This window comes from Salmo trutta, chromosome 25 (genome assembly GCF_901001165.1).
Source record: "Salmo trutta chromosome 25, fSalTru1.1, whole genome shotgun sequence".
Lineage (NCBI taxonomy): Eukaryota > Metazoa > Chordata > Actinopteri > Salmoniformes > Salmonidae > Salmo > Salmo trutta.
The window spans coordinates 28,297,175-28,350,216 of NC_042981.1; the positions used below are offsets into that span (position 1 = coordinate 28,297,175).

The following is a 53,042-nucleotide window of genomic DNA, read 5'->3' on the forward strand; positions in this document are numbered from 1 at the left end:
CTCAACACACAAGGAACAATGTCACTTTGAGGGAACTATTCTGCAAACCACTAGGAATACTTTTTTCATACTAGCTGTATTATGGGCACATCTATTGCTTGCCTGGTCAAGAAAACAGTTGACCTGACATGATATTGCCCTCTGGGAAGTTTCCTTTAAAAAAAACACACAAAATAAAGATATTCATTCTATTCCCTTGTTGTATGATGTCTATAACTAGACTCTGGTAGCCTATGTGCTTGAAGCCCCCATACAGTCTTTGTAATATTTTTTTTTTTAAATCATCACGGTATGTCTAATAAATCTCTCTGTGTGTGTATTTAAAGAAACTAACTCCAAAATATATTTGTTATCATTTATTTCCCTGAGCCTCCATTGGCCCTTGAAATGCTCAGTCTGATTGTGTGGGTGTTAGCTAGGAAGCAAATTTGAAGATATTTACATATCTTCTGAATGGCTGATAGGATGGTCAAGAGCCCACCCCCTTACCCAGATGAACAGTCATTGGTCTATTATAATCAGATCACATTGTGACACCATGATGTGGCTAAAAGTTCCATCCCACCTGAACAGGCTGAAATTCCAGGCATTTTTTTCCAAACACAAAAAGGGCATTATCATCATTTTCATTTTCAGTGTTATTTAGACCTCTTAATGTGAAAGATCACGTTAACTGCACTGCCCCTTTAAGCATAGTGCAGAGAGCTCAACTAAGGTAGCTTTTTTTATGGATGGGATAAATATCCTATCTGGGTTGTGGGATCCTTGGGACCTTATCGTTTAAAATCTAAACTTCAATGGGATAGAGACGTCCCAAGGATCCCAGATAGCACTAGCCGTGGTACACTCAAATCCGTTATATCGAGGCAGAGTTTAGTATTGATAACTAGTCGCGCGATTTGCTAGCAACATGAGTCGATACTTGTAAAATGTAAATTAAAAAAATTCATAACTGCCCTGTACAACTGCGGTCCTCCCGCGATTTGCTTAAGTTCATACTTTTAAGGAACACAGCCACCGATGTTTTCCTCATTTGTGTTGCTCAACTGGAGACATACTGGCCTCTGAGATTCAATTGACAGAAGCGAGTTGAGCAACACAAATGAGGAAAACATCGGTGGCTGTTTTCGATAAGTGTTTTTTAAAAGTATTCATTTCATCACCCCGGGGCAGCACCGCAGTTGTACAGGACACATTTAGCGCGACCAGTTATCAATAGTCAACCGCCTTGATATAGAGCGCACAGACCGAAAAAAGACAGCAGGGCGGAAATTACTTCATTCGTTTGGCAGCGGGGCGGAAGTACGTCTCATGTTTACAGCTGTGAAAACAAAACAAGCAGGAACTGCGACTGGTGAGTGGAAACAACAGCATCGTTACATAACATAAGGATATAATTTCATTCAGAAACGGAGCGTGTAATCTCAGACAGCGTTCTCATTTTAAGTGCAGTAACAACAATTGTGTCACGATACCGTTGTAAGAGATATCAAGCTTTCGCAACGATAATGTTTTGGTTTGTGGTTTTCTTAGCACATTTCGCTCCCCAGGCTAGGCCTATTGTTATCTAATTATCATGGTCAGTTTTAGAACGATAGAAGAAACAATCAAAATTGAAGAACGATATGATCTTTCTAGTTATTTGGAGTCTGCCGAAGTGCTGAAGGCTACACACAATATATATTACATAATAGTTTTCTTTCCCTGTCCAATTGGTCATATTCAGTCCTGATTATAGCCTAATGGTCAAATTCTCTTTCACTCGTCTTCATGTTCTATTCAAAAGTGTTTCAGTAGTAGCTGTGTTGTAATAAGGAATGAGTTGTGAGTAGATTCATTCTGTAGGTTATGTAGTCACTGCTGTTACTATGCTTGGGTAGTGGATCGAGGGAGGCGGTATGTTGCCTGACAGAAAACAAACTGTACTAGAAGAGAAAAGGATAGTTATTACTTTTTTTTTCAACTGAAAAAAAAATCATAGGTTCCACTTTAAAACGATCAGTAAGCATTTTATAGAAAACCTAAGCAAATGTCTTTGTGATACTTGTGGCAAAGTGCCAGATGCCAGACCTGCAAGTTTGTTTTATACAGTATGCTATAAATAAGTTGTGAAGCATCTACCTTGGCCCTATGAAGGGTTTATGAAGGCTGTATTAAGACTAACACAATTGTTGTTAATTGAAAATGGGTCCAAATCATTGTTCAATTAGTTGAACAAAACATCTTCATAGTCATGTGCATTATGCTTTAACAGTAGCTTCTCAGAGGATTCTGAGTGTTGAAGTTGACACCAGCAGCAGCATACACTGTCCTCTTATCCTAGACGCGCCATAAGCTAGTGTCAACTTACACCATACTCATTCTATTCATGTGCCAATCACATCTACTGTATACTGGAGCTGTACTGCTCCAGCTTACCAGTATTCCTCTCCCCCTGTACCCCAGCAGCATGATGGATGAGCTGGTGCACGACCTGGTGTCAGCCCTGGAGCAGACCTCAGAGCAGACCAAGCTAGAGGAGCTCTGGGAGGAGATGGTTCTGAGTCCTCTGCAACAGCGCAGGCAGATCCGACGGCGCCGGGGACGTAAGCGCCGCTGTGACTCCTCCCTCCACCCCTTGGAGCACAGCCGTTGCCTCAGTGAGGCCTCCGAGTCCAGCCTGGACGAAGCAGCCAAGGACTGCCGGGAGAATGCTGCTCCGGCCCCCTCCGCCGCCAACTACAGCGACTCAGACGACATGGTAATGGCCAAGCGCTGGCCCTCCTGCTCCAGCAACAGCTACGCCATCAAGACCAAGCAGCACTCCTGGCCTGAGTCAGACTCCTTCACAGAGAACACCCCGGGACGGCCACTCAGGAGGAGGCGGAAGGTCAAACGCATGACCTCTGACGTGACGGTCAGCCTGCAGCAGAAGTTGACGGTGTCAGGGGTGGATGGCGAGCGGGGCGGAAACCACAGGTCGTCCAAAAAGCAGCGTCTGTCCAGGCTGAAGAAGGGCGCTGGAGGCTGGGTGGGAGTGGACAGGGAGGCTGATGGAGTGGGCCTCAGGGCAGAGGAGTGCTGGAAGGATAAGATCCCATTGGTCCTGGAGGCCAAGGAGCAACGAGAGGCTTCTGATGAGAATATGTCTGAAGGGTAATGTTCTAATTATCAATTTTATTTGTTGTGTGAGAAAATATCAAGTTGGGCAGGACAATAATATAACATCTAAAAGGATATAATATTTTAGGATAATGATTTTTTTTTACGTTGTGTTTTCATTTGGCATTTCCTAAATATTACATAATATTTGCAACCTTTGCAATATTTACAATATAGCCTACAATTGTAAAATATGTTATTGCTGGCCTTTGTTGACACAGACCTAGTCAAAGTACAAATCACCCCTAAATATCACATTCCATTTACCCTTTGGGCGGTGAAGTTACTGAGGCAGTTTGGCCCGTAATATAAAAGTCATGGGCATAACTACTATCTGACAGAGGCAATTAAACACAGCGACATTTAAAATGATCTATACTGCCTGTCTTCATCTAGTTGTCAATATTCAATGTGGCCCCGTCTAAAACAAAAAGTGCATCACATTGATGCTTCTGCACCTTCAAGTATTGAATTGACATAAATGAATGATATTCCCTTCATCTGCTCTCTCTCTCTGAGGTGATAAGTGGGGAGGGATCTCTGATACTGTGGCCGCAAGGCATCACTCAGCTCATTACTTTGCTGGGAGAAATTGTCTCAAGTAAATAAGTCGCTTGGTGAGGTATTGATTCGTTTCAAAATAAATGTCTATCTTATTCTTAATATTTGAAGCTATGTCTGTCCTGAGTTCAACTGTGTGCATAAAAAAAAAATCTAAATTAGATATACTACTGTGACTGCCTATAAGTGACATTGGAACCAATCAATTACCATGCTGTCATATTAATTACAATAATGGGTTTACTAAATAGGCCTATTCAGTCCTGCCTGGACACTTTAGGGCTGAGCCAGTTTGACATAAAAATTCACAGTGAATAATCTAACCTAACCTCTGCTATCCTCAACGGAGTGGAAATCATTAGTGTCTGTATACTACACTAGTAAAAAAAAATAGAAACTTGGACCATGGAGGAATAGGCTAGTTCCATAGACATCGCAAAGAAGTGCATAGTGCTGCCTGTGAGTAAAGCTGGTTGGTCTCTTCTCCCCAATGTCCCTCCCACTGCTAGACACCTGCCTCCACTGGGTATTCCCCTTGATGATCTCATTATCTGTTGGCCCATATAAAAAACATGGAGAAGAAGTCTGTGGTAACCAATAATAGGGAGACAGAGGGCTTTACATCTTCTGGTTTAATTTGTCCTGACCTCCCTGGCCCCTCAACGGTACTTGTTTTCTTACTTTATGGAAAAATCAATAGCCGTTCTGACAGAAAACAGCTCGGGAGAAGAAATAAATGGGAACACCGTGGCACGCTGTCAATCATTTCTCACGTACACAACAGAAGGCTACTGATTGCTGCTCAGTAGACTGCCGCTCTGTACTGAGGACTAAACAATCTCTGGGTTAAGTCCTGCTGGAGGCCAAGGAAATGGGAAAATGGTAGCAAGTGATGGGGGGTTGACAGTGGTACAACAGCCATATTTAGACACCAGGAAAAGCTATGCTCCATCCATCTGATGTTTTAGACTTCAGTTACTTCTTAAAATGTATTTGAACCCTTTTAGGTTTCAGTAGTCTCTCTCTGTTCGTTCCATTAACCTCTTCATATTCTGTGTTTGATCTCTTAAACGTCCTTTGCCTTAAGGTCACAGCTCATGCAGTATATGCACAGACCAGAGCCTGCCTTTAGCCGCCCAAGTGCATTGGGAGCAGATGTTGGCAACTCCAGCTGGGCTCCACATCCTTGATTAGAGCAGCGATGGCCTGCTGGCAGGATGGCCACCTGGTGCCCAGTCTGGCCCAGAGAGCAGGCCTCACCTGTGGGTGGAGGCAAACAGGGACACGGCCTCTGTCTACAGCTGTGGTGTTGGTACTGTTGGTGGTGTGTTCAACATGGACAACCTTTCCACCAGAAAGCACAAACCATTGTGTGTGCATTTGTCACACTCCACACATTCACTTTCTAATTTGGATTTTTTGAAAACTCTACGAAGAGTTTTGGTTTAGAGCTGTATTCCATTTGCTGAAGTTCATTTTCATAAATCTCTGAGACTAATCCAATTACAGGAGCTCAGGGAGGGTGGGATAACCTTATATTCAAGACGCCCATGGAAGAGGGCATGGATTTGGGCTGGGCGGCTTGTTTGAAGAGCCAACAGAGCCATTGTTATCTGCGCTTTGCCCCCCTCTGTCTCTGTCCCCCCTCTGCTGAATTAGCCCAGGCTCAATAAATGGCGGCCGACCCGTAATCTCTGCGCAAACTGGTTTGCCTCTCCCAGGAGCCAGGGATTATATCCTAATGATTAGTCCTAATCTGGATACTGTGTTTTTGCTTCACCTCAATGGCTTGTCTGCAGACAATGGGGCCGTGTGGGGAACTGATTAGTTCAACCAGAATTGACAGAGGTTTGTCAGAAGGGAGCTTTTATTCCACACTGGAATGCAGTTGTTGTGTCTTAGAACACGTAACTGTCCTTGTCTTAATTGAGTGCCACCATGGTTGAAGGGAACGTCAGTGTGAAGACTTATTTAGTGATATGGTGCCTGATGCAAAGTACGTGATAGTATTTCTCTGGGAAGAAGAAATGGGAGGCGTGTGTTTTGATTGCTTGGCTACCCAAACTCCTTGATCTAAGCAAACGCTATACCACACCCACAGACGTTAGTTTCTCCTCCGCAATGAGTCTAGATTTGAGTACCTATCCAACGATTTCTAGAACGCAAACACATTCTAACCATTCTGATTGGTCCCATAAACTGATGGGTTGGGCCAGAGCCAGAACACACGTGGGTAAAGCTGCATTTAGAAATTGGCTTTAATCCTCTGATTGGTTAGAGATGATCCAATCGCTGATGACTTTGTTTTGTACAACACCCTTTATTTTGACGTCACCACAAACGACTTCAATGATGGCAATCTCAGACTGAGCAGTGGAAGAAATCAAGTTTGAGTCGTCAGGCAAGTGTTTTGATGAGCTTTACCTGTAATTGATACTAACACAGGAATGATCCTTGTTCTCGCAAGTGCATTTGAAACAGCTAAGTTTGACTAAAAGGTCTGTCAACTTTTCTTGACAAAGGTCATGGGAGGAGATGAAAGAGAGGTGTTTCTACTGGTCCCAAGAAAAATGGCAGCCTCAATTATTCATGGAATTAATTAGGCAGTACTTAATGGAAACGGTTTCACATTGGCTCAGGGCTGCTCCCAGCGACATCACATTACACCTTTAATACGGATAAATAGTTAATGTGTGGCTCTAATTAATTGTTTATACCTGTGATCTTTTTCAAACTTTGCTCCAAATCCCCCTATAGGAAGCAAACACATTTTTTAACTCAGAAATGGAAGAAACTGTTGTACCGCTGCCATCTGTGAGCCATAACTTATTTTTGATAAGGGTGCATATTTCTAAATCTTCCTCTATTATAGAGAAAGATAATTATTGTACATGTGTAACCTGTACTCAAAATATTCTCCTAAAGACCATTTGGGAAGTATTCAGACCCCTTGACTTTTTCCACATTTTGTTTCGGTACAGCCTTATTCTAAAATTGATTAAATCGTTTTTTCCCCCTCAAAGAAAAAAAGTTGTCATTTTTGCAAATTTATATAAAATGTAAAAACTGAAATATCACATTTACAGTGGGGGAAAAAAGTATTTGATCCCCTGCTGATTTTGTACATTTGCCCACTTACAAAGAAGTTATCAGTCTATAATTTTAATAGTAGGTTTATTTGAACAGTGAGAGACAGAATAACAACAAAAAAATCCAGAAAAACGCATGTCAAAAATGTTATAAAAGGATTTGCATTATAATGAGGGAAATAAGTATTTGACCCCTCTGCAAAACATGACTTAGTACTTGGTGGCAAAACCCTTGTTGGCAATCACAGAGGTCAGACGTTTCTTGTAGTTGGCCACCAGGTTTGCACACATCTCAGGAGGGATTTTGTCCCACTCCTCTTTGCAGATCTTCTCCAAGTCATTAAGGTTTCAAGGCTTTCGTTTGGCAACTCGAACCTTCAGCTCCCTCCACAGATCTTCTATGGGATTAAGGTCTGGAGACTGGCTAGGCCACTCCAGGACCTTAATGTCCTTCTTCTTGAGCCACTCCTTTGTTGCCTTGGCCGTGTGTTTTGGGTCATTGTCATGCTGGAATACCCATCCACGACCCATTTTCAATGCCCTGGCTGAGGGAATGAGGTTTTCACCCAAGATTTGACAGTACATGGCCCCGTCCATCGTCCCTTTGATGCGGTGAAGTTGTCCTGTCCCCTTAGCAGAAAAACACCCCCAAAGCATAATGTTTCCACCTCCATGTTTGACGGTGGAGATGGTGTTCTTGGGGTCATAGGCAGCATTCCTCCTCCTCCAAACACGGCGAGTTGAGTTGATGTCAAAGAGCTACATATTGATCTCATCTGACCACAACACTTTCACCAGTTGTCCTCTGAATCATTCAGATGTTCATTGGCAGACTTCAGACGGGCATGTATATGTATTCTTGAGCAGGGGGACCTTGCGGGCACTGCAGGATTTGAGTCCTTCACGGCGTAGTGTGTTACCAATTGTTTTCTTGGTGACTATGGTCCCAGCTGCCTTGAGATCATTGACAAGATCCTCCCATGTAGTTCTGGGCTGATTCCTTACCGTTCTCATGATCATTGCAACTCCACGAGGTGAGATCTTGCATGGAGCCCCAGGCCGAGGGATATTGACAGTTCTTTTGTGTTTCTTCCATTTGCGAATAATCGCACCAAATGTTGTCACCTTCTCACCAAGCTGCTTGGCGATGGTCTTGTAGCCAATTCCAGCCTTGTGTAGGTCTACAATCTTGTCCCTGACATCCTTGGAGAGCTCTTTGGTCTTGGCCATGGTGGAGAGTTTGCAATAAAATGCAAATTAATTACTTTAAAAAATCATACGTGATTTTCTGGATTTTTGTTTTAGATTCCGTCTCTCACAGTTGAAGTGTACCTATGATAAAAATTACAGACCTCTACATGCTTCGTAAGTAGGAAACACTGCCGATTTTGCAGGTTATCAAATACTTGTTCTCCCCACTGTGTGTGTGTGTGTGTGTGTGTGTGTGTGTGTGTGTGTGTGTGTGTGTGTGTGTGTGTGTGTGTGTATATATATATATATATATATATATTACTGCTGCTCTTTAATACTTCTCTTATTCTTATCCATATTTTTTGGAAACTGCACTGTTGGTTAGGGGCTCGTAAGTAAGCATTTCACTGTAAGGTCTACCTGCTGTATTCGGTGCATGTGATTAATAAAATGTGATTTGGTTTCAGACCAGAGAATGTTGTTTCTCATGGTTTGAGAGTCTTTAGGTGCCTTTTGCTAAACTCCAAGCGGGCTGTCATGTGCCTTTTACTGAGGAGTGGCTTCCGTCTGGCCACTCTACCATAAAGGCCTGATTGGTGGAGGGCTGCAGAGATGGTTGTCCTTCTGGAAGGTTCTCCAATCTCCACAGAGGAACTCTGGAGCTGTGTCAGAGTTACCATCGGGTTGTTCACCTTCCTGATCATGGCCCCTCTTCCCCGATTGCTCAGTTTAGTCGGGTGGCCAGCCCTAGGAAGAGTCTTGGTGGTTCCAAACTTCTTCCATTAAAGAATGATGGAGGTCACTGTGTTCTTGGGGACCTTTAATGCTGCAGAAACCTTTTGGTACCCTTCCTCAGATCTGTGCCTCGACACAATCCTGTCTCGGAGCTCTATGGACAATTCCTTCGATCTCATGGCTTGGTTTTTGCTCTGACATGCACTGTCCATGGTTGTAAAAACATCTCAAGGATGATCAATGGAAACAATTCTGTGCTCAATTTTGAGTCTCATAGCAAAGGATCTGAATACTTATGTAAATAAGGTATCTGTTTTTTATTTTTAATAAATTAGCCTGTTTTCGCTTTGTCATTGTGTGTAGATTGAGGGGAATACATATTTTTTTTAAACATTTTAGAATAAGGCTGTAACTTAACAAAATGTGGAAAAAGGGAAGGGGTCTGAATATTTTCCGAATGCACTGTATATAATAGCGAGACAGAGACAGATAACTGAAAGGGCTATAGGATGAGTAACAATCGTCCTGAAAGGGCTATTAGTGTTTATTATAGGGGCTGCTGCCTATAGCCAGGAGGATGCATGGTGAGGAGATATGCCCTCTACTGCTGTCGAACAGAGAGCCCTGCTCCAGATGCTCAGCCGTGTGTCCAGAGGTGGAGGACAGCTGAGTAGAGGCCTGGGGAACCAGGGTCTGGGGAAGGGGGTGGGGAGGGAGGGATGATCCTGGAGTTCTTGGCTAGGCCAGACGTCTTCCACATTCCCTGGAGAGGCCTGGTCCCTCTCACATCTGCTTCTTGGGTGTGTGAAGGGAGATGGTGCTGGACCATCTGGCAGCAGCCTAGTCTGAGACTGCCGTCACCGCCACTCCTGTGCAATATGGCAAAGAACCATATCAGCGTGTATCTGACCCCGCCAGTCTCTCTCCCTCGTCACCAAGGTCAATGCTGATCACCACAAAGCAAAATGCAACGCAAACAAGACCCTCAGACTTCCTCTGACCCAATGGACAAATGGCCTCAAAGGACTGAGCTCGGATGTTTGTGTTACAGTTGCTACTTGGCATGCTGTGAGAGAATTTAAGACAAAATCAGTGACCATCCATGGCAGTTTGAATGTAATAATCTAAAAAAGTGATACAACAAAAAACAAAATATGTACAGACATATTCATTCTTAAAATTCACAGAACACAGTTCTAAAATGAACTCCATTAATGTCCACTTCATTAAACCAATATTTTGTTTTAATATTTTTTTGTGTTAAACAAATAGTCCATGGAGGCCATAGTCCTGACTCCTGTGTGACCTTGGCGGGTCTATTTAGCTCCCAGCCCAAGGTGGCAGAGGTGTGACAGAGGCAGAGAGGCCCAGGGTGGGGTATGGGCCGGGGCAGAGGGGGGTGGAGGGGTGACACGGGGACGCCTGGGGGCATGGAGAGGGCCAGCCATGGAGCAGCCTGGCCTGGACCAGCCTTCAGAGCAGATGCTGGCCAGTTGTTGTGTGGAGGCACGTCCGCGGGTCCTGCTCACAGACTGAGAAGGCAGGGGAATCTGCCGCACTCCTGTCATCCTCCAGAACGCAGCACAGATTAGATTGGAGCTGACAGCGGAGGATATTCAATTAGATTGTGCATGTCACTCAGTGGCTTCGACCAGAGTCCTTCCCCATGCCTTTGTGTTGGGGATGGGGACCAGTGGGGAGAGCGCCCCTCTTTTTGTGTCATTTTATATTTATGTTGACCTCTAGCTCGGGACTGATTCATTATTTTGTTATTGAATGTCGCATGTTAACATTTTTGGAGTGGGCTTGCACGTTTTTGCTTCACATTGTTCTATTTTCAAATGCACAACCTTCTTTGACCCTAAAATGCACCCATTTTAAAATGATCCATCACAACGTATTTCTTTTTCTTGTTACACATCCGTATTATCACTACAAAAAGACTGCTTTCTAAGTTCAACATGAAATGCATACTGACAATTATATTATTCTTCCTCTGTTTGCAGTGAAACTAGCAGCGTATGCAGCAGTGATCCTGGCCTCTTCACTAACGATGAGGGAAGACAAGGTATTAATGTTCAGCATAATATTTATTTCTCACTAGCTAGGTTTCCATCCAGTTGGCAACAGATTTTTATGCAGATATTGTAGAATTTGCATAAATAAAATGTGTGCATTCTCTCACCAGTGGTGTGTTTCCAATGAATTGACTTATTGCAGATAAAAATGAGTGTGTAATGACGTAGTGCACACACAATCTAATTTTCATTTACTGAATAAAAATGTAAAGTTCAATATGTTTCCATCGCATTTTAAACTCTACCAATAGTTTTATCACAAACTGTTGCCTTAAATAGCAAATGTGCCTACTCTGGTCTCTAGCCAACAGCTCACAGATGTGGTGGAGGTAGGCTAGTCTACATGATGAGATTATTATGGATAAGAGCTAGAATATTTTTATTTGTCAAATGGCAGTCAAGCATCGATCCTCATGTCACCAGAATAAGACTGTCAATATTTATTGGAAAGGAGCATCAAGATCCCCTGTGAAGTTCATCATAAGTTATTTAATCTGTAGCCTAATAAACTGTATGGTTTTCCAAATCGTAGTGGGAGAACCACACCATATCATTGTGTGACTCCAAGTTTAGTTTGATATGTTGATTATTATACTGAACAAAAATATAAACGCAACATGTAAAAGTGTTGGTTTCATGAGCTGAAACAAAAAAATCCCAGAAATGTTCCATATGCACAAAAAGCGTATTTCTCTCCAATTTTGTGCACAAATTTGTTTACATCCTTGTTAGTGAGCATGTGTCCTTTGCCAAGATAATTCATCCACTTGACAGGTGTGGCATATCAAGAAGCTGATTAAACTGCATTGTCATTACACAGGTGCACCTTCTGCTGGGGACAATAAAGGCCACTCTAAAATGTGCAGTTTTGTCACAACACAATACCACAGATGTCTCGAGCTTTGAGGGAGCGTGCAATTGGCATGCTGACTGCAGGAATGTCCACCAGAGCTGTTGCCAGAGAATTGAATATTAATTTATCTACCGTAAGCCTACGTCGTTTTAAATATTTTTGGCAGTACGCCCAACCGTCCTCACAACCGCAGACTAAGTGTAACCACTCCAGCCCAGGACCTCCACATCTGGCTTCTTCACCTGCAGGATTGTCTGAGACCAGCCACCCGGACAGCTGATGAAACTGTGGGTTTGCACAACTGGAGAATTTCTGCACAAACTGTCAGAAACCATCCCAGGGAAGCTCATCTGCGTGTTCGTCCTCCTCACCGGGGTCTTGACCTGACTGCAGTTTGGCGTCGTAACCGACCAGTGGGCCAACACTCACCTTCGATGGCCACTGGCATGGTGGAGAAGTGTGCTCTCTGCGGATTAATCCCGGTTTCAACTGTACCGGGCAGATGTGTCGTGTGGGTGAGCATTTTGCTGATGTCAACATTGTGAACAGAGTGCCCGTAGTGGTGGTGGGGTTATTGTATGGGCAGGCATAAGCTACGGCCAACGAACACAATTGTGTTTTATCTATGTCAATTTGGATGCACAGAGATACCGTGATGAGATCCTGAGGCCCATTGTCGTGCCATTCATCCGCCGCCATCACCTCATGTTTCAGCAAGGATCTGTACACTATTCCTGGAAGCTGAAAATGTCCCAGTTCTTCCATGGCCTGCATACTCACCAGACATGTCACCCATTGAGCATTTTTGGCATACTCTGGATTGACATGTACGACAGCTTGTTCCAGTTCCCGCCAATATCTAGCAACTTCGCACAGCCATTGAAGAGGAGTGGGACAACATTCCACAGGCCACAATTAACAGCCTGATCAACTCTATGAGAAGGAGATGTGTCGCACTGCATGAGACAAATGGTACACACACTAGATACTGACTGGTTCTTTTTAAAAGGTATCTGTATTCCCAGTCATGTGAAATCAATAGATTAGGGCCTAATGAATTTATTTCAATTGTATGTTTTCCTTATATAACTCAGTAAAATCTTCGAAATTGTTGCATGTTGCATTCATATTTTTGTTCAGAGTATTTGCGCACAAATGTGTTTCCACCGCCATTTCCCGCATAATACATTTTACAGACACAAAAATATCCCACCATGTCAAAGGAACAAATTCTGTCAGCATTTATAAAATTACACCAAAACTTCCTGTTTCCATCACAGCTATCGTGATTTTGTTGTATACGGTATGACTTTCCTCGCATACAAACTGTGGATGAAAATGTGGTTTGTGTCATTTACATATGTATATGCAAATTAAATAAGATGGCAAAGATAATAATAATGGTTCAAAATGAAAACAAAAAGCATGTAATAAGCCTTTTAATTCTAGCATTACCTGAATGTTCAAAGGATGGAGCTATGCCTGTGCTCTTTGTAAGTGTAACAGAATGCTAAGACTAGACAGAAAGAGGTTCTGATACAATAGGCTGGTTGCCGGGCACCCAGGCGGCTCTAATAAGGCGTTGTCATGTCGTGTTAATGAGCGCTGAAGCCTCTGCTAATCTCATTAGCCGTGGTGGGGCGAGGCGGCCCCTGATTTAACAGTTGTCACTACACCTTGACTGTGAGAGGCATGCGCCCCGCTGACTGACAGGTCTGTGGAGAGAGCAGTGTCTGGGGACCAGGGTGGTCTGCTGTGGTGGTGGAGAGGCTGTCAACAAATAGAGAGAGGATTGATGCAGGCCAAGTAGGAAAGATGCCCTCATGCAGTCAGTACTTCATTCCATGGTTAATTGTACAGCACTAAATTATAAATTGGTGCAGCCCATCCGTGAAAATACTTTTGTATCATTGTTTAAATGTCATGCAGAATCATATTGAGCAGTTATGGAATTGCCCAATGTATACATTGTGACTAACAGTGTTGAATTTCCTGCCTGTGCTGTAGGTGATGATGAGCAGAGTGATTGGTTCTTTGAGGGGGAGTGTGGAGCAGGGGGGATGGGCATTCCCAGCCTGCTGCCCAGCTGGGATCCAGATACTCCTCCTGTCCTCGAAGTACCAGACCCAGCTCCACCCACCTTCCTACAGCCTGCACGGCCCACTCAGAGAGGTGATCAAAATACTATACATAAAAATAAATATTTTATCTTTCTTATCTAGGCAAGTCAGTTAAGAACACATTTTTAATTACAATGACGGCCTACCCCAGCCAAACCCGGACGACGCTGGGCCAATTGGCGCCACCCTATGGGACTGTAGTGACGTTTCTTGCGCTGAGATGCAGTGCCTTAGACCGCTATGCCACTCGGGAGCCCATTTACATTGTGAAATAACAGAAAACAACAGAAATGTCACTCCAGTTCTGATTGGGTAACAGTGTGGTTTCGTGTTGCAGGTTACCATGCCCGTCTGAACCGGTTGCCTGGCGTGGCTGCCCGCTGCATCAGGAAAGGCCGGAGGAGGCTTCCCAGCAAGGTTAGGGCAGAGTGGCACACTAGAAACACATTCCTTGACAAACATTAATGGATACCAGGCTTTTAATGCATGTATTTAACAAGTTATGTGATATGTTCTAAAATACCACATTTGATGTGTTGCAGGACAACAATATGTCAGTGTCTATGGAGAGAATGAAGCATTTCTCTCAGGACCCCTATCAATGGCTGCCTTCCATTGGAAAAAGAGACCGGAGCCAGGTATATGTGTTGAATTATTGAATAAGACATTTCAGCTTTCTAGCCCTATTTTTGATGCGTCTGGGTGAACTCGTAACATCTTCGAAATGTGTTCCAGTTCAACCCTCTGTGTCCATTACCTGTTTATCCCATTGACATGGTGCCAGACAGCTCCCATCGGAGATGCTCCTCTTCCATCTGCAAAACCAGGTAGGGGATGCACACAGCACTCATTATTGTTGGCATGGTTAAACTCCGCCTCTCCTGGGCCTATTGGAGCCATGCAGCCCATTCCATTCTGAAGCTCAATATATTGACAGCCATGGTTAACTCTTAAATGAACCAGTCGCTAAACACAAGTCGTGATTTAACCAATGCATGCTACATCAAAGTTTGTACCTCAGAGACACATGTTCAATATGTGCGAGGGTGAGAACATTGAGCTCCTGTCTCTGAGGAGTTGGTCAAAGTGTGACATTGTGACCTCCAGACTCGGGTGGGCATACAGATGACATCACATCAAGCAGCTGGGCTAACATGTTAAAGTTGTGCTTTGGTGCTATTGGCGTGGGCTTTCATGGTCTTTAGAGTGAATGAGAGGAGTGGTGTCATAGAAGGTCATGTTAGGATGAGGACATGGGTAAGGCTGTAGAAAGACTTGTGTGATATTAGCCACGTCCCCATCACAGCCTCCTGTGAGATTAGCTAGCACAGTCAGGTACTGTATTATGGGGTAAGCTTGACCTCTGGTCTATATAACAGACAACTCCTCACTGGGATATAAGACTCCGCTGAATAATAACTGATGTATTTTTCCAAGGTTGTCTTTCTCGAACATAGAATATATTCATGTAGAATCTTTGGTTTCCAGTGTTTCTGAAAACGCCCAAAAAATATAAATAATTGCAGAAGTTTAAAAGAGTTTTGCTCAAAGCCTCTAGCTCCAAGCCAGCCCCTATACTGCTGGATCTGCATGGCATGGGGATTGTTGAGCTGAACAGCCCTCAGTCTGAGACTCTTCCTTGCATTGTTTCCAGTTCCACAGTACCTATTTACAGAGCATTTTTTATTCTGTTTCAAGCCCTCTCTCCTGGGCTAGTTCAGAAAGCCCTCCACCATTTCTTGATGGGCAAAAACACGAATGCAATGAAAAGGCTAAACTTCTAAGATTTATTTTCTTAACTGGCTCTTTCTTCTCCACCTGAAAGGTTCCTTCAGATTCCAGTTTGAGGCATTGTGAATACTAATTTCTATCTATTAAAAAGCCCTCATATCCCTACCATGCTCTCATTTGAATGCCGTCTCAGGGGAAGCCTCTTAATTCCTTTATAGAGGGATTCAAGACCCTTCACTTCAAAAAGTATAAATCATACTCCCAAATGAACGAGGGAGATTGACGAGTGGTGCTTCAGATGTGTCCCGTCGGACGGCACAAGCCTGAATCCATCTCCCCAAGCAGCTCAAATCCATCCTCTAGTGACTGTCCAGACTTACCCTGGACAGTCACTGGAGGTCACCCCCCTCCACAGTCACACCCCTAAACAAGTCACCCAACACATACAGTGCCTTCAAATCAAATTTTATTGGTCACATCCACATATTTAGTTTCATGTTAATGTTATTGCAAGGGTATTGAAATGCTTGGGTTCCTAGCTCCAACAGTGCAGTAGTATCTAACAATACACAAATCTAAAAGTAAAAGAATGGAATTAAGAAATATATAAATATTAGGATGAGCAATGTCGGGTGGCATTGACTAAATACAGTATATATACACACACACACACACACACACACACACACACACACACACACACACACAGTTGAAGTCGGAAGTTTACATACACTTAGGTTGGAGTCATTAAAACTCGTTTTTCAAACCACTCCACCAATTTCTTGTTAACAAACTATAGTTTTGGCAAGTCGGTTAGGACATCTACTTTGTGCATGACAAGTAATTTTCCAACAATTGTTTACAGACAGATTATTTCACTGTATCACAATTCCAGAGGGTCAGAAGTTTACATACACTAAGTTGACTGTGCCTTTAAACAGCTTGGAAAATTCCAGAAAATGATGTCATGGCTTTAGAAGCTTCTGATAGGCTAATTGACATAATTTGAGTCTTGGAGGTGTACCTGTGGATGTATTTCAAGGCCGACCTTCAAACTCAGTGCTTCTTTGCTTGACATGATGGGAAAATCAAAAGAAATCAGCCAAGACCTCAGAAAAAAAATTGTAGACCTCCACAAGTCCGGTTCATCCTTGGGAACAATTTCCAAACGCCTGAAGGTACCACGTTCATCTGTACAAACAATAGAACGCAAGTATAAACACCATGGGACCAGGCAGCCGTCATACCGCTCAGGAAGGAGACGCGTTCTGTCTCCTAGAGATGAACGTACTTTGGTGCGAAAAGTGCAAATCAATCCCAGAACAGTAGCAAAGGACCTTGTGAAGATGCTGGAGGAAACCGTTACAAAAGTATCTATATCCACAGTAAAATGAGTCCTATATCGACATAACCTGAAAGGCCGGTCAGCAAGGAAGAAGCCACTGCTCCAAAACCGCCATAAAAAAGCCAGACTGCGGTTTGCAACTGCACATGGGGACAAAGATCATACTTTTTGAAGAAATGTCCTCTGGTCTGATGAAACAAAAACAGAACCGTTTGGCCATAATGACCATCGTTATGTTTGGAGGAAAAAGGGGGAGGCTTGCAAGCTGAAGAACACCATCCCAACTGTGAAGCACGGGGGTGGCAGCATCATGTTGTGGGGGTGCTTTGCTGCAGGGGGGGACTGGTACACTTCACATAGATGGCATCATGAGGAGAAAAATTATGTGGATATATTGAAGCAACATCTTAAGACATCAGTCAGGGAGTTAAAGCTTGGTCGCAAATGGGTCTTCCAAATGGACAATGACTCCAAGCATGCTTCCAAAGTTGTGGCAAAATGGCTTAAGGACAACAAAGTCAAGGTATTGGAGTGGCCATCACAAAACCCTGACCTCAATCCTATAGAACATTTGTGGGCAAAACTGAAAAAGCGTGTGCGAGCAAGCAGGCCTACAAACCTGACTCAGTTACACCAGCTCTGTCAGGAGGAATGGGCCAAAATTCACACAACTTATTGTGGGAAGCTTGTGGAAGGCTACCCAAAACGTTTGACTCAGGTTAAACAATTTAAAGGCAATGCTTCCAAATACTAATTGAGTGTATGTAAACTTCTGACCCACTGGGAATGTGATGAAAGAAATAAAAGCTGAAATAAATCATTCTCTCTACTATTATTCAGACATTTCACATTCTTAAAATAAAAAGTGGTGATCCTAAGACAGGGAATTGTTACTAGGATTAAATGTCAGGAATTGTGAAAAACTGAGTTTAAATGTATTTGGCTAAGGTGTATGTTAATTTCCGACTTCAACTGTATGAGATAAGTAAAGCAGTATGTAAACATTATTAAAGTGACTGACTAGTGTTCCATTTATTTAAAGTGGCCAGTGATTCCATGTCTATAAGGCAGCAGCCTCTAAGCTGCAGGGTTGAGTAGCCGGGTTGTACCCGGCTAGTGATGGCTATTTAACTGTCTGGTAACCTTGAGATTGAAAAACAGCTTCTATCTCTCAGCCCCAGTTTTGATGCACCTGTACTGACCTCTCCTTCTGGATGATAGCGGGGTGAACAGGCCCTGGCGGTTGATGTCCTTGATGATCTTTTTGGCCTTCCTGTGACATCGGGTGCTTTAGGTGTCCTGGAGGACAGGCAGTGTGCCCCCAGTAATGCATTGGGCAGACCGTACCACCGTCTGGAGAGCCCTGCGGTGGCGGGCGGTGCAGTTGCCGTACCAGTCGGTGATACAGCCTGACAGAATGCTCTCAATTGTGCATCTGTAAAAGTTTCAGAGGGCCTTAGGGGCCAAGCCAAATTTCTTCAGCCTCCTGAGGTTGTAGAGGCACTGTTGCACCTTCTTCACCATACTGTCTGTGTGGGTTGACCATTTCAGATTGTCAGTGATGTGTATGCTGAGGAACTTGAAGCTTTCCACCTTCTCCACGGTGGTCCCATCTATGTGGATAGGGGCGTGCTCCCTCTGCTGTTTCCCGAAGTCCACAATCAGCTCCTTCGTTTTGTTGACGTAGAGAGAGAGGTTATTTCCCTGGCCCCTCTCCGCCAGGGCCCTCACCTCCCCTGTAGGCTGTCTTGTCATTGTTGCCAATCAGGCCTACTACTGTTGTCGTCTGCAAACTTGATGATTGAGTTGGAGGCGTGCGTGGCCACACAGTCATGGGTGAACAGGGAGTACAGGAGGGGGCTGAGCACGCACCCTTGTGGGGCCCCTGTGTTGAGGATCAGCGAAGTGGAGGTGTTGTTTCCTACCACTACCTTGGGTTGGCCCGTCAGGAAGTCCAGGACCCAGTTGCACAGGGTGGGGTTCAGACCCAGGGGCCCGAGCTTAATGATGAGCTTTGAGGGTACTATGGTGTTGAAGGCTGAGCTATAGTCAATGAACAGGATTCTGACGTAGGCATTCCTCTTGTCCAGATGTTGCAATGGCGATTGCATCATCTGTGGATCTATTGGGGCAGTAAGCAAATTGAAGTGGCTCTAGGGTGTCAGGTAAGGTAGAGGTGATATGATCCTTAACTAGCCTCTCAAAGCACTTCATGACAGAAGTGAGTGCCATGGGGCATTTGTCATTTAGTTCAGTTACCTTTGCATTCGTGGGTACAGGAATAATTGTGGACATCTTGAAGCAAGTGGGGACAGCCGACTGGGATAGGGAAAGATTGAATATGTTCGTAAACACTCCAGCCAGCTTCAGAAAGTATTCACACCCCTTTACTTTTTCCATATTTGGTCAACGATCAACACAAAATACTCTGTTTAAGTGGATTTTTTTTTAAAACATTTATTACAAATGATAAGTGTTCACCTCTGAGACAAAATATAATAAGAATCACCTTTGGCAGCGATTACAGCTGTGAGTCTTTTTGGGTAAATCTAAGAGATTTGCACACCTGGGTTGTACAATATTTGCCAATTATTCTTTGAAAATTCTTGAAAGCTCATTGTTGATCATTGCTAGAAATCTATTTTCAAGTCTTGCCATAGGTGTTCAAGACGATTTTTATGTCAAAACGGTAACTTAACTAGGCCACTCAGGAACATTCACCGTCGTCTTGGCAAGCAACTCCAGTGTATATTTGGCCTTGTGTTTTAGGTCATTGTCCTGCTGAAAGGTGAATTCGTTGCCCACTGTCTGTTGGAAAGAAGACTGAACCCGGTTTTCCTCTTGGATTTTGCACGTGCTTAGCTGTATTCTGTTTCATTTTATTAAAAAAATTAAATATTCTCCCTAGTCCTTGCCGATGAGAAGCATACCCATAACATGATGCTGCACGACCATGCTTGAAAATACGAGTGGTACCCAGTGATGTATTATGTTGGATTTGCCCCAAACATAACACTTTGTATTCAGGAAAAAAAGTTTCTCAGACAATTTTTTTATATTATGAAGTAACTACAATGTTTTTGATTCATCCTCAGTTCTCATATCACAACCATTAAACTAACCGTTTTAAAATCACTATTCGCCTCATGGTGAAATCCCTGAGTGGTTTCCTTTCTCTCTGGCAACTGAGTTAGGAAGGACACCTGTATTTTTGTAGTGACTGGGTGTATTGATACACCATCCAAAGCCTAATTAATAACTTCATCATGCTCAAAGGGATATTCAATGTCTGCTTTTTTCCAAATCGGTGCCCTTCTTTCCAAGGCATTGAAAAACATCCCTCATCTTTTTGGTTGAATCTTTGCTTGAAATTCACTTCTCAATTGAGGGACCTCACAATTATCTGTATGTTGTAACGGTTTTGACTTGCAGTTATTGTTTGTAGGGGTGCCAGGTAGGTTGTGCCTACCAGAGAAAATATTGATTTCTCCTTTTTGTTTGGGAGGGAATGAGTCCTGTCTGGTCCGTCTGGTCCGTCAAGTCTACACCAATACAAAGGACTCATGTAAAAGTCAGTATGGACATACACTTTTCATAAACCCTTAAAACATTGGAAATAACAACAAAAAAAACGTATTTTGCATGGGTTGTATTACCAACATAAATGATCACACACATAATAATATAACAAACAATGAGCTCTGGTTCCTCAAGAAAAGTCCCGTACCTCGGGCCTCAAAGAGTCCAGCCCGGTAAAGGAGTTCAGTGAACTCAAGTGACTTTAGTCACGCAATGTTTGTCCGTTCATAAAAGTGTAGCGTAAACCCAGTCTCAATCATACAATCAAAATATCAAACTCTTTTGCCACACATCCATAAACAGTATCAAATCTCAGTAGTCTTCAACTACAACTGACCATAAATCACACTCAAACAAGTGAAATACCTTATGCAAAAAAAGTTGTCAGACAAACCAATCCGCAAACAGATCTCCAGCGGAGAAAGGCCACGACGAAACAGCGGAGACCAAATGAGATGTGTAGTCCAAACGAAGAAATGAGTGGATCTGATCCTGGTTAAACTTGAGACAAGGCTACAAAGCACACTTTTTAAATACAACAAAACAAACGGCGTAAAGAAGCTTCGGAACTGAGGGTTGAACACATCCTCATTCACACCACCATCCCAACCCCCTTTTGCACAGCTGATGCTAGCTATTTAATTGGGAATTACAGGGGAAGTGTCCTATTGGAAGGAGAAGTAGAGACGGTTCAGACAAATTCAGGGCCGTCACAATGTGTGGGGTACAGAGATGAGGTAGTTATTCAAAAATCATGGTAACCACTATTATTGAACTCAGAATGAGTCCATGCATCTTATTATGTGATTTGTTAAGCATATTTTTACTCCTGAACTTATTTAGGCATGCCATAATGAAGTGTTTGAATGCTTATTGACTGAAAACATTTAAGCTTTAAAATGTTTTAAATAGATGTATTTAAATATCATCAAACAATATTCCACTTTGACATTATGGGGCATTGTGTGTAGATCATTGACACAAAATCTAAATGTAATCCATTTTCAATTCAGGTTGTAAAACATCAAAATGTGGAAAAAGTAAAGGGGTGTAAATACTTTCTGAAGGCACTGTACATGACACACGCTTACTAGTGTATGTGCTAACGCACGCACTCACACATGCACTCACTTACATACATTTCATCAATATTCTTATATAGGGCATCAGCATGGTACTGACAGGGTGGGGATAATAGTGCTGTGTCTCTCTAACACAGAGCATCGATACTCAGATTCAGAAACTGTATTAAATAACACCTTGCTCATCGCAAAGTTTACACTTCGCATAATTGGCTTCACTATATTTTCATTTATTTTTGAGGAACTTATTCAAATGATCAATTCTTATCACTGAGCTCTCATGTATCTATGCCTTTTATTTATTTCAAAATACCCTTGTTTTGGTCTGTAAGGAAAGTATAAACATTCATCTTGTATCTTGCAGAGGTTGAAATAATACTGTGTAAATAAAACCTGTCATCTCCTTTTTTGGTAGAGTTGATGGCAATCATCAGGGATTTGATAGGAAGTGCTAAAGGCTGTATAGGACTCCATGTTATTTGTCCTAGTATGGCCATGTGAACGGGCACATTGAACAGTAGGATCTGGCTCTAACGTTCTGGGATGGTGGCCATGTGAACGGGCACAGTGAACAGTAGGATCTGGCTCTAACGTTCTGGGATGGTGGCCATGTGAACGGGCACAGTGAACAGTAGGATCTGGCTCTAACGTTCTGGGATGGTGGCCATGTGAATGGGCACAGTGAACAGGAGGATCTGGCTCTAACGTTCTGGGATGGTGGCCATGTGAACGGGCACAGTGAACAGTAGGATCTGGCTCTAACGTTCTGGGATGGTGGCCATGTGAACGGGCACAGTGAACAGGAGGATCTGGCTCTAACGTTCTGGGATGGTGGCCATGTGAACGGGCACAGTGAACAGTAGGATCTGGCTCTAACGTTCTGGGATGGTGGCCATGTGAACGGGCACAGTGAACAGTAGGATCTGGCTCTAACGTTCTGGGATGGTGGCCATGTGAACGGGCACAGTGAACAGTAGGATCTGGCTCTAACGTTCTGGGATGGTGGCCATGTGAACGGGCACAGTGAACAGTAGGATCTGGCTCTAACGTTCTGGGATGGTGGCCATGTGAACGGGCACAGTGAACAGTAGGATCTGGCTCTAACGTTCTGGGATGGTGGCCATGTGAACGGGCACAGTGAACAGGAGGATCTGGCTCTAACGTTCTGGGATGGTGGCCATGTGAACGGGCACAGTGAACAGTAGGATCTGGCTCTAACGTTCTGGGATGGTGGCCATGTGAACGGGCACAGTGAACAGTAGGATCTGGCTCTAACGTTCTGGGATGGTGGCCATTTGAACGGGCACAGTGAACAGGAGGATCTGGCTCTAACGTTCTGGGATGGTGGCCATGTGAACGGGCACAGTGAACAGTAGGATCTGGCTCTAACGTTCTGGGATGGTGGCCATGTGAACGGGCACAGTGAACAGTAGGATCTGGCTCTAACGTTCTGGGATGGTGGCCATGTGAACTGGCACAGTGAACAGTAGGATCTGGCTCTAACGTTCTGGGATGGTGGCCATGTTAAAATGCATAACTGCCTCCCACCTGAGCCGGCCGCACTTCGGTTATATCTATTGACTTTTTTAAATTTCTAAATGACATTTACGGCGCAAGGTAAATCATAGTCTTACGCCACTTCTCTCCCAGTTTTCATTTTAATTGTGAGATCTCGATGTCAGCAGTAAGTATATTGGTGTGAGTGGCCTATTGATTATTGATTTGGGGCTATTGATCGGCTTCCCAGGAGACTTTAATCCTTTCTGATTCATAAGAATACCTCTATTCATCTTGAGATCCTGTTCACACACTTGTTACCGCTGCTCCTCTTCTTTTGAGGTGTTCGTTTTAATTGATACATCTGCTTTTGGTTGTGGTTCCCTGAATTACAATTGACCTTGTGTCACTTTTGTTTTATTCTTTACCTAAGGGACCACGCTGCTTTTAAGAGTGTCTTTTTCGTTGTATGACCCATGTAAAATGTATCGCTCAGACATTTTCTTGAATGTCCTCGATGTGTCTTTGCGAGAATTTAGTTCTTGTTCGTCTTCTTTATTGGATATTGGGTTATTTTTCCATGGCTCGATACAGCTCTGCTATTCTTAGTTGGTGATCCCTAATTCAATGACTTTCCCTTCTTTCCATGGGACTCTTCTAGTTTACCGTTACATTACATTGAAATGTTAAACGTTCCCATGTACAAGGAAACATAACATTTCACCTGACTTTTTAGCTGCTCATTTTGTAATGTTGCCATATAAATCTCGCAGGAAGATCACTCACATGTATTGTGTGTTTTATCTGTCAAACTGCTTCTCTTAAACACATCTTAAACCCACTCTATTGCAAACCAATTTCCAAAATAGCTTTTTATTACACCTTTGAGTAAAATTGTAGCTGTGTTATCCCGCAGCGAGCTACTCAAACAGTTACAAACGATGCATAACAAGCCTGTTACCAGAGGCCTTTTGGTTCCATTTTTTTAAACGAGTTGTCCCGTTTAGCCTTCCCTAATGAGCCAGCTAATGGTATTCTAATATTTTATTAGCATGTGGCTGAGTGTCTCTGTGGGCTCCATGTGGCCCCTGAGTGGTCCCTGCTCCTCAGCCTGTAGTCTGGGCCTTGGAGGGGAGGGGCCAGACAGCCTTCCCTCCACAGGATCTCTCCCGCCAGGCTGCAGCCTGGGCCCCAGAGCACCTGCCCGATCAGGACTCTGTGTAATGAGGGGAGCGATGGAAGGATGGACTTCCATGCATAAAGACCAAATGCATCAGGGTATTACTTTTAATACCGCGGGCGTGCCTCGTGAAATAATGCGACGTTTAAGCACGGATCGATTTTGGAATTAAAAAGTTAGTTTGCAAAGATTTACTGTGGGGAGTTCAATGTCTGAGCTCTTTATCAGGGGCACAAATGGCTGGTTATGTGCTGTCCGACAGAGGTACGATTGAGGGATCGATAGGCGCGTGATTTACTAACTGGAGTACAGGTAATCAATAAGTATAAAAGTAAATGAAATATGCATTACTGGGATTTTATTAGAGTGGGGTAGCAGGGAGGGAATAACAGTCAAGCCATTTATTTTTATACCTATTGATTATACAACATAGAGACTTGGCTCAAAGCGTTCCACACACAGCTTTCTGCACCCTCTCCTGCACTGCCGCCATGTGATTAATGGGTGTTGAGGTCATGGATGGAACATGCAGGCTGTTAAAAGGCTGCCATGACAGGACCCTATCCTATCTCAGCACATGTTTGACCAGGGAGGTTTATGTAGCTGACTGCTCAGGATGAGACACCACGGTTAACAGGGGTCTGCTGTATTAAGGTCTTCCTTTGTTGTTTTGCACTGCAGAGATTTCTTCTTTTTACAGATGCGTCTTTACAGGTGCTTTCAACCAATAAACACTGTTGTCAAAGTGGATATAGTGTTGTGAAACGTGTGAGATGATACACCATTTCGTGGGCGATATCATGCACTGGCACTATATGAGCACACACACACACACACACACACACACACACACACACACACACACACACACACACACACACACTGAGTCAACTCATCACATTGCCTGCTCTTGGTAACGTCAGTCCCTCCCCCCCAGCCATGGCGGGGACCTTGACCTTAACTTTACATCCCAGTAATCAGGGCTAGGAGGGGCTGTGGGGGGCCCTCCCCGTTTGGAGGCTACTGACATATGACACAGGAGGTCCACAGCAGGGGTAATTTGTTTAACTGGACCCGGCAGCGACAGACGCACAACCCCATCACCACCTCCTTCCTCCGCTGATATTTTTTGTTAACGTTTCAACAAAACTCTGAACAAAATGGAACAAAATTCTGGTGATTCCCTCCAGTAAAGAAAAACAGTTTGTAGTATTTTTAACTCCTTTTGGGTCCAGGGTTGGATATTCCCTTGCAGCAGTATTCTAGAAACTTCTAACTGCTCATGGAAAAGCCATAGCAGAAAGGTTCAACACTCGTATTTTTCTTTTAGACTCAAACAGAAAAGATAAATGAATAATCATTTGAAACAACCAAAGTATTTTTATTTTATTTTGTCCTCACATTTCAGGATACAGATCCATAGAAATTGGAAAAGGATGGTGTTTGAATAATTTTGTCTGAGATTAATGTTACAGCTCTGTGTCTCTGACCTAGGCAGACTAACGTCCATCTGGGACTGCTGTGCACAGGGGACATCAAGAGGAGGAGGAAGACCACTGCTGTCTCTGTCACCACAACATCAGGTACCTGTCGCCATGACTACTGCACCTTTGACCTGTTTAACATTCACCTAACCTCTCATCGGGGCGCTTACTTTATTACACATCCTGCTGACAATACAATAACTAATCCCCAAGACCACTTTCAAGTTAATAACAGAGTATATGTCCTTTTTACAACAACAGACCAAAACATTGTGCTACTTGTACTACCCAACAAAAATGTACAATGCTTGTCACATTTATATTCATATAAATGTTTAGAATATATATTTTTTTACTTTTACTTTAGATTATCCTTTATAACCACCAATATAGGATGCATGTGAATCACATCCGTTAATATAGGAATATAGGATGCATGTGAATCACATCCGTTAATATAGGAATATAGGATGCATGTGAATCACATCCATTAATATAGGAATATAGGATGCATGTGAATCACATCCATTAATATTGGAATATAGGATGCATGTGAATCACATCCATTAATATAGGAATATAGGATGCATGTGAATCACATCCATTAATATAGGAATTTAGGATGCATGTGAATCACATCCATTAATATAGGAATATAGGATGCATGTGAATCACATCCATTAATATAGGAATATAGGATACATGTGAATTCTTGAGTTTCTTACAAATAGTGTCTCCAGTATTTGTGAGATAGCAACATACTTACTGTTTATTAGCTGAGGGAAGAGTTCAGTCTTGACTAGTGTGTGCTGTTTTGTTGGTAGAACAGGGCTCTGTGGGCCTCCTGTCTGTCCTCCCAGGTGGAAGTGGTCTGACTGAGTCTGAGGGAAGCGTGATGGGAAGCAGACCGTATTGGAGGTGGCACCCTGCAGCAGCCCCCTCGTCCGTTTGGGCTCGTAGAGCTGCCTTTTTTCATTAGACTGATGGCTCCGGGCCTGGCGTCTTTACCGGATTGAAATTTGAATTGGTTTGTCCACCTCTTCTCCAAAGTCCCCTCTTCCTGCTCCGCTCCTGCAGCCGCTGTTTGTCATTTAAATAACAAATGCCGGTGGTTTCCTGATTTAGTGAGGGGCGCTGGCCTTTGATGTATATTGATATTGCCGCACAGTGCACTGTACCGGGGTCCATCATTCATTTGGATAAAAGAGGTGGAATTTAAAACCAGCCAATGCTTTACTGGGATACAGATTGCATCCATTTATTGCACTGAGTGATGGAATGGCCAGCGACTCCGTCCTTCACCTCTCCAGCGCTCAGCCACTTCCCATAAAACTAAAAAAAGATTCAAAAAGATTCACCCCTGGCCCTTAAAGACCCCTCATATTCTCCATGTTATTCACCATGTAGAGGCAGGCATGGGGATCCCTCAACATCCCCCCAGGAGAGATATTCAGTTAACATCACATCCAGCTGCTGGAACTGAAACATGGGGTTTATGTTCAACAGAAGAAAATATTGTAAACATAAAAGCCAAATAAAACCACCAAAGGATACATTTCCCACTCAATATAAAGAAGTAGACTAGGTGCAAACAGGCAACTCGATCCGGAATGAAAAACGGATTGCTCATTTTCAATAAATATTAACACATTTTTTTAAACTCTTAATAGGCCTAATGAAAGTTATTAACATATTCACAACCTTTTTGAAGTTTAATGGTTAAATGTACAGTATTTTCCTCCTCTCCCCATGTCCCTGTACCAAGTTGTTTTTCCTGGTCCTGGAGTCTGATGTCCCCTTACCAGAGTGATTTATCATGCAGGGAATGGTCATCCAATGGCAGTTTCTGCCGCTCCTACCGCTCTGTATAAATCTTTACTTTGGAGCCCTGCTACAGTATTCCATGCCTCTACTTGGTCATATCACAGAAGCCAGGAGATACACATCGGCTCCAGCATGCATTTGCACTTTATTTGTTGAAATAGTAATAAGTATTCTCATTATAGCTGGAATGAACTATTCTTCATACACATTTATTTTCTTTCATAGTTTATCATTCAAATGCGGTTTTTTCCTTGAATTTGCAAGAATTCCTTTAGACATACATGTGTAGTTTGTCGGTCTTTTTTCCCCCAGTGTAGACGAGTTTGGGAAGTGAGTTTCTTGTATTGTGGTTGATTTTAAACTCTGTAATAAGTAGTGAACATGGCCTGTAGCTGGAGGTGTCTCCCAGGGTTCCTGAGGGTATTGCTGCGATGGTACCCAGCTGTTGCTGTGTCCTCCATCTTTACGCGTTTAGCATTTACCAGCTCAAGTGTTGAAGCTGTCTGTGAAAGAACTTATCAACCCAGGTATCTGTTTGTATAGGACGACCACTCCACTTGTCAGGCTCAAATTGGCCTCAATGTAGACTCTGTCCCTTTAAGCTGCATACTATGTTCAGATCTCAACCTCAATTCTAGATTTAAGAAAGCAGATCATTGCGGGGGAGATTTATTGACGTTTTACTACATACATTTTGAAAAGAACATTTAGAAAAGGTTTCAATGTACACTGTTCCAAGAAAGATACCTATGTTGGGCACGTTTCATTTGGTTAATCTACATTCAGAGTAAAAGAGAATTCATTGTATTCATTGGCAGGGATAAATCAGTAAGTATAAAGGTCCTGGTGGATTTTAATACCCTCTGCTTGTTTCACATGCCGACTAATTAATTTTAAAAATGTCCCCCTCCCCCACTGTATTGCACAGTGCCCTTCATTTGAAATGAGGGACGAGGGCTGATAATAAGCACTAACTCACACACTCATACAGTGCACTTTTTTAAAGAAGCTAGTACATGTATCCTGACTGTGTACGTCGCAGTTTGATTTGAAGTTTTATTGTTTTCTATCCATTTTACATCTGTGTAAATGATTGGTTTACTCAAACCATTTATTACATAATTTGCCGGCAACCAACATTTGTGTATATCGCCCTCCTTCAACCTTGGCAGCTGCTTGGCATGTAACTTAGCAACTTTACATTCTATCATGGGACCCAAGTGGATGCCCATGGTGGGTCCAACCCCCAACCTCCCTGTGTGGCGCCTACCTTCCTGCCTCTCCATCTCTGTGTCTCCTTGGTGGAGCCGGAGCAGGGCTGTTGTGTGACAGATCACCTGCGTCTGAGACCCTGCATGTTCCTGCCCGCCGGTCCGGCCCCCTCTCATTAATGCCCAGGTTGGTGCGACGGCCGTATGGCAGCACAAGACAAATAACGCCACCACTCAGCCATCACTTCTGCTGACAGAAATGCAGCCCAGCGCACTATTTCGCCCTCTACCGCTCCACTCTGCTCCCCTCAGTTACCCTGTCGTGTCCTTCAAAAACCCACCTGCCCCTGCCACTAGCACCGCTCCACCAAAGTTTCAGGGTGGAGTCGCTGGCTGCTGTGTGGGGGTGAATATGCATGAGTCCTCACAGTTTGGTTAAAAGTGTTTTGGTGGGGGACTTGATTTTCCTGTTGCTTCACATGTATCACAGAAAACAAAATGTGATCATATGGATGATTGTTTTCTTCATTGAGCTGCCGTCCTTTACTGGTTCTTCTATGTTCAGTTCTGCATTACAGGACCACACTGCACTATTACAGAGTAGCTGGTTTGATCAGTCAGGTGCTCGTAGTGTTTAAGTGTTCCAGCCCTCTTCTGAGGGATTTGATTTGAATGTCCTCCTGTGGTCCAGTGAAATGGATGGAGCCTGGAGTGTATGGGAGAAACGCACAAAGGCTAATGATTAAAGGCCCATTCAGTGCTGTTCATTTAACTGTGGGAATCAGCAGACCCATTACTGTCAATGTGTAATTAGCTGATTAATAAACAGGGGAGGGGAGGGAATGGCTCCAGGAAGTGCTGTAATGATTATTTTTGAACAGCCTCACATGAGAGGTTGTTAAGATGCCAAGATGGTTCCGTTCACTCCACCCATTATTGCACAAAACAAATGCATGTAATTCTCACATTGACTCAAAATCTTTCCTTTGTATCATTTTTATTGACCACCACAGTATCTCAGTTGAATGTGTCATATTAGATGTTGTTATCTAGGTAACATATTTCACAGTGTATATTTCAGGGGGACTGAGACATTTATTCATGGTAGTCACTGATTTGTTTTTATTAATGAAACAATACTGAAAAAAAAATATTGATGAAATATCACTACTGATAAAAGTTACAATTTAAATACTATTCTATTCCACATTATCAATCTTTCAGTGGATACACTGTCATCTGTTCCCAAGGCATTATCAAGTAAGAAAAAAAAAAACGGAATTTGTATTCATAACTTTGACCGTGTTTAACCTGAGATGTCCAAGTGTTTGGGCTCAACCACAGCAACAGTTAGTCATCATTCCCTCCAGAAATATTAATCAATTATCTAGCCCGCCGGATCAGTTTGGGGAAGAAGTCATCTGGAAAGAGGCACAAGCAGATATAATGGGAAAGAGCAAAAGCACATGCCAGTGAATGCTGTAATGCCTAATCCTTTGAGACAACCCAGAGCCACAATGTCACTTCTAGTTCCTGTGTCCTCTGCTCCTACTCTGCCTCACAAAAAGTCTGTGTGACTGCCACTAACTTCTGGAGAGGCCAACACAGATTGATCTATTAACGGGAAGTAGGAAAGGAGAGCAGATATTAGAAAGTGCAATTGTTTTAGAGTTCTTTTTACCTCAGTGTAAATTGCCCCGAGAAGTGTTTCAGATATTTCCCCTCCCTCCAACTCTTTGAGCGTATTGAGACAGAATGGCTAAAAAAGTGAGGAGGATGAAGATGGTGTGAATGAAGTTGTTTTGAGTCAAGATTTTCAGTAAAATGGTACTACATAACAGCTACACAATGTCTCACTGAAGTAGATCATGTTCAAAGGGAGAGTTTTAGCCATAGGAGAATCAGATTGCCCTTCTAACAACCGTGGCCACTAGGCATATGAGGCCAAATAGGATTGAGATCGCTTGAACAATACATAATTAACTATTAGGCCATATGATAACTGTAGATTTATAGTGATCATGCATTCATGTAGATAAAATGAAGAACCGTCCTTGAGTTCTAAAATCAAAAGACAAGTTAACATTTATTTGTGTGTCCTTCTACTCTGCAGCATGCATCCCCTTCCATAAAGATGACCTGGGAGAGGACACCTCCACCTCCTCCACCTCTCTGAGCATGGAGTCTGCAGGCCCTGGGCCCTCCACGTCTGACAAGCAGGACTTCATCAAGCCTGGGACTTTATTCAGACCTAGCCCCCAGAGGGAGCAGGAGCAGGACTGAGGGGGAGAGAGAGCGAGAGAGAGGGAGAGCACGCCATTGCTCTCTGAATCAGCATTGTGCTGCTGGATCAAGTCTTTCCATCTAGCATTTAAAGGGTGAATAATGTTAATGCAATCAAGCCCAGTTAATCACTCCGTAGCCTGCCATTTCCTTGAAGAGCCTCCTCGTCTTGCTACTCCAGACTGCAGCACCAGCCAGGCACCTCCTCCTGTCTCTACAATACACAGTCTCCAGGCCACCTGCCCATTACTCAGGCCCAACAATTATGTCTTCTTTGAGATGCCTGGCATTTGTCAGCAGGGACACTGAAATGATGGTCAGGGAGGGTTGAGTGGTTGGGGGTCTGCTCTGCTGAAAGCCTGGGAGAAGTGGGACCAACAGGTCTGCTCTGCAGCGTATGTAGCAGCTGACAGATAGGAGAGCATCAGAATGTTCTGCTACCTCATGCTGGTACAAGGTTCAGAGAGGTGACCACTGAGCGAGAGCGGCACAAAGAACAGGTCTCCTATTAGCATGGATTTGAAAAGCTACACTGGCTACAACGTCTCTCATTAGCACAACAGAGAGGGGCTGTGGCTGCGCTCCTCGGAGGGGCCTCTTTGTTCTCTTCAGCTCACCTTCTTTATTCAAATTTCATAACACTTTCAAGTTCAAGGCAAGTCGCACAATCCGTTTTCAAAACCCCGTTTTTTTTGTGGAAAGCGGTTGTTTTGTGACTGACTGGGCTACTGTTGAGAGTGTTGAAAGTCAGGTGGAGAGGGATAGGAGAGGAGGGTAAATAACAGTAATCTCCACCGTGTTTTAAGTGGCACACAAAGAGGAACCCTGGTGTCTCTAGCTAGCTGTGAGGCTGGGCTGTGACTGTCTGTCCTGACATTACCTGGCATTCCCTGGCCGCCCGCCCGCAGCAGATAAATGGGCAGTGCCAGGGGCACAGAGAGATCAGTGTGGTAGCATCATGACAGCATACACTCACCATCCAGTACAGGGCTCAGGAGTCCCTGCATTAGAGAGCAGAGGGTTTACTCTTGGATGCCAGCGAGATCAGTGATAATTAATAACTGTAAGAGAATGAGAGGACAGCTTTCCCTACTGACACTCCGCTCCCTCAGTGGTTTTATATCACACGGCCCAGTCACATGAGGCCAGTCACACTTACTCTAACCAACATTGTGCAAGCTCTGTAGAGATGAGACAAGGTAGTTAGTTATGTGGAACAATTTATTTTTATGCAAAGGAATCAAGTGATACATTGATTTATCAGTGGTATGATTTAGGAAACCGAGGGGTGTTTCGTCACAGAGGACCCGCTCTTTATTAACTATATTCGGCTAGATAACTATGTCACTAATGCAGTGTGATTATAATCTTGGATCATTTTCATTGGTCATTGTGCACAGTAAATACATAGCTATTTTTCAAAGCTTTAGAAACAATATTTAATAAATATTAGGTGCAGATAACACTTCTGTGGAATAGTCACAGTTTTATAAATTAGTGTGATATATAGATCTGCAGTGATCCTTTTGAGAAGGCTTTATGTGATCATGTCGGCGCTAGGTGACGTTTTATAAATTCTGTGTGTGTATACTCATCTAAATGGATCCCTCTCCCTCTCCCAAGACATCCTGCTACAGAAATCTGTCAGTCTGCAGACAGACAGGAATAACCTCCACCCTCAGACCGCCAGCTCCATCTTGAAGAGAACACATCAGTGGGTACCTGAACACGAGAGAGGCTACTCAGCTTCTCAAGGAACCACAGCACTGTTGGATAAGAAAACATGCTAATGTTAAAGGATATTGTGAGTCAGAGCTTTTGCTAGATCGGCTCTGTTTTAACAAGTGCTTGGTCTTTCCTGGAGAGGTCCCTTTCCCTAATGCCTTATCCGTCAGTCTGTGTTTTGGTGCCAAAGGAATTGACAGATAGGAAGGAATGTTCAGATCAAGTTTCGTCAGTTGCAGGGGGAATGCCTTACCTGGCTTCCTCCATAGTAATTCGTGTTCACCATGATGTGATGCCTCAGCCAGCCCCCCTCCAAAATGAATTTCCAATGGCCATGCAGACAGGAAGTGGGGAGAGAGAGCGTTACGTGCACCCAGTCAATTGCCCTGTTACAGTTAAGGAATCCAGCGGGCTGGTACCACTCATATTTCATCCTGGGTAAAGATTACCTGTCAGGCCCACGGGAGATGTATTGATCTGTTTTCCTTTTTCCGGCAGCAATCACCTGACAAAGGCACCTAGGAGGCGAGTGAATGAGTGATGCCCAGTCCGTCTCCTCCAGTGGGAGGCTTCCAGGCCGTGTCCACTGAACAGGGGATGGGACGGGATGGGGGGATGAGGAGAGATAATGTAGTCATAAACTCTGCATGAACCTACTCTGAACAAGCAGGGAAGGCTCATTCCTCCATCCCTGTAGGTCAGAGGTCATTTGTGAACTTGCTGTTTAGGCCGCTTTTTTATTTTAATACTTTTTTTGTTATGAATTGTATTTGTAGATGGTTGATGGCAGAAACACAGATACAGCATGTGTTGACTGCGAACACATCTGTGGTATCTGGTTACCTCAGTTCAGTCCCTGCTGACAAATGTAGATGTTGTGGGTCACAATGGTTGCTCTGGTGAAATAACCTCTGTCAATGACATCAGTGATCCAGTCAGTCAATAGGAAGTGTTCTATTCAGAGGTGATCTGTTGAAGATGAGAAAACAACTGTATATTTTGTTTCTGTATGTCTGGGCACTCTTATCCATAAGTTCCAAGCACTCTGTTCACAGGATCTCCTGAGTTAGTGATGATGGTACTGCACTATCAAGGGTCAATACAATTGTACATTATCCGTCCTGTATTTCTTGGCCGCTTGAATAGACTGATGTTTTTTTGCATGGATTGTCAGAATGTTGATATACTCTGTGAAACCTTAAACATAAACATAGTGTTCATTACATTGCACTCATATTGTATGCTATAAAATAGGAAAGGTCCATCCATAGATATAGATATGCATTTATTATGGCATCTTCATGACTTCTATGCTAAGTGCTAGATATACCGTGATAGACAGAATGACGAAACTGTCTTGATTATATTTGTAGTTTTATTACAAGGATTTTAAACTATTGTCGTAGGCAGCTATCCCATATGACAAATAGCACTAATGGCATCTTATCTTGTAAGCTGTTATGTTTATATTTGCGTAATTGCTTTGCAAATGATCTAAGGAGGATTATTTTTATTCTGTCCTTAGAAAGCCTGCACTGTGTGTTTGTCGTTCTGTTGATGTCAGAAATACATTACAGTATTTATGTAGTTGCTAGATAAACCTAATATAGTATACAGTATTTATGCCCAACTTTCCATACCATGATTCATTTAATGTTAAATTAACATTAGGAAAGTTAAACAAATTAGTACATTATGAATCATTAATCATATACCCATGTGTATTTTTATCACTGTGTGTCTTCAATACTCAATGTCCATGCCTTTCAAAGGAATTTATCCCAAAGGATGTAACTGAGTGTGTTCAATACATGCATTTTAATGTTTGGGATCTGGGATGTCGTCTCTGGGAATTCATTTTCACCTGAAGCAAAATGACTCACTTGGTTCTGAAAAACATATTTGGACACTTTTCTGTCCTTATTATTGATCTCTGACATGTTTGTCACAACAGGAAACACTAACTATTTGTAAACCCCCCAGTCTGCCCATCGCTCTAGTCACTGTTAATTGAAGAGTGGCTACTAGATTGCTGTGACAGAGGAAATACTCTATAGGATTGTTGTGGAGCTTATCGATACTGTAGGTCCCCTGCTGTTAGTTAATCTTGTCTGGATGGTGAAGGAGTCGCAGCAGCCACTTTGCCATGTGTTGAGAGTCGAGCAATTCTCTCTGCTGCTCACCAGTGGTCCAGTGTTACAAATCACATCATCAGCTGTCTGAGCACCCACAGCCACCTCTTCTCCAGCAGATTCATGGCCAAATGGAGGAAAAATCAATGGTTTCCTCTCCTGCTCTGTCATGTTGAGGAGTTTGATGTTTTCCCCATCCTGCTTTCTCCTCCCAGCTCTCGGAGTGAAAGTAGTGTTTGAACACACCGACAGTGACTAAGGAGATTCTCTCCGTTCTCCCAACCCAGCTAACAATTCTAGGGAGAGAGAACGTTTTTGTAGTCTTACCCGTAATGTTTCCCTAATGTTTGAGTGTTCAGTGTTCCATTAGTGGAACATTCTATCTATGTTATCACAAATCTTCTGAGAGCCTTTTAAGCATGTTTTGGTGTTTAAAGATAGGAAAACATTTGCTTAATGTCAAGCTGAACTTATCTAGAATGTGGTTACAATGTTCTCAAAATATTCAACATAAATGTTCAAAACACAATTCATGAGAAAGTTGCAAGAACCTTCCTGTGTTCAGTTTTCTGTGGGTTAGGAGAATATTCCATCAACGATGCATCAAACACACACAAAACATGGTTGCCATGTTCTCAGAATGTAAAATATTAATGTTCTAGATGATATTAATGGTTGATATTAATGTTTCATGGGAACGTTCCAAGAACATTTGTGTATCAGTTTTCAGGGCGTCACCTGATGGTCCCAAAGAAACTTTGTGCTCACACACAAAGTGCTTTTAACATAGTGTTTTCAATGTACATATTTGGCCTAATTTTACTATTCTCTCATCATTGATTTAATAATTTACTTATTTAAAAAAAAATGTAAGGGCTTTCTGTATAGTTGGTGGGGCATGTTAACCTGTTTTAATGATACTTCTGATTCACAATGGTCAAAAATACATTTTGAGTGTACTTTTAACAGAGCTGAGATTTACTTCAAAGTGCATGCACCCTATTGCTTACACCTATCAAGTTATTTCAGATCAACACAAGTGCTGATGGAGGTGGATTAGGGTTTCTGCTGGACAGGGCCTAACTATCCTGGGCCAATAAGCACATGGCCTAGAGATATCCCTTATTGGCACAGTGGTTACGGTGTTGCTCTATTGGTGTTGGTGGCCTGGGTTAGAGACCCGCTAGAGAAATCACCCTACTCACATTCTTAGTAATATACACTGAGTGTACAAAACATTAGGAACACCTTCCTAATATTGAGTTGCATCCCTTTTGCCCTCAGAACAGCCTCAATTCGTCAGGGCATGGTTTTACAAGGTGTCAAGCATTACACAGGGATTCTCTGTTAAAAGTACACTAAAATATTTGATTGATCATTGTGATTCAGGAGTATCATTAAAACAGGTCAATATGCCCCACTAACATTAGACAACTATACAGAAAGCCCTTCAATTGCTGAAGTAAGTAAATCAAATGAATGATGAGAATAGTCAGATTAACTGATACCTGACACGGGCATGGTGGGAGGAAGATCAGAGTATCATGAACCAAGAGGTTGTGAGTTCAAATCCAAGTTGAGGACATGTTGAATAATAATTACTGTAGAAATGTAATCATATATGTCAAATATGTAAGTTAAAAGCACCTTGCCAACAGACAAAGAGCTATGAATGGATAAATGATTCACCAATCAGGGCCTTGATTGACTCAGGAACAAGTGTAATTAATTTATCTTCGGACACATAAATGTTTCCATTAATTTATATATTATGTTCTGAGAACATGGCACCCAGGTTCACACTGAGTGTACAAAACATTAGGAATACCTGCTCTTTCCATGACATAGTCTGACCAGGTGAAAGCTATGATCCCTTATTGATGTCACTTGTTAAATCCACTTCAATCAGTGTAGATCAGGTATTCCCAAACTGGGGTACTGCCATCAGGGGTATGCCAAATAAAAATGTGATTCACATAAAAAAAATAATAATAATAATAATTTTCTTCATATTTTCAAGCAGTACATTTATATTTTCCAACGGGGCTATACATTTGGGTGAGGTTTTTCTCTCGCCTGAGTAGCCTTGTTTCACTGGCAAAAATAAAATGTAACCATCTAGTGTTCAGCGAAATGATAGCATAATGTCAAATACAGGTAGCCTGTAACGGGCGTCGTATAGAGGGGACCAAGGCGCAGCGTGTTGAGTGCTCATAATTATATTTAATGAAAATGAAACACTTTGACAAAGAAACAAAACGACAGCCAACAGTTCTGTCAGGTTACATACACGAAACAGAAAACAACTACCCACACAAATCAGGTGGGAAAAGGCTGCCTAAGTATGGCTCCCAATCAGAGACAACGATAGACAGCTGCCTCTGATTGGAAACCATACCCAGCCAAAACATAGGAACACAACACATAGAATGCCCACCCCATATCACACCCTGACCTAACTAAACAGAGAAAAACGTCTCTCTTAGGTCAAGGCGTGACATAGCCTAGTCAAATAATTAACATCCAATCACATTAACCGTTACTCTCTTGAGGGAAACCTTCACTCTTGCGCAGACATTTGGAAATGCAACATGACAATTTTAAAAATAAGCCACGGGAGTTTTTTGAATGAGAATAAAGACGACTTTCGATTAGTAAGACATATATAAACGCTACAGATACCATTAATAAGAAGGGGCTAGAAGCGTCTTATATGGTGAGCTACCGAGTGGCTAGAACAGGAAAGCCCCATACTATTCTGGAGGACTTAATTCTTCCTGCTGCCGCGGATATGGCTGGGACAATGCTGGGGGAAAAGGCCCAAAAAAACTATACAGACAATGACTTCATCAAACAACACTGTTTCACGACGCATCAGTGAAATGACAGATGTTTTGAAACAATTACAACTTCGCATACAAGCCAGTGAATTATATGCATTACAGCTGGATGAGTCAGCAGATGTGGCGGGGGCCTGGCACAGCTGCTGGTATATGTCCGTTACGTTTATGGGGGAGTCAATTAAGGAAGACATCCTCTTCTGCAAACTACTGGAAACTAGGACAACATGAGAGGATATTTTTTAAGTACTGGACAGCTTTGTGACATCAAATGGACTTTGGTGGTCAAGATGTGTTGGTATCTGTACAGATGGTGCAAAAGCCATGACAGGGAGACATAGTGGAGTGGTAACGCGCGTGCAAGCAGTTGCTCCCGACGCCACTTGGGTACACTGCAGCATCCACCAAGAGGCTCTTGCTGCCAAGGGAATGCCTGACAGCTTGAAATATGATTTTGACACTACAGTGAAAATGGTTAACTTTGTTAAAGAAAGGCCCCTGAACTTTCGTGCATTTTCTGTATTATGCAATGATATGAACAGAGACCATGTAACGCTTTTACAACATACAGAAGAATTGAGAGACGAGCTTAAAGTTTTCTTTACTGACCATACATTTTATTTGTCTGACCGCTTGCATGATGACGAGTTTCTCACAGGACTGACCTATCTGGGTTTGTTTTTTATCGTCTGAATGATCTGAATCTAGGATTACAGGGACTCTCCGCAACTATATTCAATGTGCGGGACAAAATTGAGGCTATGATTAAGAAGTTGGAGCTCTTTTCTCTCTGCATTAACAAGGACAACACACAGGTCTTTCCATCATTGTATGATTTTTTGTGTGCAAATGAACTCAAGCTAACGGACAATTTCAGATGTGACATAGCGAAGCACCTGAGTGAGTTGGGTGCGCAATTATGCAGATACTTTCCCAAAATGGATTTGTTATCCCTTTCATGCCCTGCCTCCAGTCCACTTACCGATATCTGAACAAGAGAGCCTCATCGAAATTGCAACAAGTGGTAATTTAATCAGAAGTCACTGCCAGATTTCTGGATAGGGCTGCGCTCAGAGTATCCTGCCTTGGCAAATCGGGCTGTTAAGACACTGATGTCCTTCGTAACCACGTACCTATGTGAGAGTGCATTCTCGGCCCTCACTAGCATGAAAACTAAATGCAGGCACAGACAGTGTGAGGAAAATGATTTAAGACTGAGACTCTCTCCAATATAACCCAAAATTGCAGAGCTATGTGCATCCTTTCAAGCACACCCTTCTCATTAACCTGGCAGCTTCATTAAATAGTACCCGCAAAACACCAGTCTCTACATCAACAGTGAAGAGGCAACTCCGGGATACTGGCCTTCTAGGCAGAGTTGCAAACAAAAAGCCATATCTCAGACTGGCCAATGAAAAGAAAAGACTAAGATGGGCAAAAGAACACAGACACTGGACAGAGGAACTCTGCCTAGAAAGCCAGCATCCTGGAGTCACCTCTTCACTGTTGATGTTGAGACTGGTGTTTTGCGGGTACTATTTAATGAAGCTGCCAGTTGAGGACTTGTGAGGCGTCTGTTTCTCAAACTAGACACTCTAATGTACTTGTCCTCTTGCTCAGTTGTGTACCGGGCCCTCCCACTCCTCTTTCTATTCTGGTTAGAGCCAGTTTGCGCTGTTCTGGGTGAAGGTAGTGGTACACAGCATTGTACGAGATCTTCCGTTTCTTGGCAATTTCTCGCATGGAATAGCCTTCATTTCTCAGAACAAGAATGGACTGACGCGTTTCAGAAGAAAGTTCATTGTTTCTGGCCATTTTGAGCCTGTAATCGAACCCACAAATTCTGATGCTCCAGATACTAAAGAAGATCAGTTTTATTGGTTCTTTAATCAGTACAACAGTTTTCAGCCGTGCTAACATAATTGCAAAATGGTTTTCTAATGATCAATTAGCCTTTTAAAATGATAAACTTGGATTAGCTAACTCAACGCGCCATTGGAACACAGGAGTGATGGTTGCTGATAATGGGCCTCTGTATGCCTATATAGATATTCCATAAAAAAATCAGCCGTTTCCAGCTACAATAGTCATTTACAACATTAACAATGTCTACACTGTATTTCTGATCAATTTGATGTTATTTTAATGGACAAAAAATTTGCTTTTCTTTCAAAAACAAGGACATTTCTAAGTGACACCAAACTTTTGAACGGTACTGTATGATGGCTAAATAAAGAGCAAAATTACTGATTATATTATATTATTATTTGTGCCCTGGTCCTATAAGAGCTCTTTGTCACTTCCCACGAGCCGGGTTGTGACAAAAACTCACACTCATTCTTATGTTTAATAAATGTATTGTATAGTGTGTGTGTGTGGCAGGCTTACTGTCACGACTTCCACCAAATTCGGTTCCTCTCCTTGTTCGGGCGGCGTTCAGCGGTCGGCGTCACCAGTCTTCTAGCCATCGTCGATCCACTTTTCATTTTCCATTTGTTTTGTCTTGTTTTCCTACACACCTGGTTCTCATTTCCCTCATTAAGTGTTGTGTATTTAACCCTCTGTTCCCCTCATGTCTTTGTGTGTAATTGTTTGTTGTTTCGTGTATGTACACGCTAGACTGGTTTGTGCTGGGTTATGTCAACCCATCTTGTGTTTAGCGTTCTTAGTGCTGTGTGTTTGTTCGCCGAAATAAAAGGCTCTTTTGGCTACACAACTTCTGCTCTCCTGCGCCTGACACCCTTACAGCCAGTTACGCATACCTAACAGAATTCCACACCACACCATGGAGTCAGTAGGAGCAGGTACCCCGGTTATAGGAGTCGAGGAGCGCGTCAGAGAACACGCGGCGATGCTACAACATCTCGGGGTCGCGATGGACCGCGTCGTCCGACCATGGACCGCTGGGAGAGACAGGGAGTCCCTCCAGCGCCTCCACCAGCACAATAGGGGTTCCCACTACTCGTCCCTCCTGTACCCGGTCCCAGGGGGATGCGTCTCGCCCTTCCCGGGGAGTATGATGGGACGGTGCCAGGGTTTCCTGCTACAGCTGGACCTATACCTGGGCACCGTTTACCCGGCTCCCTCAGGAAGGGAGAGGGTGTCCGCCCTCGTCTTGTGCCTCTCAGGGAGAGCTCTGGAGTGGGCAAACGCCATGTGGGGAGAAGGAGATGTGGCGTTGGACGACTTCACGGAGTTCACTTGCCGCTTCCGGGCACTCTTCGACCATCCGCCCGAGGGTAGAGCGGCGGGTGAACGTCTTTTCCACCTGAGGCAGGGGACGAGGAGCGCCCAGGAGTTCGCCCTGGAATTTCGGACCCTGGCCGCAGGAGCGGGATGGAACGACAGGGCCCTTATCGACCACTACCGTTGCAGTCTGTGCGAGGATGTCCGTCGGGAGTTGGCCTGCAGGGATACCACCCTCACCTTCGACCAGCTGGTGGACCTGTCCATTCGGTTGGATAACCTGCTGGTCACGCGCGGATGTCCAGAGAGGGCTCTGACGATTCCCTCTCCCAGCACCACCGCTCTGGTGCCTTTGGAGCTGGGAGGTGCTGTGCTCAGGGAGGCCGGAGGAGGGGCTTTCACGTGTACCATCTGTGGCCGCAGAGGTCACACTCATGGTCGGTGCCGGGTTGGTTCCTCTAGGGGTCGAGGCAGCAGGCAGGGTACTCTGGCGTCGCCCCAGGTGAGCATGCAGCACTCTCATCCAGAGACCTCTGTTGTACACCTGTTTGTGTATGTTTACTTTCCTGAGTTTTCCCCGCATTCCCAGCATAAGGCGCTCGTCGATTCAGGCGTGGCTGGGAATTTTATCAACAGAGCATTCGCCCATAGGTTAGGGATTCCTAGTTTTCCAGTGGTTAGGCCTTTCCCAGTTCACGCTCTGGACAGTCGACCATTAGGGTCCGGGTTAATTAAGGGAAGCTACCAACCCCCTGGGCATGGTGACGCATGGGGGTCACGAGGAGAGAATCAGTCTCTTCCTCATTGACTCTCCTGCGTTTCCCGTGGTACTAGGCCTTCCCTGGTTAGCTCGTCATGACCCCACCATTTCATGGCAACAGAGGGCTCTCACGGGGTGGTCGTGAGAGTGCTCAGGGAGGTGTTTAGGGGTTTCCGTGCTTGGTGCTTCTATGGTGGAAAGTCAAGACCAGGTCTCCACCGTGCGCATTCCCCCCGAATATGCCGATTTGGCTCTCGCCTTCTCCAAAAAGAAGGCGACTCAATTACCACCCCATCGACGGGGGGATTGTGTGATAAATCTCCTGGTAGACGCTGCACTTCCCAGGAGTCACGTGTATCCCCTGTCACAGGCGGAGACAACGGCTATGGAAACATATGTCTCCGAATCCCTGCGTCAGGGGAACATTCGGTCCTCCACTTCACCCGCCTCCTCGAGTTTCTTTTTTGTGAAGAAGAAGGAGGGAGGTCTGCGCCCGTGTATTGACTACCGAGGCCTAAATCAGATCACGGTGAGGTACAGTTACTTGCTACCTCTTATCGCCACAGCGATTGAGTCAATGCACGGGGCGCGCTTCTTCACCAAACGAGATCTCAAGAGCGCTTACAACCTGGTGCGTATCAGGGAGGGAGACGAGTGGAAGACCGAGTTCAGTACGACCTCAGGGCATTATAAGTACCTCGTCATGCCGTACGGGTTGATGAATGCTCCATCAGTCTTTCAATCTTTTGTAGACGAGATTTTCAGGGACCTGCACGGACAGGGTGTAGTGGTGTATATTGATGACATTCTGATATACTCCACTACACGCGCCGAGCACGTGTCCCTGGTGCGCAGGGTGCTTGGTCGACTGTTGGAGCGTGACCTGTACGTCAAGGCTGAGAAATGCCTGTTCTTCCAACAGTCCGTCTCCTTCCTAGGGTACCGCATTTCTACCTCAGGGGTGGAGATGGAGAGTGATCGCATTTCAGCCGTGCGTAATTGGCCGACTCCCACCACGGTAAAGGAGGTGCAGCGGTTTCTATGGTTTGCCAATTACTACCGGAGGTTTATCCAGGGTTTTGGTCAGGTAGCGGCTCCCATTACCTCACTGCTGAAAGGGGGACCGGTACGTATGCAGTGGTCGGCTGAGGCGGACAGGGCTTTTGGTCACCTGAGAGCTCTGTTTACCTCGGCTCCCATGCTGGCCCATCCGGATCCCTCTTTGGCGTTCATAGTGGAGGTGGACACGTCCGAGGCTGGGATAGGAGCTGTGCTCTCTCAGCGCTCGGGTACGCCACCGAAGCTCTGCCACTGTGCCTTCTTCTTGAGGAAGCTCAGCCCGGCGGAGAGAAACTATGATGTGGGGGACCGGGAGCTGTTGGCTGTCGTCAAGGCTCTGAAGGCGTGGAGACATTGGCTTGAGGGGGCTAAACACCCTTTTCTCATCTGGACTGACCACCGCAATCTGGAGTATATCCGGGCAGCGAGGAGACTGAACCCTCGCCAGGCAAGGTGGGCCATGTTTTTCACCCGCTTTGTTTTCACACTTTCTTACAGACCAGGTTCCCAGAACGTGAAGGCAGACGCACTGTCCCGGGTGTATGACACAGAGGAGCGGCCCACGGATCCCACCCCCATACTCCCGACCTCCTGCCTGGTGGCACCGGTAGTGTGGGAGCTGGACGCGGACATTGAGCAGGCGTTACGTGCGGAGCCCGCTCCCCTCAAGTGTCCCGCTGGGCGTCTGTACGTTCCGTCTGCTGTCCGTGATCGGCTGATCTATTGGGCCCACACGTCACCTTCCTCTGGTCATCCAGGCATCGGTCGGACGGTGCACTGTCTGAGTGGGAAGTACTGGTGGCCCACTTTGGCCAAGGACGTGAGGGTTTATGTTTCCTCTTGCTCGGTATGCGCTCAGCGTAAGGCTCCTAGGCACCTGCCCAGAGGTAAGCTACACCCCTTACCCGTTCCACAACGGCCATGGTCGCACCTGTCGATCGATTTCCTGATCGATCTCCCCCCATCACAGGGAAAGACCACGATCCTGGTTGTTGTGGATTGTTTCTCTAAGTCCTGCCGTCTCCTTCCTCTGCCCGGTCTCCCTACGGCCCTACAGACTGCGGAGGCCTTGTTTACGCACGTCTTCTGGCACTACGGGGTGCCTGACGATATAGTGTCTGATCGGGTCCCCAGTTCACTTCGAGGGTCTGGAGGGCGTTCATGGAATGTCTGGGGGTCTCGATCAGTCTTACCTCGGGTTTTCACCCCAAGAGTAACGGGCAGGTGGAGAGAGTTAACCAGGATGTTGGTAGGTTTCTGAGGTCTTATTGCCAGGACCAGCCGGGGGAGTGGGCGGCGTTTGTGCCCTGGGCAGATATGGCCCAGAACTTGCTCCGCCACTCCTCCACTAACCTCTCCCCCTTCCAGTGCGTACTGGGGTATAAGCCGGTTCTGTCTCCTTGGCATCAGAGTCAGACCGAGGCTCCTGCAGTGGACGGCTGGTTCCGGCACACGGAGGAGACATGGGACACCGCTCATGTTCACCTTCAGTGCGCCGTGCTGCGCCAGAAAGACAGCCACAGACCGTCACCGCAGAGAGGCCCCGGTGTTTGCACCGGGTCTGGCTCTCGACCCAAAACCTGCCCCTCCGCCTGCCCTGCCGGAAGCTGGGTCTGCGGTTTGTGGGGCCATTTAAAGTTCTGAGGAGACTGAACGAGGTGAGTTACAGGTTACAGCTTCCCCCCGATTACCGTATTAACCCCTCGTTCCATGTGTCTCTCCTCAGGCCGGTGGTGGCTGGCCCGCACCAGGTCCCCCCCCTCTGGACATCGAGGGGGTCCCGGCGTACTCCGTTCGATCCATACTGGATTCGAGGCGTCGGGCGAGGGGCCTTTAGTACCTCGTGGACTGGGAGGGGTACGGTCCGGAGGAGAGATGCTGGGTTCCGGTGGAGGACGTGTTGGACCCTTCAATGCTGCGGGAGTTCCACCGTCTCCGTCCGGATCGCCCTGCACCTCGCCCTCCGGGTCATCCTCGAGGCCGGTGTCGGTGCGCTGCTGGAGCCGTGCGTCAAGGGGGGGTACTGTCACGACTTCCACCGAAGTCGGTTCCTTTCCTTGTATGGGTGGTGTTCGGCGGTCCGCGTCACCGGTCTTCTAGCCATCGTCGATCCACTTTTCATGTTCCATTTGTTTTGTCTTGTTTTCCTACACACCTGGTTCTCATTTCCCTCATTGTGTTGTGTATTTAACTCTCTGTTCCCCTCATGTCTTTGTGTGGAATTGTTTGTTGTTTCATGTATGTACACGTTTGACTGGTTTGCGCTGGGTTATGTCAACGCATCTTGTGTTTAGTGTTCTTAGTGCCGTGTGTTTGTTCGCCAAAATAAAAGGCTCCTTTGGCTACCCAACTTCTGCTCTCCTGCGCCTGACTCCCTTACAGCCAGTTATGCATACCTAACACTTACAATGATGGCAAAAAAAATACATTTGAGAGTGCGCTGACCCTGGTGCTAGAGGGGGTACGCAGCTGGAGGTTGAATGTTTGAAGGGGTACGGGACTATAAAAAGTTTGTGAACCACTGGTGTAGATGAAGTGGAGGAGACAGGTTAAAGAAGGATTTGAAAGCCTTGAGACATGGATTTGGTATGTGCGCCATTCAGAGGGTGAATGGCACGACAAAAGATTTATTAAGTGCATTTGAATGGGGAATGGTAGTAGGTGCTAGGTGCACCAGTTTGAGTGTGTCAAGAACTGCAGCGCTGCTGAGTTTTTCACACTCAACAGTTTCCCGTGTGTATCAAGAATGGTTCACCACCAAAAGGAAATTCAGCCTACTTGACACAACTGTGGGAAGCATTGGAGTCAACATGGGCCACCATCCCTGTGGAATGCTTTCGACAACTTGCAGAGTCCATGCCATGACGAATTGAGGCTGTTTTGAGGGCAAAACGGGGTGCAACTCAATATTAGGAAGGTGTTCCTAATGTTTTGTACACTCTGTGTATGTTTGGTGGGACGTTGATGGAATATTCTCCTAACCCACAGAACACCTCTTGAACATAAATATCTTATGTTCTGAGAACATGGTAACCACGTTCTGGATAAGTTCAATTTGACGTTAAGGGAATGGTCTCTTGGAAACATTCCTTGCAGATCACAGGAACATTCCTATGAAAATGTTAGTTAATGACCTATGAGACTCTTAAGGGAAAGTTATCTAAAGTTTTGCAAACGTTTGTTGTTAGCTGGGTAATTACCCATTTCTATCCTCTATTTTTTCTATCTCTCCTATTTGTTTGCTGGGTTCCCCTGAAATGGCCATTGGGGGTGGTGTTGGCTCATGAGGGGTATGTATAGGAGGCTGGTAAAGGTTTGTTTAGAGGGGTGGCAAACTGTCATGGTAACTTCCTCTGAGGTGACCCTTTGATTGACTAACATCAGTCAGTTTCCCTGCACTAGGATAGCCACCCACACAACAGCTGTCTGTAGCTTCCATCAGTCCATCCTTATCACCACAATACTCCTTTACCTCTGGAACAGGGGAGCATTCTACACAGTGCTAGTGTAAAATAAAAAGGGATCAGTGGCATTTTTCACTTTGCGGTTCCCATAATGGAAAATTCTAATATAATACAATACATCAATTGGCCATATTTTTGCTTATAGAGATAGTATTTGAACTGATACATTCCTGATGTGTCTGTGTGTATCTGAGCAGATCCCAGGACATCTGCTGGCCTGCGTGCCTCCCTCTCTGTTGTCTTACAACAGCACCATTCCTTTTCATTTCTCCTGGCATTCTAATCAGAGCGTTACGAGCTCCAGCGGGTGAAGTACGCAGAAAGTTGTGTTTTCTGACAGCCAATAAAAACGTTATAATCTCCCCGATTCAAGTGGGCCATTTAAAAAAAAACACTAACTAGCGCTATCACTCAGGCCACCCCCTTCTCTTTTCCTTTAATGCCCTTTTTTATTTAATATATTGCCCATGAAAAATGAGAGACTCCCGCTTTGGCGTGTAGATATTTTGTTGCTGATGATGCGAGACGAATTTCCATCACAGCTTTGTTTCCACCGGGTGAGCGGATAATCTTTTACAGCGCAGGGAGGGAGAACGACGCTCCAATCAATCTCCGGGGCTTATGGCTGCCACATGGTCGCATTACCCAACCAGAACATCGGCTCGCCGTGCACACCACCGGCCCACACAGGGTCAAGAGGCGCCAGGGGAGCGGCCCACTCAGGACCCATCTGGGCTCCTCTGATGGACCTGGCCCCAGAGAGCGTACCTCCCACCCCACCTCATCCTGCAAAACAGCGGCTCACTTCTGTTCCATCACTCCTGTCATTGTTATTATGTCATTTTTCTAACAAGATAGTCACGTCTGAGAGAACAGTAATGTTTTCTTGTTGACAGCCCCTGTGAAACTATGTTTGAACCACAGTCTCAGCTGCTCTTATTGCCATGGCAGAAAGCATAGCAAGTCAGCTCCAGAGGTTTCATCCCGCTACACTCTACGAGTGTGTGTTGCATGTTGTAGAGCAAAAGGTGCCGTCTGAGTGGTGGCATCCTGCCCAGTGTGGCCCCCCGAGTGAGGCCCCTGGTGGCCCAATGGTGGCGTGGTGCCTGGCAGGCGTGGAGCAGCGTCTCTCCCCCTGGCCTCACTCCTCTGCACCCCACTGCCCTGCCGCCTGCCTGATTGCCTGCCGCTGCTTTCCTCTCCGCCCATGGAGACGCCGCTGCTTTCCTCTCCGCCCATGGAGACGCCGCTGCTCTGATTGACAATAATGGGAACTGGCAGAATCGAGTGGAGACAAGAGAGGGTCCCATGTATGAGATTCTCCCCGAGCTCCCAGTCACAGACCAGGGGCTCTGGCACAGCTCACCTGTCATCCCTGCACCTCCCCGGATTAGGGCCTGTGACAGGGGGACCAGGCTGGAGAGAGGCTGTGTACTTGTCATTGTCACTGACAGAATGGAAATGGAGCCTCTCTGGCACACTTACATGTCTTCCTACCACGCTAGAATCAAGCAGGAGACAAATGTTTGCCTTACAAGCATTTACTAGCTCTACTGTCTACAGTGTCCACTCACTGTGGTGAGGGAAAACAATCAAACCGGCAATCATTTCTCCAAAACATTTCCAATAAAGGAAAATGTATGGAATGCCATTCAAGCATGTATTACTTTTTTTCATATAAACAGCTTCTATTTTATATGTCATTTTGGACAAAGGATTGCCAATAATATCTATATCCAATAATATCTAAAATATGTTCACAAGAGTAGAATATTGTCTGTGTGTGTACACGTGTGTGTAGTAGCAGAACGAGGGCAGGTGTCGTGACAGGGGGCACTCCATTCTCTAATTGATCGGCAAAAGATGCACATGAAGAAGACGTTAAAGCGAAATGAAGTCATAACAGTGAATTGAGACATTTATTAGGTCAGACGAAAGGCCCTCAGAAACGTTGAGATTGTTTATTGATTTTTGTGTTTTGGCTGGCTGCACCAGAGTAATCACTCGTGCTTCTGCTGCCACTGGAGCTACCGGTTGGCCTGGGTCTGGGGCTGGGGTACAGCCAATCGTAAGGTGGGACCCTGGACTGAGACTTCCATCCAAAGTGAGATACTTTACCATGGTAGCGCAATATGACTGTAGTCCTCCTCTCACCTGACGTCCTGTCTCCTACTGACTTTAGCCTATTTAGCCTTGTCCAACTGGCCACAATACCACACCTTGAGTTGTGTGGTAATGTTGTGTTTTTTTATGCCAGACATTTGTAGAGATAGACATGTGTATAGACATGTTTGGAGCTGATAAAGACGGTCTGTTGTTCCTGTGCTTGACTGATAGAGGGGAGTTCTTTTCCCTCAGGGGAGACACTGAGGTCTCTGACAGACGGCATCTTCAGGCTCTACTTGAAACAAACAGGTTGCACATTACTTGTGTGTGTGTTTTTTTTTTTACATCTGTATCTGTGTCTTTGTGTTCTGGGAAACAGGTTCATGTAAATTCTCAGATGCAACAGCAATGCCCAAATGGTAAATTAAAATGTGCATTAAAAGCAGTATGTGAGCAGAGTTGCATGACGTTGGTATGAAATTGATTTCTAGCCCAGCATAAATAATAGAAGAATCTAGATCACACAAAGAATCCCTCTATAATCACACTATCATCATAGAAATCCCCTCGATGGGATGGATCCCCAGTCCTTGACAAGCAGCTCCTACACAGGAGCTGTAAAGTACCCTCTCACCCCTCCTTGGTCAGCTGAATGTGCTGAGGGGTGCTGGGCTGGTGAGTGTTAGGCAGAGTTCACCCATACTCGTGTCATCAATCTGCCTGTTCTTTATTAGACGGGGCAGTGAGCTGTAACTGACTGCATTGTCCACAGATGGACTGGGGCCCATAGCACACGGGACCCTGGTCAGCCACCCTGACAATACAATCAATAACCACACACTCATTACTGGCTGGGGCCTGCCTGCCTGCTCTGTGGAGTCTACCTCTGTCTCTGCCTCTGTCTCACCCTCAGTCTCACTGTCTCTCTTCTGTCTCTTCTGTCTTTTTCTCGGCCGGTCTCTTTCTTTCTCTTTATGTGTCTCTTTTGCTCTGTGTAAATCATTCTATTTCTCACCCTTTATTCTGTTTCTTTTTGCTGTAAGATGTCGTTTTTTTTCTATTCCTCTCTGTCTATGTAGGAAACTATAGAAAGAAAAGGACGAGGGATGTAGAAACTGATGGAAGTGTTTTGTAGAGATGGCAGCTGCAGTCACTAGTGTTAGGACTCTCTTTTTCCTGGGTCTGTGTGGCAGGTTGGACCGTCACACCCCCGGTGATCCCGGATGGAGCCCAGGGCCTGTAAATGGTCATGCCCTCCACTTGCCTTCCTCATAAAGCATAGTAAAAGGAGGTTATAAATCCTCCCAATTAGCTCTGTCCATTAGTCCCCTTAATTGGAGTGTCATGACTGGCTGGGGGATGACCTTGTGTGCCAGAGATAAGATCAACGAGGAGGCCAGGCCAGGATGGAGATCTATATGTGTATGGGGGGCCACTTTACATCTACAGTAGGTAACAGTGAACTGTGAGATTGTGGTAGGTTCTGTGGTTTATTGTAAATGTTCAGAGCAATTGTGATAAACACTGCACATTGAATAAGATACTGGCACTGACCTGTATATACTTGCACTCTCGTGTTTATTGAACTCACATTGTAGTTCTTGTGTGGTTTTTATTTATGTATTTTATAATATTTTCTATTATTATCTATGTTATTGTTATCACTGCATTGTTGGGAAAGAGCTCTCAAGGTAAGAATTTCATTGTACAGTTTTACACCTGTATCCTGTGCACATTGTGAATCAACTTTGAAACTTGAAACAGTACAGCAAGTCCATAATTCTTGGTATCAAGGAGAATACCCCCTATTATGTCTCTGTGACTATAGAAACGATACGACTGATACATACACACATACATTTCCTGTGATCAGAGGGCACAGGTGTTCTAGATTGAATGGGTCCCTCTCATTCTGTACCCCCCCCCTTCTCTCTCTTCCCCCCCTCTCTTTCTCTCCTGTGGGTTTGGCCACCACACCTCCCCTCTCAACACCTCAGTCAACCGCACTCTGTGGCCACTCAAACATGAGACCCCAGCTTCCGCTGCTAACAGCCACTATCGATGACATCCCACTGCTGGAGAAGAAATAGAGAGGCCATTTTCCCTGTCTCTGCACTTCGACAGACAGACAGACAGACAGACAGACAGACAGACAGACAGACAGACAGACAGACTGGTGGAAAGAGTACTGAAATATATCCTACTCAAGTAGAAGTACTGTTACTTTAGTTACATTTTACTCAAGTTAAAGTAAAACTGCTGGTGTAAAAAACTACTCAAGTAAAAGTAAAAAGTAGCTAATTTAAAAAGTACTCAGAGTAAAAGTAATTCAGTTACTTTTAAAATAAAAACATTTAATTTCGCTAAGGTTACCTGAACATTGTTACACATTATCTGCAGGAAATTGAAAAAGAGTGCAAATGAATGTATAGTATGAAGTAAGTTCCTTTATTGTTTGAGTTGCAACAGGGCAAAGCTGTATATAAAACAAAAACAAAGGACTTGTCAAACCTTCAAAGCAATTAAAATGTATTGATGAATTATAAGCAATACAAAATAAAGTACATAAACAAAATAAAATCACCCAATCACTTCACTCACTCATTCACTCACACCCATACAAGGCCAAATAAGGAGTGCCAGGGCACACTGGACATACCTAAAGTATTTGATGTCAAATTAGCTTTGGAGGCGACATCAAAACATCATGGAAATAAAAATGTATGAGCAACCCCCCCCCCCCCCGAAATAGAGAAGGGGTTGATAAACTCTATATAGACTAGATGTACAGAGTACATTAGGTTATGTAGTGTTCCTTGAGGAAAAACAGTTCTAATACCTTCAGGTCTCTCTGAACTTTCTGTTCAGTTTCAAAGTGAATCCAGCCTATCGCTCACAGGCGGCAGAGGCAGGCCCGTGTTGAGTTTGAGGAACAGCTTCTTTATGTATGGCAATGGAATGAAGCAGGTCCATCTTGTCTGACACACAGGCAAGGTACCCATCCTGTACCTTGTAACCTTTTGGGCATTAGTGATGAGAAGAAATCCTCTTCATCAGATGAATGCTGGCTTTGTTGCTTTCTCTCGTCCTCTGTCATTATGTCAAGATGATGCTTCTGTCAAGATGCACTAGAAGTGAGGGAGGGGTGAAGTCAGGCGCAGGAGACCAAAGGTGCGTAGTAGAACATTTTATTTTCCCGAGTCCAAAAATGCCATAACTAGGCAGGGAACAAGGAAACCCAACTAGACAAAAAGTCGGGACACAGCCCAGGGTAAACGTCCTTCCAACAAAGTACAAGAGAGAAAAACAATCCCCAAAACCCCACGACAGGAAACACAAACAATCCCACACAAACCTAAACCTAGAAAGCTAGACTAAATACCCCACTAACGAACTCAACTCAAAACAGGTGATAACACAAGACAGACAAAACCAAACGAAAATGAAAAGGGGATCGGTGGCAGCTAGCAGGCCGGCGACGAAGACCGCAGAGCGCCGCCCGAACAGGGAGAGGAGCCACCTTCAGTAGACGTTGTGACAGCTTCAGGTAGACCAAACCTGTATAGTGGCAAATACACAACATAAATATTTTGAATATTTCTGAAAATTCTTCTTTATGTGGCATCTTATTTTATCACATCACTGACCTCACAATAGCCCAAACACAGACTTATTCTCAGATACTGAAACTGAAGTGAGTTTGTCAGATGTCCTCAGACCTAAAAAGTTGTCTAATGTTGAGATGAGTCCATGTCTAGTTGTACCTATTGTGTAGACTCACAGTTATTTGCACAGTTAGACTTACTTACATTCTGACCACACTGCTCGCGCACGCCAACGAGCATCTGCGTTGCCAGGCGCTAAAATAGAAGTTACTTCTATTTGTTTGCGAAGAAAACGCTGCAAGTCCTGCATCTCCCATCTCCTCATTGGCTTTTAAGAAGCATTTGCCCACGTGCCATCTCCTCATTGGTTATACCCACGTGGGTGGATGATTGAAAGATGAACGGAGGTCGGTGGTGGTAATGCACCTTATGAAAGTTAGTTGCCATTCGCCATATAAAGTCCAAAGAAGAAAAAGCCTGGAAGGAGGAGAGATGACTAGAAACAATTTGGTTCACAGTTTTATGTGTGGATTAATTATCAGAGTAGAGAACCTTGTGCATTTCAGGTAAAATAACAACTCAACGTTTATATCCCAGGACAAATTAGTTTGCAACAGCAAGCTAACTAAATAGGACAAATTAGCTAGCAACTGCAAGCTAGCTACAGTGAGGGAAAAAAGTATTTGATCCCCTGCTGATTTTGTACGTTTGCCCACTTACAAAGAAATGATCAGTCTATAATTTTAATGGTAGGTTTATTTGAACAGTGAGAGACAGAATAACAACAAAAAAATCCAGAAAAACGCATGTCAAAAATGTTATAAAAGGATTTGCATTATAATGAGGAAAATAAGTATTTGACCCCTCTGCAAAACATGACTTAGTACTTGGTGGCAAAACCCTTGTTGGCAATCACAGAGGTCAGACGTTTCTTATAGTTGGCCACCAGGTTTGCACACATCTCAGGAGGGATTTTGTCCCACTCCTCTTTGCAGATCTTCTCCAAGTCATTAAGGTTTCGAGGCTGATGTTTGGCAACTCGAACCTTCAGCTCCCTCCACAGATTTTCTATGGGATTAAGGTCTGGGGACTGGCTAGGCCACTCCAGGACCTTAATGTGCTTCTTCTTGAGCCACTCCTTTGTTGCCTTGGCCGTGTGTTTTGGTCATTGTCATGCTGGA

General features: G+C 44.4%; 1 protein-coding gene across 3 annotated transcripts; it reads left to right on the forward strand.

Annotated features, from left to right (window-relative positions):
• The first annotated feature begins 1,109 nt into the window (after positions 1 to 1,109).
• On the forward strand, positions 1,110 to 34,547 carry LOC115162332 (G patch domain-containing protein 2-like). 3 transcript variants are annotated; one of them, XR_003869519.1, is made up of 10 exons: positions 1,383 to 1,516; positions 2,446 to 3,135; positions 10,724 to 10,785; positions 13,656 to 13,820; positions 14,106 to 14,185; positions 14,311 to 14,406; positions 14,504 to 14,595; positions 25,677 to 25,765; positions 30,815 to 31,079; positions 32,608 to 34,547. XR_003869519.1 is itself a non-coding variant. In XM_029713531.1 (9 exons), the coding sequence occupies exons 2-9, from the start codon at positions 2,450 to 2,452 to the stop codon at positions 30,982 to 30,984; spliced, it is 1,440 nt and encodes a 479-aa protein (XP_029569391.1). In that variant the 5' UTR covers positions 1,110 to 1,354; positions 2,446 to 2,449; the 3' UTR covers positions 30,985 to 34,547. The 3 variants fall into 3 exon arrangements, 2 of the variants coding, with proteins under 2 accessions (XP_029569391.1, XP_029569390.1); XM_029713531.1 differs by lacking the exon at positions 1,383 to 1,516 and adding an exon at positions 1,110 to 1,354 and having other exon boundaries at positions 30,815 to 34,547; XM_029713530.1 differs by having other exon boundaries at positions 30,815 to 34,547.
• Positions 34,548 to 53,042: the final 18,495 nt, after the last annotated feature.

Bases quoted from the DNA above. Each gene is read 5' to 3' on its own strand.
- LOC115162332 (XM_029713530.1), top strand. The intron at 13,821-14,105 runs GTGATCAAAATA...TTCGTGTTGCAG, and splicing joins TGCACGGCCCACTCAGAGAG to GTTACCATGCCCGTCTGAAC. The intron at 14,407-14,503 runs GTATATGTGTTG...AATGTGTTCCAG, and splicing joins GAAAAAGAGACCGGAGCCAG to TTCAACCCTCTGTGTCCATT.